Raw genomic sequence first — 70883 nt, 5'->3', positions numbered from 1 at the left:
TGGGTCTCTGTCCCCACGCCTCCTGCCTGCAGGTCACAGCCCCCATCCCACCCACCAGGTGCTCAGCTCTGCCCTGCAGACACCTCCTGGCAGCAGGGCTCTGCCCAGGGGCAGCTCGCTGGGGGCACGTCCTAGAGAACAGGTCACACAGACCCTACTGACACTACATGTGTGGTGGTGGAGCTTTCTATGGGCTGAGGGGCAGGCAAGGGAATTGTTGGGGGTCCTTGTAACCCTCAATGGGAAGGCTTAGGCGTATCAGACCCTTCTGGGAAATAGCAGCCTCTATTTCTATTCCCACAGGGACAAAGAAGAGAAAACTGAAAGCAAATAGTCTGGAAAGCTGAGCCTAAAGTATCTAACCCCTGATTGTCTTCTCGCCTTAGATACATCCCAGTTGTGCTGTGGATCTGTGAGCAGGCTGCCCCAGGCAGCAGCCTCCCGACAGCAGCAGGACCCTGCCCTGCCGGGGGGGCTCCTGCCACCCACAGCTTCTCCCCGCAGCGCCCTGGGCAGCTCCCCGCGCAGGCTGAGTGCTGAGCCTGGCAGGCGGCAGAGGCCCTGCCCCGGCACACAGCCCCTGGGGCACAGCAGGGACCCTGCTCTGCACCACAGCCCTGGGCACCCCTGCCTGCACCCGCGGCTTCTCCTTCCTCCAGGAGCTGCGGCTGCATTGCCCTCCAGCCAGAGACTTACCGGGGTCAGGGCTGGCAAGTGTTCTCCCCCAGCGAGCTCTGTGCATCCTGCCACTTCTGCCTGCCTTTACCCACTCTGTCTCTGCAGGCAGTGCCCCCAGCCCTGCTGCGCTGGGCACAGGAGCTGCTCCTGGGCAGAGCTGGCTCTCTGCAGCGCTGCCCGCTTGCCAGGAGCTCCCCTTGGGCCCAGGAGCCCGGCCCAGCTCAGCAGCACAGGCCCAGCCCAAGGCCTCCCTTGCTCTGCCCCCCACCAGGCTCCCTGCCCATGGCCCTGGGGCTGCAGGGGAACCTGCTGGGAAACAGCCCGAAGGGATCCCTGGGGTTCCTCCCTCACCTGGCACACACACTTCTTGACACCAGGGTCATTTCTCCTTACAGAAAACCAATTAAGTGTAACAATCTCGTTGTCCCAGTATCAGTTAGGACATGAAGTCATGGTCAGGGACTGATCTCCTTCATCCCCACTTGAGGAAGGAAGTCAGCAGAGTCAGTGAAGGCATCTCATGCTGCTTGTTATTCCTGGGGCTGGGAGAGGTCTCAGCTCCCTCCCATGTCTGCCACAGACCCACAGGACCCGGGAGTTCAGGTGTTCACAACATAGGCAGCTTAATGCGAATTACTGAGCCACAATAGCTCCTTAGTGGAGATGGAGGACAGGCAGGAGCTGTTCAGATGCAAACATCTGGTGAAATTTGTAGCTGATCCTCTGCGAGTCAGGTGGAGGCATATGTCCTTTGGGTAACTGAAATGGCAGCAGATGCCACATGTAGGACAACTGAACCTGTCCCTACCCCTTATGTGCAGGGCAGCCTGCAGAGGCTGTCAGCAGAGCAAAAGGAGTCATGTGTCACAGGGAGAGCTAAACCTATTCTCTTCTCTTCTACATGACCCTTGGCTGTAAAGGCTGTTGTGTCACGGACATCTGCACAGGGCCTCAGCTCTCACCAGCAAGGTCTCCCTGCCCTTTGTGCCTTGAGGCAGGACTCTGCAGGGCTACAACAGGCGGTGGGTGGGGACAAAATCAGTGGTTACTTTGCAAACTACACCCTTAACAGTTCATGGGACCTTAGGGCGTGCATCCATGGGTACAGGGAGAGTGTTCTGGCCTGGAGGTACTGGTTCCTTATGATCCCAGGAAGGGATCGGACAGCAGCATTCAGATACTGTAAGGGATCATTTAACTGCTCTTAGAGCTAAGACTGTAAGGAGAGAAGACTATAGATGACCTATTGAATTTGGTGTGACTTCATTCTAGACACAGTACTCCACTGTTAGTTGCAGCTCTCCACTAGATGTTTGCACTGACCCTATGGGATTATTAAAGGGTGAACAAATTTTGCTGATCAGTCCTTGGCTCTCCAGTAATGAAGCAGCATATATATGGTAATCAGGGAGTCTCGGATAGTGCCATATTGCCACTGGTGCACCATTTGGATTTCTAATGGCAATTTGACCCTGAGCAACCCCACAACTGAAGGATCCTGTGAGGGACCGGGCAAGGTAGAAAACTGTTTAATGTGCATAAATCACCATAAATCACCTCCAGCGTGGCCAATTCCATCAGATACAGGCTGCCTCTCTCCCTGGTGGTCCATTTGCCTGGGTGGCATACAACATCTTCCTTGAAGGGATACCTTTCCTTTACACGTGACAGGAGTTGCCTCAAGAGAGTGAGGGTTTGTGCCCCCTTTCCAACTGCTTTGTCAATGCCCCCTTCCCTGGGGAGGTATCCAGCTGCTTGACTTCCCTGCCCTCTAATTCCAGGCTACTGGCCCTGTTATCCCTGTATCAGATCAGCCAGGTGACAATGTGCTGGCCTACATGATGGCTGAAATCTTTTCGCACATCAGCTCCCCAAGGAACAGTGATCAGGTGCTTACTGATGATTTTATGATATCTCACTCTTCATCCACCTGTTCCTCTGAGGGCCCTACTTGGGAGTAGCCTGCCTCATCTTCTTCTTCCTCCTTCCCTCTATGAGTAGGAGCTTCTTTCCTTGCTAAACAAGCTGATTTTGTTTTTTTCTCACGTATATGTATGACTGATACAGGCACAGTTTGGTTCTGTGGCTCAGTCACAGGGATTGGAGTTGTGTAGATTGCAACTCAGTAAGCGAAGGCCAAGCCCCAGCACTTTGCAGTTATTTCTGTCTCTTTGGAATTGCCAGGGTGATGACACTCCTTTTTCAAGCATTCAGTGATTATTTTTTTTAGGATTCTGCACTTGTTCATGGGTGAAGTAAGAAAGCATTGCAGGTGCCTACAATTCTAGGTGCCTGCCCATATCCTCCAACATTCCCTGCCACTCACAATTATCCTGCCTCAAGGCACATCCCTGTGTGGCATTCTAGAAATAGGTTACCCTAACCTTAAACAAAACCTGAAACACATTCAGGAGAGATAAGAATAAGAAGAAGTTGGTTTGAACATCCCAAGGATATTGAAAGTTTTGAAGAGCTATTGTAACTAGCCTGGAGGAGAAAGGGGGAGGTGAAGGAGAAAGGGAAAGGGAAGAAGGGGGAGAAGAAGTGTCCCCCCTCATCCATCCCATAGATTGGCTCCCCGAGGAGAAAAGGTAACAACTGTTAATTATGAATAGTTTCTGGGAGATGGTTCCTCAAGTATGGAGGTGACAGCAATGCTGAGTACAACTACCAGATTAGTCTCATGACCAGCAATTTTATCACAACATAAGGCAGTGTTAGGCTGTAGAGTAAACTAATAACCATAAACCAGCCCCCAAAAAGGATAAACAGCACAACAGGGAACACGCACAGTATGTAATGTGCTATCCAACACAATTCTGAGGGCAAACAGAGCTACTACATCGAGATAAAAACAAAATAAACATTGTGGCCAGCAACCATGAAGGTGTTAGAATGCTTATAACAGGTTTATTTTAACATGATCCAGTCATAGTTGTCATTATCTCAATCCTTTGGTCCCCACGCAGGATCCATTTGGGAAGGACAGCATTCCATGGGAGGGACGCAGGGGCAGAGATTGACCGTCAAGGAGTGGTGGAGACAAGTGCCATGGACTGACTGCAATCCCCCTTTCCCTGTTCCACTCAGGGGAAGGAGATAGAAGAGTGTGGATAGGGGGAATGGTGTTTTTAGTTTGCTTGTAATTCCTCACAGTTGTAGTCCACCAGTGATAGGCAATAAATTATATTAGTCTGCCTATGCTAAATCTGTCTTGCCCCGATGATAACTGGTGCCCATGAGGATGTTCGGTGGGTGACCTCCTATTCTACCTGAACCCTTGATCTCTTTTCATCATATTTCTCCCCCTTTTCCTTGTAGGTGTGGAAGTGAAAGAGCAGTTGCTGTGGAGTTCACCTGCATAGCCGGGTAAAACTACCATAGCAGAGATATAGGAAGGGTTCAGCACCAGGATTGTGGACATTCAGGGATGGCATCTCAGCATCCAGGACATGCTCTGCCAGCCTGGCGGAACAGGAGGGAAGGAACAGAGGTTCCCCTGAAGGAGAGCAGTACAAGGGGAAGGCTTGATTTCCAACTCAGGCATGGCTGGAACATTCCTGAGAGGCCTGTGGGAGCTGCAGGCCACACCAGTCTCTGGGACACCAGAGGTCTTTCCTCCCAGAGACAGATTCCAAAGAGGCACCAGCTCCCAGGAAAACCTGGCCCTGGATTGTCCCCCATCACGACGAGGTTGAGCCATGCCTAGTGGATCCCTGGGGCTCAGGGCAGCCCTAGCATCAGGACCAAGGAGTCGTGGTTGCTGCAACGTCCCCTGAGCCCATTGGAATCCTCAGGCAGGGCTCTTGAAGCAGACACTTGTCCTGCCCAGCTCCCCAAAACAGCCCAGGGCTTGCAGCTTGGGACAGCTGACAGCCCTGGGACACCCCTTGGGAAGGGGCTCCTGACACCCTCACCTTTGGAGGAGAGCTGCAGGAGCACTGGAAACAGGGAAGTCAGGTTGGAGGTGATGGTCACCCTCCAGCAGCCATCCATCTCGCTTGCTGCTGGCCCTCAGCTCAGGACAAGGGATGCCCGCCCTGGCTCCTCAACCACAGCTCCTCTGCAAGGTGCCCCTGCTCCTCTGCCCGTCAGCGAGGGTCGCCCAGTGCAACCTTGCTGCCTGCTGAGCCCACTCCTGGCCACAGAAGGACAGCGGTGGGGAGCACCCAAGCAGTGCCCAGCAGGGACCAGGCCTTGCAGGGAAGTGCCGGCACTGCCACTGCTCCAGTGAAGATATCCTGGTGATGCAGTGCATCCCCCTGTGACATCAGCACGTGTCATTTGGAGGCCTGGGAGGTCAGCAGCATGGAGATGGCACAGCTTGGGAGAGTGACGAGAGATTTCCCTTCTTGTCCTGAGAAACAGTCACCTCCCTTCTGCCCAGTTCTTTTCCACAGGATCCTGACAAATCCACCAGGAACATCTTGAAATGGTGACAAAGGCCACGGAATAAAGGATGTGGAGCGCTGGAAAAGTCACCCCTGTGTTCCTGCACCAACACGCCTGTGCTCTTGGGAGCCCTTCCAGGAAGGTGGGTTTTGAGGCTTGTCCTGGGCCTGGGCTTTTTTCAAAAGATGGGAGCGAAGGCAGCTCGGTATGCGAAGACAGCCCCTCGGTATGCCTGAACTCCTCTTCAATGCATGTCGCTCACTTGGAGAAGTAGGATGTGTTATATGGAGGGAATTGCAGCACATGCCAGTGCCTTCCTTCCCGGACATCTCACGGGGCTCTGAGATTTGAGAAGGCCTCAGCAACATCCCCCAGTCTGCCATGCAGGAGGCAGAAGTAGTACACGAGGGAATGGCAAACATACTCTCAGCACCTCATGGCAAGGGAAAGGGGTAGGGCAGTGCAGCAGACGAAGGGGAGAGTAGGGAGAACAGCTTGGGACAGATGCAGTGCACTCCTTAAGGCTGACGCAGCTTCCTTACGGTGGGGATTCAGCTCCTCCTGCCTGTGCCCCACGCTGAGGGCATTGGGGCACATCTGGGCTGCAGCACCTCAGCTGTGGCACAAGGGCCAAACTCAGCCTTGTCCCAGACCTTGTGCCCAAGCATGGGCATGCAGAGGCTTTCCTTCACAGCAGAGACCTGCTGCCGTGGATGGCAGATGGCCATGGGAGGATGAAATGAGGGGCCCGAAGCAGAGCACGCCCTGGTGTTCCTGAGTCCAGAAGGAAACAGGCCTGGGCTGTGCTGCCCTGACAGCAGAGGGCCTTTTGTGGTGTTGGTGCAGCCCTGAGGGCCAGTGCTGGAGCTGGGGCTGATCTCCGGGCAGGAGAAGGGGCTGCTGCCAAAGTCCTTGGCTATGGGCGTCCTGTGATCCAGGGACACAGAAAAAATCACTGGGCTGTGTCTTGACTGAGTAAAGGATGGGGGTAAGAAGCAGCAGCAGTGTTTGCAAACACAAGTGGAAACCCTGGTGTGATGTGCCTCATGTCCATGCACTGCCTGCCTCTACTGGATAGAGGAGGGCCAGACCTTGGCTTGCTGCAGCCCTGGGAAGCGGCCACTTGCTCATAAGCACCAGATCTGTCGGAGATGCCATCGGGGTGCCCGTTAAGTACCAGCTATGAATGGCCAGAGCTGTCCTGTGGGTCCTGTGCTGCCCGTGTCAGCTGCATGCTCCAGCGGTGCTGGGCAGCGTTGGCATCTCAGGTAGCACTGCAGGCCTGGAATTGGCTATTACATGGAGCAGCTGCCCTGAACGAGGTTAGGCAATGTAGGGATGTCCGTGAGACAAGTGCCGTTACAGTCACTGGAGATGGAGGGAAAACCAGATGGAGAAGAGGGAGAGAGAGACTCAGGTCTCCCTGTGGCACAGTTCTCCATTGGGTCAGGTGGATACCTCTACAGGCTGCCCTGAGCCTACTGAGGAGGGACAGGTTTAGTTGTCCTAAATGTGTGCATTTGCTGTCACTTCAGCTGGCCAAAGGCATTCCCCACCAGCCTCCAAGGGGATGCCCCCAGGTGCTGCCCTGTCCCTCAGGGTTCCTCCATGAGAGCTTGCAGATACCTGCACGTCCCTCTGCCCCCTGACATGTCACCAGGTGTTTGCAGCTCCCTGATTGCCTCCATCTCCATTAATGATGTTGGAGCTGAGAAAAGGAGCTCACCTTCAGGTGCCCATGTGGTGTACATTAACGGGAGGGCAGAGGAATCCCAGGTCCTGTGGGTCTGGGGCAGGCACGGGTATGAGCTGAGCCCCGTTCTAGTCCCAGGACTAAAACCCTGAATGAGATGCCTTAACTGACTCTGCTGAATCCCTTCCCTGAACAGGGGATAAAGAAGATGATTCCCTGACTTTGTCTGGATGCCCAAACTGATAGTGGGACAAGAAGATGTGATTGTTACACTTAATTGGTTTTCTGTTAGGAGAAATGAGCATGCTGTCGAGAAGTGTGTGCCCAGGGGAGGGAGGGAAGCCCAGGGATTCCTTCAGGCTGTTTCCCAGCAAGTTCCCCTGCAGACTCAGGGCCATGGGCAGGGAGCCTGGTGGGGGGCAGAGCAAGGGAGGCCTTGGGCTGGGCCTGTGCTGCTGAGCTGGGCCGGGCTCCTGGGCCCAAGGGGAGCTCCTGGCAAGCGGGCAGCGCTGCAGAGAGCCAGCTCTGCCCAGGAGCAGCTCCTGTGCCCAGCGCAGCAGGGCTGGGGGCACTGCCTGCAGAGACAGAGTGGGTAAAGGCAGGCAGAAGTGGCAGGATGCACAGAGCTCGCTGGGGGAGAACACTTGCCAGCCCTGACCCCGGTAAGTCTCTGGCTGGAGGGCAATGCAGCCGCAGCTCCTGGAGGAAGGAGAAGCCGCGGGTGCAGGCAGGGGTGCCCAGGGCTGTGGTGCAGAGCAGGGTCCCTGCTGTGCCCCAGGGGCTGTGTGCCGGGGCAGGGCCTCTGCCGCCTGCCAGGCTCAGCACTCAGCCTGCGCGGGGAGCTGCCCAGGGCGCTGCGGGGAGAAGCTGCGGGTGGAAGGAGCCCCCCTGGCAGGGCAGGGTCCTGGTGCTGGCAGGAGGCTGCTGCCTGGGGCAGCCTGCTCTCAGCTCCAAAGCACAACTGGGATGTATCTAAGGTGAGAAGACAATCAGGGGTTAGATACTTTAGGCTCAGCTTTCCAGACTATTTGCTTTCATTTTTTTCTTTTTTGTCTCTGTGAGAATAGAAATAGAGGCTGCTATTTCCCAGAAGAGTCTGATACGCCTAAGCCTTCCCATTGAGGGTTACAAGGACCCCCAACAATTCCCTTGCCTGCCCCTTCGCCCAGAAAAAGCTCCACCCACTACGTGCAGTGTCAGCAGGGTCTGTGTGACCTGGTCTCTAGGACGTGCCCCCAGCGAGCTGCCCCTGGGCAGAGCCCTGCTGCCAGGAGGTGCCTGCAGGGCAGAGCTGAGCACCCAGCGGGTGGGATGGGGGCTGTGACCTGCAGGCAGGAGGCGTGGGGACAGAGACCCAGCTGCAGGCAGGGACAGCTGCAGGCAGCAGAGCCTTGGTCAGGGAGTGAGAGGGAGCTGCTCCCAGAAACTCCATGGCAGAGGGGATTCAGGCACCTCCCTGCCATCCCTGCACTGGAGACGCCTTCCCCTGAGCAGCTGCATGGTCTGCTCTCCCATCCAGTAAAGCCCCTACCCCCACAACCATGGAGTCTTTCAACGTTATTCACTTGGCTGTCCAATCTTCAGGACAAGAGGTCACCCCAAATGCCCAGCTCTCACTCTCATTCTTGGCTTCTTCAGCAGAAGCAATGGGGCATTTCTTTGTGTTTCCCCTCCCATCCATCCTGCCCTTACTATTCTCCTCAGACTCTGGGCAGTGGGATTAAAGCCAGATCTCAAACAGCAGAGTACTGAGTCCTGCTCTGGAGGTGTATCCCTGGGAACAAAGTGCCCAAGTTGTTCTAGGCAATATGGCTCTGGGCACTGTGGTGCGTAGGGCTGGGAGATGAGCTGGCTCTATTCAGGTCACTCTGGTTTAAGGACATCCAGCGGTGTCCCTGGGGTTATCCTGCTGGAGGATGTTGAACAGCCACTCTGCGTTACAGGTGCACAGCATCTGAACCAAACTATGAGTTTCAGAATGGGTCACCAGCTTTCCCAGGTACCCACTGCTGCAAAACAGGGCTGAGTCCTAGAGAACTCATGGGCAGAGGCTGCTGCTCCAAACAGCACTCAGCCAACACGAAGCAGAGCTCCAGCCAGAGAAGAGAATGAAACTGCTGCTGAGAATGCGTTTGTGTAGGTGAGTGAGAAAGGAAGAGTGTTGCTGAAAGTACAGAGCTCTGCTCAGAGAAGTCTGCCCTAAGTTCTCTGTGTCCTTATGTCTTTGGACAGGCTCCGAGGCCAAGAGTCAGCACATGTCCAACAGCAGCTCCATCACCGAGTTCCTCCTCCTGCCATTCGCAGACACGCGGGAGCTGCAGCTCCTGCACTTCGCGCTCTTCCTGGCCATCTACCTGGCTGCCCTCCTGGGCAACGGCCTCATCCTCACCGCCGTAGCCTGCGACCACCGCCTCCACACCCCCATGTACTTCTTCCTCCTCAACCTCGCCCTCCTCGATGTGGGCTGCATCTCCACCACTCTCCCCAAAGCCATGGCCAATTCCCTCTGGGACACCAGGGCCATTTCCTATGCAGGATGTGCTGCACAGGTCTTTTTGTTCCTCTTCTTCATATCAGCAGAATTTTATGTTCTCACCGTCATGTCCTACGACCGCTACGTTGCCATCTGCAAGCCGCTGCACTATGGGACCCTCCTGGGCAGCAGAGCTTGTGCCCAGATGGCAGCAGCTGCCTGGGGCAGTGGGGTTCTCTATGCTCTGCTGCTCACTGCCAATACATTTTCCCTGCCCCTCTGCCAAGGCAATTCTGTGGACCAGTTCTTTTGTGAAATCCCCCAGATCCTGCAGATATCCTGTGCACACTCCTACCTGAAGAGTTTTTGGGTAGTTGTGACTGGTATCTGTTTAGCATCTGGCTGTTTTGTTTTCATTGTTTTTTCCTATGTGCAGATTTTCAGGGCTGTGCTGAGGATGCCCTCTCAGCAGGGCCGGCACAAAGACTTCTCCACCTGCCTCCCCCACCTCTTTGTAGTCTCCCTGTTTATCAGCACTGGCTTTTTTGCTTACCTGAAGCCCCCCTCCATCTCCTCCCCATCCCTGAACCTGGTGGTGGCACTTCTGTACTCGGTGATACCTCCAACATCGAACCCCCTCATCTACAGCATGAGGAACCAGGAGCTCAAGTGGGCTATTAGGAAAGTGATTTCATGGACGTTTCTGAATAGTGAGAAATTTCCCCTCTTTTTCCAGAAATGACTTAACTTGGTACCTCCCCTCAGGCCTGGTCCTTCTTTCATTATCATTATTGTTATTCTTATCTTTGGTATCATTTGCATTTATTATGCTCTTAGAGTAATATTTCTTTTTCATCTTACTTCTGCTGAGGATCGACACTGCTCTATTTGCTCTTGAGGCTCTGTAAATATGTGTCTAACAGAAAGTCAGAGCTGACTCTTCCATAGCATCTGCAAAACAAAACGGGATCTCCACAGTGCACAGTCTGAAGCCTTGGCTCTTTTTTCAAGGTTGTTGCCAAGCTTTCCCGAAGCTTGTGCCGCTTTCCATCACCTATCAGACTCTTTCCATCATCTGTCAGTGGTCATGGTCATCCAGAGAGGTCCCAGATGACTGGCGACTTGCTAATGTGAAGCCCATCTACAAGAAGGTTTGTAAGGAGGACCCGGGGAATTACAGGTCTGTCGGCCTCACCTCAATGCCAGGAAAGGTGATGGAACAGATCATCTTGAATGCAGTCACACAACGTATGTGGGACAACCTGGGGATGAGGCCCAGTCAGCATGGGTTCATGAAAGGCAAGTCCTGCCTGACCAACCTCATCTCCTTCTATGTCTGGGTGACTTGCATGGTGGATGAGGGAAATCACGTTGATGCAGTCCACCTAGACTTCAGCAAGGCCTTTGACACGGTCTCCCATAGTATTCTCCTGGAGAAGTTGGCAGCCCATGGCTTGGACAGGTACACTCTTTGCTGGGTTAAAACTGGCCGGACTGCCGGGCCCACAGAGTAGTGGTGAACGGAGTGAAATCCAGCTGGTGACCGGTCACTAGTGGTGTTCCCCAGAGGTTGGTGTTGGGGCCCATGCTCTTTAACAGCGTTATTGATGATTTGGATGAGGGAATTGAGTGCACCCTTAGTAAGTCTGCAGATGACAACAAGTTGGGGGGAAGTGTCGAGTTGCTGGAGGATAGGAAGGCCCTGTAGAGGAACATGGACATGTTGGATTGATGGGCAGAGGCCAATGGGATGAGGTTCACCACGGCTAAGTGCCACGCCCTGCCCTGTGGCCACAACAACCCCATGCAGTGCTACAGGCTTGGGGCAGACTGGCTGGAAAGCTGTGCAGAGGAAAAGGTTGGATGTAGTGCTTAGGGACATGGTTTAGTGAGTGATGTTGGTGGTAGGGGGATGGTTGGACCAGATGATCTTGGAGGTCTTTTCCAACCTTAATAATTCTATGATTCTACACTTCTTACGATACAGAGCCACAAGTCCACGGTTTCCTGTTGCTTCACCAGGCCTAGGAAGTGGCTGAGGAAGAACTGGTGCCCTATATTCTCCAGCCCTTATTGCAACCATCTTTCTTGCTGGGTGCTATCGAAAGCAATGCCTGTGCCCTGTGTCAGGGCTTTGACTGATGGAAACAGGGCCCAGCAGCCATAGCAGTTTGCTGCTGTTCCTCTGGCTGTGTCTAGCACATGGCCATGAGACAGTCTCCCCCAGTCTGTGTGCTGAACCTGAGCCCAAAAGTCCTCAGCAAGTCCTCAGCTTGGGTCCTCCCCAAGGACTGGAGTGCAGTTGTGACTACAGGAAGGAGGATCCCTCTCCTTGGGCCTGTTCATGGCTGGATGCCTTTGCATTCTCCACAGGAAAAGGGAGCATATTGATAACATGCTAACACCCCTTTCACCATCTCTGTGTCTGTGGGAGCGTCAGAAAATGTCCCTCAGTCCTAAGATCCAGCAAAGCCCAGCTTCTTCTTTCGTCAGGAACCTTCAGAAATTCTCTCAAAATTTCCAACACTCTTGTGCACACAGAAAAAAACACACACGTGCATGCACAAACATACACTCTCATACACGCAAAGATGTGCACACAGGGCATGTACACAGCCGACCACACACAGAGCAACTCCAACAGGGAACAGCACCTTCACAGCCACCACACCACCAGCAGCACACACAGAGCCATGAGCAACACACCTGGCCCCATCCCATTCCCCACCTCAGCCTGATCTGCTCTGAAGGTCACCAGTGCTCCACGCATCCCCAGCAGCAATTACCCATGGGTGCAGACGCACACATGGCTATGTGGTTCCATAATTGTATGATTCACCCCTAACACACCCAGGAGTGAGCACACTCACACAACAAATAGCCAGCAACAGAGTTGAATAAGAAGGCAGGACAGTGATCAGGAACAGGGCCTGAGCAGACCAGCCCTGACCAGCCCCATATCCACATGCAGCTGGCCCCTTGCACCCCTCTCCCCTCCTCTTCCACAGGATTCTTCCTCCTCGAGACACTTTAATCCCTTCCTTTCTTACATGCAGTGCCCTGCTCAATTACCAGTGCTCACCAATCACATTTTCCCCCACTGATCCCTAGTTTGCTATACCTGTACCCGCATTTGGCAATTCAGATACCATTGCCTACATCATCTGGGCCTCTAACAGGCAGGAGAGGTCGACATGTCAAAGATTTGCTCTGTGGCAGGAGTGAGGGGTGGCATGAACAGTCCTGAGCAGGGAGTGTTTTATGGTAACTGTGCTCAAGGCAGGACAGAAAATCGTCATTTTATGGCTGTAGGCCTGAGTATTGCCTCCATTTTTTTTAACCATTACAAACATTTCACTTCAATCAGCACACTTCAATCAACTGAAATGACTGAACACTTCTAATACAATGTTTGAATTGCCCCATGACATTTTTTTTTCTTGTATGTCTATTACAGCAAAAGAAAAAGATACCAATCTTCCCCTGTACTTGCATTGCCAGAACTCTGTCTCTTATGCACCGCACTTCATCTCCCCAGTCTTTCAGGTATTTCCACCTGGCTTTATGAAACAGACCATGTTGGAAGTCACTTCTCCAGCAGACTCGCTGGACATGTGCAGTTTCCATTCGTCTCCAGATTCCCCTCCCCTCACCCTTTGATCATTCAGATACCTCTCACCTACACAGTTGGTTCTCAGAACTTGAGGGATCTCAAGCTTGCCCATATTTCAGTTTTCGATCTCATCATCCCTACAGCCAACTCTGTAATTGCATTTCTATTCATCATTTCCTACCCATGTCAAACATTTATGTATAGTCATCCCTTGTGGAAGTTGCACCTCATTGGAGGCAACTTGGATTTGGCTCACAGTTGGGGACTGTGGGGTTTGCTTCTTTGTTGTAACATGTTAATAACAACGACATCAAAAACTGTGCCTGTGAGCAGCCAGTTGTCTGAGGAAAAGAGGTGGGACTTGGTGCAAAGAAGCTATAACAACTGTGGACTTAACAGCTATAACAGCTCTGGACTATAACAGCTATAACAGCTATAACAGCTACAACAGCTGTGAACTTAAGTGGAGAAGTTTGGTGTAAGGCAAAGTGATGCAAGTCCCAGGTGCCTGATGAGAGAAGTGCTGGGGATGTAGAGGTGAGCAGCAAGGTTGTCCATACAGTCTAGGACTTCAAGGGACTGCTTTTCCACTTATACAGACCTCCTTAGGAGGCACATTGGATCCATGACAACTAGAGAGTGAGGCTATCAGTTCTTCTGAAAACTCTAAACTAATGGAAACTAATCTCAAATAAGGAAAATGCTTTTAGTGAAGTAGTCATTGAAAACTTCCTCTTTAAACTGCATTCTTGAAACCTCACTAATTAATTGTACAAGTCTGGGAGACTGGATGAAAATGACTGAATTGTAATGAGCCCCATGGTGCATTTGGAGCTGAGACCATAAACTTCAGGTAGTGATAAGAGAATGATGTAACTGCAGGAGAAGTTAAAGTCAGAAGGAAACCTTGAAGTGTCTAGGAGTATTAATGGGCCCCAGTGAGGATCATTACTGACAAAGCCTCCCCATGGACTTGTTAGAGCAGACAATGGGAGGGCATGATTGCAGGTAGGCAAAGGCACTGGGCAGGAGCCTCTGATGCTGAGTAAAGGCCTTGGTTTGTTTGGTGAAGCACAAAGGCCAAGCCCGGGCCCCCAGCGCCTGGGAAGGGAGGTTCTGTCGCTCACCCATGGCTCAGGGCTCTCCGTGGGGCAGTGGGATATGGGGTGTGTGATGCTGTGTGAAGGACAATGTTATAACACCTCCTGGCCTCCCCACTGGGTTGCAAGGAGGCAACAAGGCCCCAGTGTCATGAGCACAGCATGTCTCCTCATGAGCCTGAGTAGCAGAGACAACTGCCATCGGCAGGGGGACAAAGACCTTGGATATGCTGGGGCCTTCCAGCCTTGCCAGTGCTCTTGGTCTTCTCCACCACAGGCTGTCCTGCCCTGTCCTATCCCTTCCCCCTTTTCCCTGAAAGCTATAGGCACCCACCTTGCTTCTCCACCTTGCTCTCATCCAGGCGTTTCCTTACTTTTACTGATGTCTCCCCACCCTCCATGGCAGTTGCTTGAAACACAATGGCATGGGCTGACCACAGACTCCTTCTGGGTGACCTCTGACACCACAGCACTACCCTTTCAGTGACATTTCCTCCTCCTCATGCCCAGTCTTAAACTTCCAAGAAGCACATTGCAGCAGCTTTTACTCTCTCCTGCTGTTTCCCACCAGCAGAGAAAGCTCCATCATCCACAAACCGCTTTTTTAGCAGATGTCCCAAGCCATCAGCCTTCTGGAGCCCTATGGCCTGACGAGACAGGAGAAACCTCACCATGGTCTTCCAAGCCATATACCTGCTGCTGGCCTTCCAGCTTCTCAGGTAGACGTGACCAAGTTGTGTGCCTGTTGTGTGACTTTAAGTTTCTGAGGTACAACAGACCACATAAGAACACATTCACCCAGCACCCACTTGTGGGCCAGGACATGAGGACACAAAAATAAGCTTTTTAAATGAAATTTATCAATCAAATTTTCTAACACTTTTTTAAATATGGAAACATTCTTCACAGGATCTACTGTGTTCATAGTAAGACACGATGTATCTGTACCTCTGCCTCTCTCTCTTTTCTTCTTCTTCTCCCTATTATGTCCTCAGAGAGCTCTCCAATGGAAAGAGTCATTGAATCGCAAAATAACTCAGGTTGGAAGAGACCCCTGAATGGCATCCTCTTCACCTGTCCTGCTCAAGGCAGACTAAACTAGATGCGGTTGGTCAAGGGCTCCTCTGAGCTTGGCACCATCCAGAAAGGATTTGAAAGTGTGCTCCATCCTGTAATTCAGAGAGTTAATAACGACATTCAGCAGTGTTGGCTCAAGTACTGATCACTGAGGGATGGTGCTAGGAACTGCCTGACAGGAGAACTTTCCACCACAGATGACAACTGGGCCTGAGTGTCCAGCCAAATTCCCACCCACAGCCTCATCCATTTGTTAAGTCCACATAGCACCAATCAGGCTGTAAGTAGTCTCCAGGAGACAATGTCAACAGCTTTGCTAAAGTGCAGGTAGACAGCGTCCCTTTCTTTTCCCTCACCTATGGGTTCAGCAATCCCATTTTTGTCCTTGAAGTGCCCGGAGGTAGCTGTGGAAAAACTTGCCCCATCACCTTCCCCGGGATGGAGGTGAGGCTGACCAGCCTTAATTCTTCTCACCCTCTTTTTTCCTCTTCTGGAAGGCAGGTCTGATGTCATCCCAAGTCTCCAGAAAGCTCTCTGGTCCCCCTGGTACATTTGCTGACACAGTCCAGGAAGGCAGGGGCAGGTGATGCAGGAGACAGGCAAGAACACACAAGTCCTACCCTTGTACACCCAAAGGCAGGGCATTGCAGTGGTTGTGGTGTCCCTCTGGCTCCTGCTGCCTCTCCCACAGGCTGGGAGGCACCTGAGCCCTGTGGTGCATTGCCCTGCTCTGCACTTGTCTGAGATACCCCATGGCATGAGGAATGGACACAGGGAGAGGGCATTTGTGCTCACTCATGTTCGCCTCACATGCACATGCACACAATGTGCACACTGAAGCCTCATCTGTACAGGGCACACATATGGACTTCTGACTTATCCATTAAGTGTCCCATTAAGTGTGGGGGCATAAACCACCTCTCTGAGCTGCATTGAGAGCCAGAAAAAGTCACCCAAGAAGTAACCAGGACAATACTCACCCCTTATTCTGTACCGTTTATACCATGACAGGTTCCAGACTTTCCAATATGTCTTCATTAATCAGCCCCCTGCAATTAGAACACGGATATCATTCCCTTAGTCTATGGGCCACCTCCCAGAAATGGCCATATTAATCAAATATTCAGTGAATCCGTTTAGTTCATGAAATGGTTTCTATCTGTTGTTGTGGCCTCACAGGACAGGAGAAGGCAGTTTGGCCCACACTGGCCAAAGGGATATCCCATGCCACATGATGTAATGCCTAGCAAGAATGCTGGGGGAATTGACCAGGAGTGTCTGGGCATTGGTCAGCAGAGGTCAGCAATAGCATTCTGCATCACTTTTTTTTTTTTCCCTTTGTTACAAAACACTTGTTTGTTACACCAACAAGTACCTGCGCTTTTACCATTTTCAGTCCTCTGCCCTATTGCGCTGGTGCAGGGGATTTGAGCCAATAGCTGTGTGGTGCTTATCTGCCTGCTGGGTTAAACCACATCACAGACCAGGCTGCAGAATCTGACCCTGCAATGAACTCCTCCCCTCACCCCTGCTCCAGCCTGGGCTCATCCACTGTCCACACTCCCTTAGGTGTGTACCTGTTCCAACACATCCTTATCCACGAGCCACAGTCCCTTCAAAGCTCTACCTACTGTGTCGTGGACTTACCAACAGCCATAGACGGTTGCAGGTGTGCCTTCAGAGGTGTGGACTTATCCACGTGCCACACTCTCTTCAGAGGTGTACCTGCTCTAGTGTGGCCTTTTCCATTCCAGAAGGATTATGTCGAGTTCAGGGCGGCAATGTAGAGATTCAGTCCAATGACAATTCAAGCAACTGTGGGTCTGGGACACACTGGCTGATAGAGTTCCAATAGGGTGAGGCTTTGGAAGAAGCCTGATGTGTTGTGGGGAAACCACAGGTATTGGGAAATCCTCAGGAAAACACAGGTTTGTGTTTGAAGCCAAAGCTAGTAAGGATGGAGAGAAATTAGGAGAGCTTTGGCAATCATGGGGTCAGAGTGAGGTGGGAATGTGAGTGCGTGGTAAAAGTGTGCAGGGATGCAAACACAGATACAGGAAAATGTAGGACAGGATGTGGAGGGGCATGGGAGAGGGCCATTGGGGGGCAACCTATTCCAGTGCTCTGTCACCCTTACAGTAAAGAAATGTTTTCTCATATTCAGCCGGAACTTCCTGTGTGTCAGTTTGTGCCTCTTGCCTCTTGTCGTGCTGCTGGGCTCCGCTGAAAAGAGTCCAGCCCCAAACTCTTGACACCATTCCCTCAGATGATTGTACACATTGGTTAAGATTCCCTCTCAGTCTTCTCTTTTCCAGGCTAAAGAGTTCCCTCAGCCTTTCCTCGTATGTCAGGTGCTCCAATTCCTCTAATCATCTTCATAGACCTCCTCTGGACTTCCATGTCCCTCTTGTACTGGGGAGCCCAGAAATGGACACACTATTCCAGGCGTGGCCTCACGAGGACTGAGTAATAATTGGTGCCCGTAACAATGCATGGAGGATGATCTCATGTTCTTATCTCAACCCTTGGTCTCTTTTGTCGTATTTCCTCCCCCTTTTCCTTGTATGTAGGGATATGAAAGAGAGGTTGTGGTGGAGTTCAGATGCATAGCAGGATAAAACCACCCCAGTAGGGACATGGAAAGGGTTCAGCACCAGGACTGTGGCCATCCAGGGATGGCATCTGAGCATCCAGGACATGCTCTGCCAGCCTGGTGGCACAGGAGGGAATGAAAAGATGTTCCCCTGAAGGAGAGAAGTAGAAGGGGAAGGCTTGATTTCCCAACTCAGGCATTTCTGGCACATTCCTGAGAGGCCTGTGGGAGCTGCAGGTCACACCAGGCTCTGGGACACTGGACACCTTTCCTCCCAGAAACAGATCCCAAAGAGGCAGCAGCTCCCAGGGAAACCTGGCCCTGGATTGTCCCCATCACGAGGAGGCTGAGCCATGCCCAGAGGAGCACTAGGGTTCAGGACAGCCCTAGCATCAAGACCCAGGAATCCTGACTGCCACATTGTCCCGAGTCCAGAGGGACACTCAGGCACGGCTCTTGCATCAGCCACCAGCCATGTTCAGCTTCGCCCCAAAGCCCAGGAGCTGCAGCTTTGGACAGCTGACAGCTCCTGTTCCAGCCCTTGGGAAGGGGCTCCTGACACCCTCACCTTTGGAGGAGAGCTGCAGGAGCACTGGGAACATGGAAGTCAGTTCGGAGGTGATGGTCACCCTCCAGCAGCCGTCCATCTCGCTTGCTGCTGGCCCTCAGCTCACGACAACGGATGGCTGCCCTGGCTCCTCAACCACAACTCCTCTGCAAGGTGCCCCTGCTCCTCCGCCCGTCAGCGAGGGTCGCCCAGTGCAACCTTGCTGCCTGCTGCCCCCACTCCTGGCCACAGAAGGACAGCGGTGGGGAGCACCCAAGCAGTGCCCAGCAGGGACCAGGCCTTGCAGGGAAGTGCCAGCACTGGCGCTGCTCCAGTGAAGATATCCTGGTGATGCAGTGCATCCACTGTGACATCAGCACGTGTCTTTTGGAGGCCTGGGAGGTCAGCAGCATGGAGATGGCACAGCTCAGGAGAGAGACGAGAGATTTCCCTTTTCTGTCATGAGAAACAGTTGCATCCCTTCTGCCCAGTTCTTTTCCACAGGATCCTGACAAATCCACCAGGAACATCTCCAAATGGTGACAAAGGCCATTGAACATAGGAAGTGGAGTGCTGGAGGAATCACCACTGTGTTCCTGCACCAATATGCCTCTTGTTTGGAGCCCTTCCAGGAAGGTGGGGTTTTCACCTTCTCCTTGGCCTGGGCTTTTTTCAAAAGATGGGAGCGAAGGCACCTGGGATTCAGCAGCCCCTCACTGTGCCTGAACTCCTCTTCTGCATGAATCTGGGCTCTCTCTTACAACCGACCAAGTCTCTCATTTCAGGAGACCTGTGGCATGCTGAAGGCAGGACTACCGTCCCTGACTGTACTGCACAGAGATCCACGTGGTCCTGTGTCAGCTGGACTATGCTGCAAGCGAACCCTGCTGGATCATGTGGAGCTGATCATGGTGTCCCGGCCATTAGCTGCCATGTCTGCAACCAGAGCCCCAGAAGAGGAGATGCACATCTCTGCGGACACGCTCCCCTTTCCTCTTGCATGACAGAGGGGATGCCAGTGACTGCCCAGCAGTGCCCATCCCTGGGGGCTGTGCACAGCTGGGTGAGGCTCTCGGGGGGGGGGTTTCTCTGCCTCTTTGTCTTCCTCAGAGTGAGCACCGTGATATTTCCCCACATTTCTCCACCCATTCATGCTGCTCCTGCTATTGTGTTTAGGCTCTCTAGGGATGGGGGTTTCAGGTGCAGTTCCAAAAATGACCCTGAACATCCTGCCACAGATGTGTTGGCACAGCAATGAGGTGTTCCATCGCCCATCTGACTTGTGGGGCCACAGGCAATGCAGTGCAAGGGGGTGGGTAACATGCCAACTGTCCCTGCACAAGACCTAGAGTGCCTTTCTCCTGGGATCATAATGAACCAGCACCTCCTGGTCACAACCAAGAATTCTTCAATGTAGGCCCTACTGTCCCATGGACTATAAGGATGTAGTTTGCAAAGTACCAGAGATTTTATCACCACCCAGCACCTCTTGTACCCAGGCAGAGTCCTGTGTCAGGGCATAAAAGGCAGGCAGACCTTGCTGGTGTTAGGTGAAGCCATGTGGACATGTCCATGACATAACAAACTAATTCTCAGAGAAGATGTGATTGTTATACATAATTCTTTTTCTACAAGGAGAAATGAGCCTGCTGTCAAGAAGTGTGTGTGCCCAGGGGAGGGAGGGAACCCCAGGGATTCCTTCAGGCTGTTTCCCAGCAGGTTCCCCTGCAGCCCCAGGGCCATGGGCAGGGAGCCTGGTGGGGGGCAGAGCAAGGGAGGCCTTGGGCTGGGCCTGTGCTGCTGAGCTGGGCCGGGCTCCTGGGCCCAAGGGGAGCTCCTGGCAAGCGGGCAGCGCTGCAGAGAGCCAGCTCTGCCCAGGAGCAGCTCCTCTGCCCAGCGCAGCAGGGCTGGGGGCACTGCCTGCAGCTGGCACAGGGAGGGGAAAGAAGGGAGAGATGTTTAAGGCTGTGTGGAGGGTTAGAAAGCTGAGAGTACACTGGAGAAGCAATGCTTGCAACCCTTAACATGGTAAGTCTAAGTGAACTGCAATGCACTCGAGTATCCTGGAGGTGTCCTACACCTGGATTGTCCCAGAGCAGATCAGGCTGGAGACACTGTGCGTTTTTTTCTTGTAGAGAAGCACAAGCTCCAGAGCAGGGGTTTCTAAGCTGCAGGGTCAGTGTCCAGGCCCCGAGGGCTCCCTTGTCATGGGCCAGCTGCAGGCTGTGAAGCCGGGGGTGCAGGCAGGGGTGCCCAGGGCTGTGGTGCAGAGCAGGGTCCCTGCTGTGCCCCAGGGGCTGTGTGCTGGGGCAGGGCCTCTGCCGCCTGCCAGGCTCAGCACTCAGCCTGCCCGGGGAGCTGCCCAGGGCGCTGCGGGGAGAAGCTGCGGGTGGAAGGAGCCCCCCCGGCAGGGCAGGGTCCTGCTGCTGGTGGGAGGCTGCTGCCTGGGGCAGCCTGCTCACAGTTTTACAGCACAACCAGGATGTATCCAAGGGGACTTTGCAACAGCCGGGGTAAGGTAGGGGATTTCAGCTTCTGTCACAGCTTTCCTGAGCCTCCTGAGCTTTCAATCTTCTCTACTTGCTTCAGTGGTAATAGAAACATATGCTTTTAATTCCAAGAAGAGGCTGAGGCTCCATGATGGCTGAGAGGTTACAAGGATCTTTCCCTTCCCCTCAGCCCATAGAAAGCTCCACCACCACATGTGGAGCTTACATGCAGTGTCCCCTGTGTGACCTGGTCTCTAGGACATGCCCCCAGCGAGCTGCCCCTGGGCAGAGCCCTGCTGCCAGGAGGTGTCTGCAGGGCAGAGCTGAGCACCTGGCGGGGGGGATAGGGTCTGTGACCTGCAGGCAGGAGGCATGGGGACAGAGAAACAGCTGCAGGCAGCAGAGCCTGCAAAGTATTCTGGCACCTCCTTGTCCACCGTCAAGCCCACAGGATTCAGGACATGACTCATAACCTCTCATCAGGAGGACCTGCAGTAGAGCGGACTCTCCCGAGTTCCGGTCGTTCCCTCCCTGGCCTTGCTTCGCCTGGCAGAAGCCGTGTGCTATTTCCCTCTGTTCCTGTACCTACTGTTGCTGTTCTTGTTTTGGGGCTCCCTGCAGATCTGGCTCTCAGCTGCAGCTCAGGCTCTGACCGTCTGGGTCCCACCACGCAGACCTGTCCTTAGGGGAAAGGTGCCCAAACCCCCTTCTAAACTCTGAGGCTTGGGGCAATGCAGTCTATGGGGAAGGAAAACACTGAATCATTTTCCCGGATATTCCTGAGACCACAGTCATTGAGCAGCTCGGTGTGGGCAACTGGACTGAGCCCTAGAGGAGTCTGGCTGAGACCAGGGTAGATGGGCAGACTGGCTATCCTCATTACGCTAAGGACATTCACAAAATCTCACCTGGAATGTACGAAAAATGCCAGGGTTTTCTACCCTCAAAAAAACTCTTCCGAGTGTCACACTGGAACAAATTAAACCACAAATGCCATTTGGCAGTCTATAGCGTTGAGAGTGGTAATGCTGGGAAGTCCACATACATCAGAGGTAGATTTAATCAGAGATCACTCCTGATTTCTTTATGCTTAGACCTGTAGGACAGGTGTGACTCCTCCAAAGTGCACAGCAGGGTCCCCTGCTCCCAGTGGCACCTTCCTCCAGCACCATCCAAAACTCAAGCAACAGAGCAGCAGAAAGGTCTCGGAAAGGGGAAAGTCACTGTGGGGGGTTTCAGTGAGAAGTGGAGTAGGTTTTTCTCAGAGACGTCTCTCCTAATTATCACTGTCTTTTCTTTCTTGGGTAGTCCCCTTTGTCCAGGAGGATCAGATGTCCAACAGCAGCTCCATCAGCGAGTTCCTCCTCCTGCCATTCGCAGACACACGGGAGCTGCAGCTCCTGCACTTCGCGCTCTTCCTGGGCATCTACCTGGCTGCCCTCCTGGGCAACGGCCTCATCCTCACCGCCGTAGCCTGCGACCACCGCCTCCACACCCCCATGTACTTCTTCCTCCTCAACCTCACCCTCCTCGACGTGGGCTGCATCTCCACCACTCTCCCCAAAGCCATGGCCAATTCCCTCTGGGATACCAGGGCCATTTCCTACTCGGGATGTGCTGCCCAGGTCTTTCTGATTGTTTTCTTCTGTTCAGCAGAGTATTTTCTTCTCACTGTCATGTCCTATGACCGCTACATTGCCATCTGCAAGCCCCTGCACTATGGGAGCCTCCTGGGCAGCAGAGCTTGTGCCCAGATGGCAGCAGCTGCCTGGGGCAGTGGGGTTCTCTATGCTCTGCTGCTCACTGCCAATACATTTTCCCTGCCCCTCTGCCAAGGCAATGCTGTGGACCAGTTCTTCTGTGAAATCACCCAGATCCTTAAGCTCTCCTGCTCAGACTCCTACCTCAGGGAAGTTGGGCTTCTCACATTCAGTGGTTTTCATTGTTTTGGGGTGTTTTGTATTCATCGTGCTGTCCTATGTACAGATCTTCAGGGCTGTGCTGAGGATGCCCTCTGAGCAGGGCCGGCACAAACCCTTTTCCACGTGCCTCTCTCACCTGGTCGTGGTCTCCCTGCTGGTTAGCACTGGTGTATCTGCCTACCTGAAGCCTCCCACTATCTCCTCTCCATCCCTGGACATGATAATGGCTGTTCTATATGCAGTCATGCCCCCAGCAGTGAACCCCCTCATCTACAGCATCAGAAACCAGGAGCTCAAGAATGCCATTAGAAAAGTGATGTCATGGATGTTTATCAGGATTTGCTCAGGAAATTGATTGGACCTTTCAGCAGCTATAGACTGCTTCTTGTCTTCTTCTACACTTGAATTGTGGTTTATGTCATGACAGGCTAAGCCTGGTTGTACTTCTAGATGAATTTGGTTTTCTTTTTCATTTTCCCCTTGTGATAATGTTTTCCACAGAGAAATGCCATTCTTCATGACCTTGTACTTAAATACCAACATATCTTTTGTGACCCTGAGGCTCTGCATAAACAAGGAACCAGCCTCTCTGTGTATTTAAACAAAATAAATGAACCTACAGCAAATTCTTTGTCTGGACCCCACTCTCAGAAGAGCAGGACATAATGGGACCAGCAAACCCCTTTCTGGCTGCAGCAGCTCAGGTCAGGCTGCCCTGGCCCTGGGGCAGCAGGAACTGCCTGAGGACCCCAGGGATGTCACAGAAGGGCTGCGAGCCTCTGAGGATGTGCTGCAGAGGAGTGCAGGGGACACAGCATGGTACACTGACCTCTGTACGCTTGTTCCATGGATGTTCCCATCTGTGGAGCTGAGCCCTCTGTGTCTCCGGGAGCTGCTGTGCCCTTCAGAGGGGCTGGGGCTGTGGTGGCAGTGCCCAGAGCCCTGCAGCAGCCTGTGGTGGGCACTGCCCTGGGGCTGCTGCCACTGGACTGGGATGAGGGCAGGGAGGTGGGCAGAGGGCAAGGAGTTGGGAGAGCCAGGCTTGGGGCCTGTGTCGACGGAACGGCTAGCCCCGTCAGCCTCTGTCCTGGCCCAGAGCCCTGCAGACCTGGAGCAGGGCTGTCTGCAGAGGCCCCCATGGGATGTAGCTGGGTTAGGGCAGGGGCCATGGGCTGGAGGAGGCTGCAAAGGCAGGAGGGCCATGGCAGGAAGGAACCCTGAGGGTCTCGTTGGGATTGTAACAGGGGGAGCTTGACCCAGCCCTGAATGTGCACTGCCATGTGCGGTGCCTTGGCAGCATGGCTGTGGGAGCATGTGTGGGGCAGTGGCACTGGGGCGCTGCAGGGACAGGGTGCAGACAGGGGCCACAAAGGATCTGCCAGGGTGTGGCAGCAAGGACAGGCTCTGAAACAGAAATTTATGGTGGAGGTGGAGGTATGGTTTTAGCAAGGGCAGAGCTCACCTGGAAGTGGTGTTATCGAGAAAAGTCAAGAGCAAAGAGAAGAGCTTTTGCTGGAGCTAAGGCACAGATTTCTCACCCAGCTCGCCCAGGGCTCGTCCTGAGCAAGGCGGCCACGAGCCCTGCCTGCCCTCCTGCCTGCCCCGCGCCGTCAGGTGGCTGTAGCAGAGGGGACCCACAGCCAGCCCCTCGATGGGGCTCTGCCAGCCCCTCGCCCTCCCCTCTGCAGTGACGTCATTTCTGCCCAGGGGCTCTCTGATGCGCGGGATGATGTCATAGTGCCTGCCGGCCAGCCCTTCTGAGGGCCAGTCAGGCTGCTGCAGTGGCAGTGACCTCACTCCAGCCCCCTCCCCACGGCCTGCCTCTCCCCTTCCCCTCTCCCCTCTCTGGACCCCGGGGTGTCACGCAGTTGGTGTCACGCAGCAGCTTTGCAGTGGTGGCCTCCGTGGTGGTGTTGCCAGGGAGGACATCTGCCCCTGAGCCAAAAGGACCTACTACTGCCAAGATGCATTTGGTGTTTCAAGCTGTCACTGGCAGAGGTCTTGCAAAGTCTTTCTGCAGTTGTGCCCAGGGACCTTCACTCCATGAGTCCTGGGCTGGGGCTCTCACTTCAGACGAACCTGCGTCGGTCGTGGCACAAGAAAGACGCCTCTTACAGCTGTGCTCTGCATCCTCCTTCATGCTAGGGCACCACTCGGTGCCCTTCGCTCTGCTCACAGTGTTTGTCTTAGCTCAGGGATGAACCACATTAGATCTGCTTGAGTCTTCTGAGGCCCTATCCAAGGCCTCCTGCCTGCTGCACCTACAGCACAAGAACCATTACTTCTCCGTATTATGCAGATTGACCTGATGGGTCTGTTCATATTAATCCCTTTTAAATTCACTAGATGGAAGGGGACATATTCCCAGACTGGGGCAAGCTGCTGGGCTCTGCCACAGTCATTCAAATTCACCTGCTCTTGAGTCTTTCAGCCTGAGTTTATCGCACATGGACCAAAATGATTTTCTTGGGGGTCTCAATGGCCATTTCAAGTGTAGTTAACTCCAGGAATCCACTGGAACGTGTGCCAGGATGCATGGTGCCAGCCCACAGGAATCCCTCACACAACCTATGGTCTTGTCCAGGCCACAGTCTCGAGTTCCCAGACTGCAGTGGCTGCCTTCCAATGATTATGACCTATGTTAGACTCCTAGAACCATGAAACCATAGAATCATGTAGATTGGAAAAGACCTCTCAGATCATGAAGTTCAACCGTTAACCTAACACTGCCACGTCTACCACTAAACCATGTCCCTAAGCACCACATCTGTATGTCTTGTGAATACCTCCAGAGATGACCACTCCACCACATCGCTGGGCAGCCTGTTCCAATGTATCACAACCCTTTCAGGGAAGACATTTTTCCCAATATCCAACCTAAACGTCCCCTGGTGCAACATGAGGCCATTTCTTGTCCTCTCGTTGAGCCGTGGGGGACACCGCTTGTGACTGGCCGCCAATTGGATTTAACTCTGGGAAACAGAGTCAAAACCTTTACTAAACCTTAGGCAGACAACATCCACAGCCTCTCCCTCATCCACTAAGTGCATCACCTTTTCATAGGAGAACAGTTTCGTCAAGCAGGACCTGCCTTCCATAAACCCATGCTGACTGGGCCTGATCACCTGTATGTTGTCCTGTATATGCAGTAGGATGGCACACAAGATTATCTGCACCATAACCTTCCCCGGCACCAAAGTCAGACTGACAGGCTTGTAGTTCACTGGGTCGTCCTTTGGGCCTTTCCTGTAGACGGGCGTCACATTTGCTAACCGACAATTGACTGGGACCTCCCCTGCTTATCTTCCACACACTCCAGAGACCTCCTAGACTATTTCCTCTCTGCTGTGTTGTCTTTCAGGCAGACATCTGGGAAGCTGAAGACCCCAACCAGACTGTATTTTCAGTAACCAAGTCAGTATCGGCCAGTGTGTGAGTGGCTCTAGGACACTGGATGTGCTCCGCGCACTCCAGTCTTTGATTCAATAACCTGCAGTGCTCTAGGACAGAAGTCACTGAGCACAAGCCAACATGTCAAAGCTCTTTTGTGTTTCTATAAAGCATTCCCATACTTCAAACTCACCTCTAGAAGAGTCCGAAACGCTCCAGGCACCCACAATTGACATAAGCAATGGCAGCATTACTGCAGGCTGTTGCAAGGAGTCCCAGAAGTGCCTTTCCGTGATGACCAACTCTGGAGAAGGCCTTGGGTTGCTTAGCTTGGATGGAATGCCAGTGGATATTGGAAAGCAAGAGAACCAAGGCTTTGCACATCTCTGGGCCCCAAGGGCAGATGCCACTCACAGACGTTGCCTGGGTGACATGTGGCAGCGATAGCTCCTGCCGAGAGGCAAAACCCCTCTCTCAACAGAAGGGATGAGGAACAAAGCCTTCATCCCATTTGGCTGATCTCACTAATACCCAGGTGCAAAGCTGCCAGGCTGTCACCATGACTGTGGCAGCGTTCCGCTCTGTCAAGGAACTAGTAACATTTCATGAGAATTCAGCCCTAGTGCTTATTCTGCAACTAAACGCTGCTTTCCTAACCCTGTCAGGCTTCTCATGCATACCACCTTTTCTTTGTGGTGTCTCCTTCCTAGGGAGGAATAACACCAAGCACCTGTACAGGATGAGTAGAGGGGGAGGATCACCTCCCTTGGCCTGCTGGCGACACTCTTCCGAATGCACCCCAGGATCCCGTCGGCCTTCTTGGCCACAAGGGCACACTGCTGACTCATGCTCAGCCTGCTGTCCACCAGGACTCCCAGGTCCTTCTTTGCAGAGCTGCTTTCCAGCAGGTCATTCCCAGCCCGTACTGGTGCTGGGGGTTATTCCGCCCTAGGAAGGAGACAGGACCCTGCACTTGCCCTTGTTGAACTTTGTGGGGTTCCTCTCAGCCTATCTCTCCAGCATGTCCAGGCCCCTCTGAATGGCAGCACAGCCCTCTGGGGTATCAGCAACTCCTCCCAGCTTTGTGTCATCAGCAATGTTGCGGAGGGTGCACTGTATTACGTCATTGACTGCACTGATGAGTAAGTTGAACAACAGAGAGGAACTTTGGCATGTCCCGCAGCCCTGCACACCCTGGCAGGGAAATTCCTGCTGCAGGAATCAGTCAGCGCAGTGCTTAGAGAGGGCCAGTCAGTGTTTGCTTTGTCTGCTTCCAAGTGTGTTCCCCAGGAGGGACCCTGCTGCCATCCAGGAGCTGTGAGCCCAGGAGCCCCAGGGCCATGTGCAGGGAGCCTGGTGGGGGGCAGAGCAAGGGAGGCCTTGGGCTGGGCCTGTGCTGCTGAGCTGCGCCGGGCTCCTGGGCCCAAGGGGAGCTCCTGGCAAGCGGGCAGCGCTGCAGAGAGCCAGCTCTGCCCAGGAGCAGCTCCTGTGCCCAGCGCAGCAGGGCTGGGGGCACTGCCTGCAGAGACAGAGTGGGTAAAGGCAGGCAGAAGTGGCAGGATGCACAGAGCTCGCTGGGGGAGAACACTTGCCAGCCCTGACCCCGGTAAGTCTCTGGCTGGAGGGCAATGCAGCCGCAGCTCCTGGAGGAAGGAGAAGCCGCGGGTGCAGGCAGGGGTGCCCAGGGCTGTGGTGCAGAGCAGGGTCCCTGCTGTGCCCCAGGGTCTGTGTGGCGGGGCAGGGCCTCTGCCGCCTGCCAGGCTCAGCACTCAGCCTGCCCGGGGAGCTGCCCAGGGTGCTGCGGGGAGAAGCTGCGGGTGGAAGGAGCCCCCCCGTCAGGGCAGGGTCCTGCTGCTGGCGGGAGGCTGCTGCCTGCTCACAGCTCCACATGACCCATGGGATGTATTAAGGTGAGAAGGCAGTCAGCGGTTAGATGCTGCAGGCTCAGCTTTCCAGACTATTTGCTTCTTTGGCTCTGTGGGAATGGAAATAGAGACTGTTATTTCCAAGAAAAGCTGACACTCCTAAGCCATGCTACTGAGGGTTACAAGGACTCCCATCAAGTCCCTTTCCTTCTCCTCAACCCCTAGAAAGCTCCACCACCACACGTGCAATGCCAGCAGGGTCTGTGTGACCTGGTCTCTAGGACGTGCCCCCAGCGAGCTGCCCCTGGGCAGAGCCCTGCTGCCAGGAGGTGTCTGCAGGGCAGAGCTGAGCACCCAGCGGGTGGGATGGGGGCTGTGACCTGCAGGCAGGAGGCGTGGGGACAGAGACCCAGCTGCAGGCAGGGACAGCTGCAGGCAGCAGAGCCTTGGTCAGGGAGTGAGAGGGAGCTGCTCCCAGAAGCAACATGGGACGGGGGATTTGGGCACCTGCCCTGCTGATGCCTTCTTCATACAAACTCCTGAGCTTCTTTTCTCATCTAATAATAATGTCATGAGTTTCTTTTGACTAACTAGAGCTTTGGGGAGGAGAATTCGTGTGCAGCTCAAAAACTGGTGATGACGTTCCTATCTCATGGATATGCTATGAATAAAAGGCATCCATGTTTCCTCCTAACTGTTGGGTCTCTGGAAAATGCTGTGTGTGGGGAAGGAGCTGACTCTCCCTTCAGGACACCACATCTAAGGAAATTTGACTCTTTATATGGGGCTTCTGCTGGGCTGCGCGTGTCCATGCAGAAGGGCACAGCTCTGCCCTAGCAGCTCTGTGTTATCTATCCATGGAGAAGACACATCAGTCCTAAGGTCATAGAAATGTTGCTGAATGGTTGTATGTGGGCAGCTGCTATGATCACTGTGTGTCCGTGGTGAAGAGCAGAGAGCTGAGATCCTCCTCAGATATGATGACATGGGTGAGGGGTTAAGAGATCTGCTCTTTGAACCTGGATTCCTCTGCTCTCAGCAGCATTAAGGTTCTATTCAGAGGTACACCTGAGTGTGACCTTAGCCTTGCGGGACCTCCAAGATTTCCATGGGCGAGTAGGACAAACGCCAAGGATATATACCTAAAAGGACCCCTTAGATGAGGCGTGGAAACTTTAAAAAACACACTGGAGTCTGGATGGTGGGTTTTCACAAGAACAGAGAGTTATTGTGAATTGGCAGCAAGCATGCTGAAAATAGTTTGGTATCTCATCTGTAATTAATCCAAGAACAGCCCATGTTCTCATTTCCGTAACTGCGGAGGGCAGGACTGCCTCCTCCAGAGCCCTTCTCATCCCAGTGGTGCCATCAACCAGCACCAACCACAGCTCATGAACGGAACCTGCAAAGGTGTTCCTGAAAGGGCAGACGCAGTCGGGGAGGTTTCTACAAGAAATGGGGTAGGTTTGATCACGGAGTTCTGTCCTAATGTTTTCCTGTTTTTTCCTCCTCAGACAGCTCTCCATACCCAAATTACTTCCCTCACTCCGATCTCAAGGACAGAGTCATTACCTCACAGGACCCACAAGATTTCAGCTGGAGTGCAGCAGAAATGCCAAGGACGTCCAGAATCCCCTGCTCCCAGCAGCACCCTCTGGCAGCACCAGCCAGAGCTCTAGCAAGGCACCTGCAGCAGGGGTTTTCCTGAAAGGGTAGCAGCAGTTTTGAGGTGTAACAAGAAATAGAGTAGGTTTTGCTCACATGGTCTAGCTTAACATTTTGCTTTATTTTCCTCCTCAGACAGGTCTCCAGGCCCAGAGGAATTAAATGTCCAACAGCAGCTCCATCAGCGAGTTCCTCCTCCTGCCATTCGCAGACACGCGGGAGCTGCAGCTCCTGCACTTCGCGCTCTTCCTGGCCATCTACCTGGCTGCCCTCCTGGGCAACGGCCTCATCCTCACCGCCGTAGCCTGCGACCACCGCCTCCACACCCCCATGTACTTCTTCCTCCTCAACCTCGCTGTCCTCGACCTGGGCTGCATCTCCACCACTCTCCCCAAAGCCATGGCCAATTCCCTCTGGGACACCAGGGCCATTTCCTACACAGGATGTGCTGCCCAGGTCTTTTTCTTTTTCTTTTTGTTTTCAGCAGAGTATTATCTTCTCACTGTCATGTCCTACGACCGCTACGTTGCCATCTGCAAGCCCCTGCACTACGGGAGCCTCCTGGGCAGCAGAGCTTGTGCCAAGATGGCAGCAGCTGCCTGGGGCAGTGGCTTTCTCCATGCTGTGCTGCACACTGCTAATGCATTTTCTCTGACACTTTGCCAAGGCAATGCTGTGGACCAGTTCTTCTGTGAAGTTCCAAAGATCCTCAAGCTCTCCTGCTCAAACTCCTACCTCAGTGAAGTTTGGATAATTATGGTTGGATTCTGTTTAGCGTCTGGGTGTTTTGTTTTCATCGTGCTGTCCTATGTGCAGATTTTCAGGGCTGTACTGAGGATGTCCTCTGAGCAGGGACAGCTCAAAGCCTTTTCCACGTGCCTCCCTCACCTGGCCGTGGTCTCCCTGTTTCTCAGCATGACCATATTTGCCTACCTGAAGTCCCCCTCCATCTCACCATCTCTGGACCTGGTGGTGGCAGTTCTGTACTCAGTTGTGCCACCGGCATTGAACCCCCTCATCTACAGCATGAGAAACAAGGAGCTTAAGAGTGCTGTTAGGAAAGTGATTGCATGGATATTTCTGATTAGTGATAAATTTAATGATAAGTGATCATTATGATGATTAGTGATAAATTTAAATGATCTACACAAATGACTTCCCTTGCAGGCCTGCTCCTTGTTTATCATTATTGAAGTTTTTATCCTCAGTATCATTTGCATTTACTAATTTCTTAGAAATATGTTTCTTTATTCATCGGCCACCTACTGCGGAATGAAACTGTTCTGTTTACTCTCGAGGCTTTATAATATGTGTATAACAGCAGGCCAGAGTAAACTCCGTGATAGCGTCTGCCTAATAAAATTGCATCTCCCCAGTGCTCTTCTTGAAGACTTGGTTCTTCTTTCAAAGCTGGTGCCAAGACCAGGGCTGAGCAGCTGCTCCCCGAAAAGCCTGTTGGTCCACGGATAAGGCAAAGAAAAAGCTCATTTTGTGAGCTGTGAGAGACCAAGGGTAGGATTTATGAGTAAGCTGTTGGTGTCTGATGACAACAGAAATGGTGAACAGTCACTGAGGTACACAGCTGTGACTGTCCCACAACTGTCAGGGCAGAGGACATCCTCCAGGAAATTAATGGGAAGCTGCCTGAAGAGCCCAGGTGTTCTCCTGAGTAGCATGTGCCCAGAGTGGTCAGTGACTGGAACCCCACAAAGCGAGAGATCCCTTCCCCCAAGATGAAGTCTCCATAGGGAGAGTGCCAAACTTAGATGTCCACAGGCACACAAGGACTCTGCAAGGCCTGGGGGATTCAGTGGGGGACCATCACGCACAAGGTGGGGAGTATGGAGAGGAATTGCTGTCATCTCCGAGGAATTACCATCAGGTGGATCTAAAAAGACAGCTGGAAACCTCTGGTGTCCTTGAAATGTTCCCTAGTTTTTCCGAGCACCTGCCACAACCATGGAACCCAGTGAGAGGGTTTGGCAGCAGTGATCCCAACCCAGCTGGGTCTACTTCTCACCCTGTGCAGCTGTGTCTGTTTGCTTCTGTCCTGCAGTTCCTAGGGCCAGCACGCATCCTTGAGACAGTTTCCCCCAAGCTATCTGTTGGCCCTTACCTCAAAAGTCACCACTGGACGAGGCTTCTCAGCTCACGCACACCTGAAGGACTGGAGTGAAGCTGTGATCACAGAAAGAGCAAGCCCTTGGATCCTTGCAACATCCTTGGATCTCTGCATGGCTGGAAGCCTCTGCAAGCCCCATGGGAAAAGAGAGCCTACTGAGAACATCCTGATGCTCCATATACCATCCCCTCAGGCCATCAAGAAAGGTCCCTCAGCCCTAAGATCCAGACCAGCTTCTAGCAAGCAAATACGCCCATGTGTGTACATAAACACACCGTCTTGTACACACACACACAAACGTGCACACACGGATACAGCTGAGCACACACAAACCGGTTCAACTGGGAACAGCATTTGCCCAGGGTAGGCAGTGACTGGAGCCTCACAAAGGGAGAGATCAGTCAAGCTGGAGTCACCCACAGGGACAGTACCGAATTAAGATGTCCACAGGCAAAAGATGACTCTGCAGCTCCTGTGGGATTCAGTGGGAGACAGCATGCACAAGGAAGGGAAGACACACAGGGACTGATGCTGTATAACCTGCCAGGCACCTAAGCACCGCACAGCCATTTTTTCCCCTCTCCCCTCACAGCAGGATGAATGAGAGAATTGAAAAAGCTAAAAGTGTGAGAACTCGGGGGTTCAGATAGTTAACAACTTCATAAGAAAGAAGACAAAGAAATAAACCAACAAATATAAGGGGAAAAACAAATATGAAAAAAACCACCTTCTTCTCGTATTTATAGGCATTGGTGAGATCCCTTCAGACCCTCCTCTGCTCTAGGCTAAAAACGTCCCTTATCACCCTGAGCCCGAGTAGAAACAAGCAAAAGAAGGTCCCTATGTTATAAATTAGTTTTGTTAGAAATCATTCCCGACACATCATGGGTAAGGTAGATTGAATTTCTATTTATTTGAGCAATTCAGCAAGCAGCGATAAGTAAAACAGCACTGGGCGGCCGAGGAGTCTCCTGCTCCGCCAACGGCACACAACTAAGCCCGCCAGAGTTTCGATTTATAGCCTAGTAGTTCCGGGTTTAGTGGCACATCCTGGTGTCTTCTTACGACTGCGAGGCCTGTTGCTAGGGGGTCTTCGTCTGTCCTCTGGTGGTCATGGGGATGAAGATCGTTGTCTTCCTCTGCGTTGGGGTCGTGACTTTGCTGCTGATATGTGTGTTCTCATGCGAGGGGGAATGCCATTTTGCCCTTTTTTGGAGCTGGTTTCTACTGCAATTGTTAACTTAACAGGAAATTCCTATACTTGTTTTTTTCCTTCAACAGGATATTGGGGGTATAAGCAGTTAACCGTTGTAAACCTTCCCATCAGCAATATTTAATGAACAAACAAGGCTTTACCCATTACAATCCCCCCTTTTTCTCTGTATCATTTTGTTCATTAAATCTATTTAGTTCTAATTGACTCAGGATTAATGTTTCCTCTAGTACGGGTCTATCATTTATCGATTCGTACTTTGTCCTCATAAGCATCAGATGAGCAGCCTCCAATCTACCTTTAACAATAGCTATGACTTTGTTAAGGATACAAGGACCAAACGTCAGTCCTAGGGTTAATAAAATCAGCGGGCCAACTATTGTTGACAACAGAGTGGTGAGCCACAACGAGTGATTATACCAGGACTTGTACCAGCTTTGCTGGGCCTCCCGCTCTCTTTTTCTCCTTTCCAATTCTTCTCTAAGTTTGGTCATGGTATCCCTCACAATTCCAGTATGATCAGCATATACACAGCATTCCTCCCTCAGAACGGCGCACAATCCCCCTTGTTGTAAATACAATAAATCTAGTCCTCTGCGATTCTGTAATACCCCTTCAGATAATGATCTTATAGATTTTTCTAAAGCACTAATAGATTTCTCAATTCTGGCTAAATCTTCATCCACAGCTGTTCGTAGAGAGGTGAACTCTCTGCCTTGTTTGATTAGCGAAGCAACTCCTGTGCCTACCCCTGCAACCCCCCCCAAAACCATTAGGGTAGCCACTGTCAGTGTGGAAATTGGTTCCCGTTTTGTCAAATGGTGTTCTTGATTGATCTGATTGTCATACATAAAATTCTCTGGGTGGTAGAGTATCTTTGGGATGATTATTACTTGAACACAGACCCACTGAACAAGTCCAGGGATAAACAAGGGGTAACTCCTATCTTTGAGCATACCCACCTAGCATCCTTCACTGGTAATAACCATTCCGCTGGTTTCTTTATATTTCCGATGTTAGTTTGATTTGCACACAAGTGCATTTTATCGGGTGGGACTTGTCCCACGCATCTCCCCTTCCCAGTCACTTGGGTCATTGTTATGCCCTGACCCTCTTTCCCCCACATACATTGTGAGGGATTGGATCCATTTACCCGTTGGGCCTTCTCATTGACCCCCACAGCTTCGCAAAAGGGCAGCCTTACCCCCTAACAGAGCCAGCACCGCTCAGTCAGGTGAGGGTTGGTAGCGTTTAACAGCTGGTAGCTTACTTGCATCAATTTCCACAGGGCCCCTTCCTGGGTTCGAGCTGGGGCAGAGGTAGAAATCTATTTGGTTCAGACACAGGCTTGTGGGTGCCAGTTGACAAAGGGATGTGAGAAAACTTGGTGCACCCGCCGTAGTTACTTGGTTAATGATAACTTGGTCCTCCCACCTAATTAAACTCCACTTAAAGGGCTGGTGCGAATATCCCTGGTCGGCCCCAGCCGGACAGGGGATATTCAATAGGAGAGGTAGCGCCAACATACACCAGAAGGGCAGTGTCCTTTTATAATTTTGGGGAGGCGGCTTCGAGTTATGGTGGGTACTAGGGCGGTTTATTCGGCCGGACTCCATCATCTCAAATAGGGGTGGGTACCAAATAACTCTCCCCACTGTTGTACCCCTCTGCCTCGCCCGCCTACTTGGTTGCCTCAAGCAGCGGGGTTCACTTTCTTCATGGCAGCAAGGGTAATCTTCAGGGGCCTAGGTACCGATTTCCCTGTTCCAGCCACTCCCAGTCCCAGTTACTCACTCCTCCTTAGGCGCGTTACCCTTCTGATGTATGGGTCTGGGTACATTAAAGAATTTCCCTTCCCCTACTTCCCAGTTTCGTTTACAGTGAACCTGTTATTCCTTAGAGAGGGTTACCGATCATATGATTACGAATGCACTCTTCAGTCCTCTTTCGCATGGTCAGCCTCAAGTCTCTGGGTCGGCTGACCACTCTCCACCGTTCCTCCGGTATTGTTCCTTTAACTCGGCTAGCGTGAGTCCATCCTTTCTCGGCTGTCCAGACAGCTGTGTCTGTGGTAAGTAGAACAAGGTAGGGTCCTTCCCAACGAGGAGTTAAAGAGGTCTCTTTCCAGGATTTTATCAGAACCTGGTCTCCTCGTTTGATCCTGTGTATGGCCATCTCTAGAGGGGGGGTGCGTTGTACTACTCGCTTTGCTGCAGGATCCCCCCTTATATTGTGAGGTGACAATACCCTCAGTTCGCCCCCAAAGGTGATTTTATGCGTTTCTTCCACCAAGAGTGCAGCTGCGACCACTGCCTGGAGACATGTGGGCCATACCCTACTCACGGGGTCCAAAAGTTTAAAGATATCCCACGGGTTTCTTTTTCCCTGCCCAGTCTTGAGTTAAGACCCTGAACGCTGTCCCCTCCTTTATGTTGATAAATAGATAAAAGGGTCTCTTCACATTGGGTAAATTTAACACAGGAGCGTTCACTAAATCCATTTTTAAGTCTATCAGGCTTTGCTCATCGCTTTGGCTTCATTTCATTAATCCTTCCCCAACCATTTTCTGATACAAAAACGTCACTTTGCTAGTATAATTTTCAATCCATTGCCGACAATATCCTAACAATCCCAGCAGCTGCCTAACTTGTCTTTTGCTTTTTGGCGCTTGCAGTGACAAAATCCCATTTACTCGTTCGGGGTCTAGTTTCTTTGTGCCCTTACTTAGCCAATGTCCTAAATATTTCACCTCTTCCTCTGTAAACTGTAATTTTGACTTTGATACTTCTAGTCCCTTTAAGCTCAAGAAGTTTAGTAGCTCGATACTTTCTGTTCTGACTGCCTCCTGACTCTCTCCTGCTAACAGCAAATCATCCACATATTGGACTAAGGTTACTTCAGGATTTGGTTCATAGTTCTCTAATACTCGTTCTAATGCCTGACCGAATAGATTTGGTGATTCCGTGAATCCTTGGGGAAGCACAATCCATCTTAATTGTTGTTTCCGATGGGTTGCAGGATCTTCCCACTTGAAGGCGAAATAATCCCTGCATTCCCTTTTTAAAGGACATGCCCAAAACACACCTTTTAGTTCTATGATACTATACCATTTCTGCGCTGGGGACAGCTGGCTTAGCAAAGTATGTGGGTTAGCTACTACAGGAAATCTGGTTATTGTTCTTTTGTTGACCTCCCTCAAGTCTTGGACTAGCTGATAAGAGCCATCAGGTTTCTCAATAGGTAATATAGGAGTGTTATGAGGTGACATACAAGTCTCCAGTAATCCCTGTTGTAGTAGCCTCTCGATTACTGGTTGCAGCCCCTCCCTGCCTTCTTGAGACCTTGGGTATTGTTTTACCCCGATAGGAGTCTCGGGATTCCTGATAGTGACTTCAAAGGGACTAATATCTAAACGGCCTACTGATTCGGGAGAATACCACACCTCAGGGTTTATTTTTGCCTTGTCCTCTACAGTGAGGGCGTATAATTTAACCTCAATTCCTTTATTTTTCACCTCCAAATTAATTTTTAGCTTAACCATTAAGTCTCTTCCCAACAGGTTATATTCAGTTTCTGGTACTAATAAGAAGGATCCTGTGCAACTTTGGGCTGGGGTCTCTATTTCCACCCCTTTTATTACTGAGACCCTAAAGGGCTCTCCTTTTGCTCCTATCACCTGTAATTTCTCCGAGGAAAGTTGACATCCCCGGGGTACCATTTGGACAGTCGATCTTTCTGCCCCAGAGTCCACAAGGAACTCCACTTCTTGATGCTGGGGACCGAACTTCAATTTTATCAAGGACTCCGTTATACCAGAAGTCCCCAGCAGATGGAGCCCCTGACTCCCCTAATCTTCTTTAAACATTCGCTCATCTTGTAAGCGTTTTCTGCAGTCCTTTTTCATGTGTCCCTTCTTTTGGCAATAAAAACATTCTATCTGTCTTAGATCCCTCTGATCACTCTGGCTCCTCGGAGGTCTTTTTCGTGGTAGCGGAACACCCTTCGGGCGAGGGGGGGGGACCCTTTTTGTCCTTCCTGGACCACTGCCACTAGAATCCTGGCCTGCCTTTTATGAATCTCTTCTTCTCTTCGCACATATACCTTCTGAGCTTCTCTCAGCAGCTCATCCATCCCTCTATCCTGCCAATCCTCTAATTTTTCTAATTTCCACCTGATATCCCCCCATGATTTTGCCACAAATTGCATTTTTAACAAGGCCTGTCCCGCTGGTGTACCAGGATGGTACCACGTACCGCTGGTGTTCCAGTCCTGGATAAAGCTGGAGGTTCTTCCTTAATCTCTCCAGCCATTCTGTGGGAGTTTCATCCTTCTTTTGATGTTCACTAAAGGCCTTATTTATATTTTGTCCTCTAGGGACTGACTCCCTTATGCCTTGTACAATAATAGTCCTTAAATCCTGCATATGATCCCTATCTTGTTCATTTTGGTTATTCCAGTTAGGCCTCTGTAGGGGCCATTTAAGATCTCCTACAGGACCCTGCTGGTGTTGCTGGTCCCAGATTTGCATTCCAGCCCTCCGGATCATATTCCTTTCTTCCGCAGTGAATAATATACCTAAAATGGCCTGGAGTTCTTTCCAGGTGTAAACATTAGACCCCCAAAATTGGTCTACTCGCTCAGAGGCCCCAAGAGGATCTTCTAAGAGATTTCCCATTTCCTTCTTGAATTCTCTGACGTCTCCCGTATTTAGGGGGATGGAGACGTATCCCATACCGGATTGGGGCCCTCCCATTGCAACCTCTCTTAGGAGATAGAGTCTACCCTCACGCTCTCGATTTCTAGTTTGGCTCCTAGTTACCCGTCTAGTTCCCCGAGGGGTGTCCATGGCCGAATCAGAGTCACTATGGTAGCCCGGAGCTGTGGGGGGGGGCTGGAGGTGAGAGAGCAGGATGTATATAAGGGGGGGGGGGTGAAAGTGGGACTTCTTCCTCATTCTGTTCATTCTTCTCCCCCCCCCCCCCCCCCCCCCCCCCCCCCCTTTTTCTCTTAATGGGTATAAGTTGGCTCGGGTCTCAGATCCTATCCATAAGTGTGCATACTCACTCTCCTCTTAGGCTGAAAGGCTCATTTGAATTCACATAAAGGTTTAGAGCCTGACAGATCCGTTTCTCAAAGGACCCAAACACGGGCCAATATAATGGGTGAGCCCCTAATTTGCTTCCCACCCCAGACTTCCATACAATAATGTATCATCTTAACTTTATCCTTACCCCGCCTAGAGGGGTAATCTTTCCAATGTTTAATCGTTAACCCTAACGGGCTCTCCGGTGGTATCGGGGGCAACCTAGCCTTGGGTTTCGACCCACCCATGGGACCAGAAGACTTGCTCCTCTTCTGTCCCATCTTCCAAAGTGCCTTCACACACACACACACAGTCTTCACCTCCCGTTCGTGGCCCAGTCCCTCGCGGGAGGTGGGAACCGCACTACCAGGGAGTCCACACTTGCTTCGTCCTCGGTTGGACGTCTCACACAGGCATACTCTGGGATTCCCAACCCCAACCGAACGGATAACCGGCCTATACTTACTCACTCCTGAGTCTTCGTTAGGAGCTTCATGCACAAAGATTAAGGGGTTACCGGTTGTTTATTTACTTATCGCTGGAACTTTAGGTTCGTCGGTAGGGGTGCATTGGCTTGGGGACCTCCAGACAGGGACCGCAGAATCAGCAGGGCGCGCCTCCCCTGGGAGGGATCCAGCCAAGCTACCACTATCCGAGTCATGGTACCAATTTGTTATAAATTAGTTTTGTTAGAAATCATTCCCGACACATCATGGGTAAGGTAGATTGAATTTCTATTTATTTGAGCAATTCAGCAAGCAGCAATAAGTAAAACAGCACTGGGCGGCCGAGGAGTCTCCTGCTCCGCCAACGGCACGCACCTAAACCCGCCAGAGTCTCGATTTATAGCCTAGTAGTTCCGGGTTTAGTGGCACATCCTGGTGTCTTCCTACGACTGCGAGGCCTGTTGCTAGGGGGTCTTCGTCAGTCCTCTGGTGGTCGTGGGGATGAAGATCGTCGTCATCCTCTGCATTGGGGTCGTGACTTTGCTGCTGATATGTGTGTTCTCATGCGAGGGGGAATGCCATTTTGCCCTTTTTTGGAGCTGGTTTCTACTGCAATTGTTAACTTAACAGGAAATTCCTATACTTGTTTTTTTCTTTCAACAGGATATTGGGGGTATAAGCAGTTAACCGTTGAAAACCTTCCCATCAGCAATATTTAATGAACAAACAAGGCTTTACCCATTACACTATTTAGAGTCTGTTTTCTGGTGACTGTTTTGACAGCAACTGTGAAAGAAGACCCAAGCCCTCAGGTCTTCGAATCAAGAGCAGCTCTTCTTTGCCATGGAACTGCTCTCGGACAACACCAAAGGTCCCGAGTCCCACAACCTGAACGCCCTGCACACAGAAAAGACAGAAAGGCCGATGAGGGAGTTCTTGAGAGATGGGAAAAGGGATGACTGTCAGAGCAGGGGGACACTGCTCTGTGCCCTGCCCGCTCCTCAGGGACAATGGGGCAAGGTGGGGCACTTTGGAAAGCTTTGCAAAAGAGCCGCATCCTCTGTTTCTTTCGTCACCCCCCTCACAGGATTTGCCAACATCCCTTGGCTAGAGAAGCGCCCGGAGGTTTCCAGCACAAGGATTAGGCCTGGGACTGACTGCCAGCAATTGTCCTAGGCACGGACCCAGGATATTCCCCCATCTCTCTGCTCGCCCTCCCCACTCAGGCCGCAGGGAAGAGTGAAGCCCTAGGGTGTGCCAAACACCTGAGAGGCAGAGCACATCTGGCCTTGGTTTCTCTCCCAGCTGGCCAAGAAGCTGCTCCGGGCACCCTGGGCGGTCTCAGAGCACTACCATGGTGCTCGGGCAGGGATTGCTCTGCAGGGCCCAGGACACCAGCCCACCTTACTCCGCTTCAGCTCTTCCAGAATGTACTCGGATACGGAGTACCGAGGCCCCCTCGGGACCCTGGGGTCCCCTCTAGTCCTTGACTAGGGGTGTGGTGCTGAGACCTTGTTCAGGTCCCTTGAGAAAGGCTGGGCATTGACAGATTGGCAGTGGATTCATCTGGTCTCAGCAGCATCTGGCTTCTTTTCAGGGTAACATAAATGTGATTGCCCTCCATCTACAAAAGCTCAGGTAGCTGGGGACAAGTCCAGCCAGCTCCCTCACTCTGCTCTGAGCCACAGGGAATCCCTTTGCCTCTCAGGTCTCACAACCATTCCCTGTGAGTGCAGCAGAAATGCTCAGGATTTCTGACTTCAGAGAACACTGTGTGGGCATGAAGAGGGGGAAGAGAATGTGTATAAAAAATTGCCCCTAAAACTCCTTTCTGCCAACTACATTATGTAGCAGCGGAATGCAGATGTTAACATGCTGACATGAAGATCATCAGCATGCTGGAGCACCTCTCCTTCGAACAAAGGCTGAGAGAGCTGGGGCTGAGCAGGGTGACCTCACTGCAGCTTTTCCGCATTTAAAGGGGTCTTCTAAAAATATGGAGAGCTATTTTTTTGATCAATCAAATCATGACAGGATCAGGGGAATGTTTTTAAACTAAAAGAGGGGAGATTTAGATTAGAGATTAGGAGGAAATTCTTCACTCAGAGGGAGGCGAGGTACTGAAACATATTGCCCAGATAGGCTGTGAATGTCCTATTCCTAGAGGTGTTCAGGACCAGGTTGGATGAGGTCCTGGGCAACCTGATCTAGTGGGTAGCATCCCTGCCCATGGCAAGGTGTTTGGAAATGGATTATCTGTAAGGTCTCTTCCAACCCGAGCCATTCTGTGATTCTATGCTCTTTTGTGTAAGAAGGGATTTCATCTGACAAAATCTGAAAATAAAACCTTGCCCTCCTGCTATGTTCCTGTGTACTCCCTGCACTGGGTCAGGACTGATTCCCTTGCGAGACCAGCAGCAGAGGCCCCTGCTCCTCATTGCACACTGAACCTTAAAAACGAAGCTCATGTCATGGAGCTAAATGAAAGATTCCAGCAGAGAAACAAAAAGCATTGGAGTATGGCAGGGGGAGGTCTACAAGGAATGGCACAGGGTTCACTCAGAGAAACCTGTCCTAACTTTTCATTGCCTTTTACTACATGTACAGATCTCCATACCCAACAGGCATCAGATGTCCAACAGCAGCTCCATCAGCGAGTTCCTCCTCCTGCCATTCGCAGACACGCGGGAGCTGCAGCTCCTGCACTTCGCGCTCTTCCTGGGCATCTACCTGGCTGCCCTCCTGGGCAACGGCCTCATCCTCACCACCGCAGCCTGCGACCACTGCCTCCACACCCCCATGTACTTCTTCCTCCTCAACCTCGCCCTCCTCGACCCGGGCTGCATCTCCACCACTCTCCCCAAAGCCATGGTCAATTCCCTCTGGGACACCAGGGCCATTTCCTTATACAGGATGTGCTGCCCAGGTCTTTTTCTTTTTCTTTTTGTTTTCAGCAGAGTGTTATCTTCTCACTGTCATGTCCTACGACCGCTACGTTGCCATCTGCAAGCCCCTGCACTACGGGAGCCTCCTGGGCAGCAGAGCTTGTGCCCAGATGGCAGCAGCTGCCTGGGGCAGTGGCTTTCTCCATGCTGTGCTGCACACGACCAGTACATTTTCCCTGAAACTTTGCCAAGGCAATGCTGTGGACCAGTTCTTCTGTGAAGTTCCAAAGATCCTCAAGCTCTCCTGCTCAAACTCCTACCTCAGGGAAGTTTGGATAATTATGGTTGGATTCTGTTTAGCGTCTGGGTGCTTTGTTTTCATCGTGCTGTCCTATGTGCAGATTTTCAGAGCTGTACTGAGGATGCCCTCTGAGCAGGGACAGCTCACATTCTTAGAAATTTCTTAGAAATTAATTTCTTAGAAATATGTTTCTTTATTCATCGGCCACCTACTGCGGAATGAAACTGTTCTGTTTACTCTCGAGGCTTTATAATATGTGTATAACAGCAGGCCAGAGTAAACTCTGTGATAGCGTCTGCCTAATAAAATTGCATCTCCCCAGTGCTCTTCTTGAAGACTTGGTTTTTCTTTCAAAGCTGGTGCCAAGACCAGGGCTGAGCAGCTGCTCCCCGAAAAGCCTGTTGGTCCACGGATAAGGCAAAGAAAAAGCTCATTTTGTGAGTGTCCTGGTTCCAGTTAGGACAGAGTTAATTTTCCCTCATAGTAGCTGGTAGGGTGCTATGTTTTGGATTAGGATGAGAAGAGCGCTGATAACATGCTGATGTTTTAATTGTTGCAGAGCAGTGTTTACACCAGGCCAAGGACTTTTCGGCTTCTCGCTCTGTCCTGCCAGCGAGCAGGCTGGGGGTGCAGCAGGAGCTGGGAGGGGACAGACCCAGGACAGCTGACCCCAACTGGCCAAAGGGGTATTCCATACCATCTGACGTCATGCTAAACAATATATAGGGGTGGCTGGCCGGGGTGCGGGGGGCCGGCTGCTCGGGAATAGGCTGGGCATCGGTCAGCGGGTGGTGAGCAATTGCATTGTGCATCACTTGTTTTCTTACACATTATTATTGTTAATACTATTATCATTATCACTATTATTATTATTATTGTTATTATTATATTCCTTATATTCCTTATATTATTATATTCCTGTCTTAATAAACTGTCTTTATCCCAGCTCACCGGCTTCACTTTCCCGTTTCTCTCCCCCATCCCAGAGAGGGAGGGGGGAGGGTGAGCGAACGGCTGTGTGGTGTTTAGCTGCCAGCCGGGTTAAACCACAACAGTCCTTTTGGCGCCCAACGTGGGGCACGAAGGGTTGAGATATCGACAAATCTGACCAGAGTGTGTTAAACTAAAATTGGTATAAGTATTGGACCTGCTTAATAGTTGCTAGTCACGATGTTGATTGCCTTAATCTCCAGTCTGCTGTACCTGTATTCCAAATTGAGTTTTATGGTGCGTTACTTTCTGTATGTGCTCCCTGTTGCACTGTTTATCCTTTCCGGGCCCTGGTTTAAGATTGTTATGGTACTGTGCGGTGTAGCAATGGCTTATGAAATGATGAAATATCTGGTCACGACTTTAACCTGGTATTTGTACTCAGCACTGACGTCGACTCTATACTTTGGAAACCATATCTCGGAAACTATTAGCAATTACACCTATTGCCTGTTTTCGTTAGGGAGCCAATCTGTGAAGGGGACAGGGGAAGACATGTTTCCCTACCTGTTCACTCTCCCTTTCGCCTTCACCACCACCCTCTTATCCCCCGAGCTAGTTACGGTGGTTCTCCGAGATGTTGAATATCCTTGGGATACTCAGACCAGCCTGCTCTTGTTGTTATGTCTCCTGAATGCGCTTCAGATTTTGTGGAGGGTTAAACAACTACTTAGGAATCTCATCCGGAGATCTGTCTTGAGGCGGGATAGTTGCGAGTGGCAGGGAGTGTGGGAGGATATGGGCAGGTTTCTAGAGCAGTGGTCACCTCCAGTGTTTTGGACATTCACCCCTGAACAACTGCAAAATCCTAAAAAGCTGGCGGAATGCTTGAAAAAAAGGTGTCATGACTCTGGCAGTTCCAAAGTGACACAAATCACTGTAGCGTGCTGGGGTCTGGCTTGTGCCTATCGAGCTGCAATTGATGCTACTAGCAACCTAGCTCCAGCTCCTGCAGCCGCTCCAGTTCCAGCTCCTGCAGCCGCTCCAGCTCCTGCAGCCGCTCCAGTTCCAGCTCCTGCAGCCGCTCCAGCTCCTGCAGCTACTCCAGCTCCAGCTCCTGCAGCCGCTCCAGCTCCCGCCCCTGCAGCCGCTCCAGCTCTAGCTCCCGTAGCCACTCCAGCCCCTGCAGCAGCTCCAGCTCCTGCAGCTGCTCCCACTCCTGTGTCTGGGTCAGAGAAACGAGCCGTAGCAGTGCAAGTTGACCCCGCAGAGGGTATTCCAACCCCTGTGGCAGACCCTGCGTCTGGGTCAGAGAAACGAGCTGTAGCAGTGCAAGTTGCCCCTGTAGACAAGGTGAAAAAATGGTATAGAGGCTCAGGTCGTTTAAAACGCAGACAGTCTTCTGCTAAGTCTGGGCATAGTGAAGACGAGGCTGGGCCATCAAAGGTGCAGGAGACTGAAGATGAGGATGAGGATGTCGGAAAATCAACAGTAACTACCCGGACTCTACACTGGCCATCAAAGGTGCAGGAGACTGAAGATGAGGATGAGGATGTCGAAAAATCAACAGTAATTACCCGGACTCTATACCAGCGTGAGCTACGAGATGTGCGAAAAGATTTTGGTCGCTGTATAGGCGAGCAGCTTGTTACCTGGCTGCTCCGGTGCCTGGACACAGGAGCCAATTATGTGGAATTGGAGGGCAAGGAAGCCAGGCGGCTGGGATCCCTTGCTAGGGACGCATGCATTGACAAAGCAATTGGAGATGGAGCACAATCTCGCAGCCTCTGGAGGCGTCTCCTGTCAGCTGTGAAGGAAAGGTATCCCTTCAAGGAAGAACTTGTATGTTTACCAAGCAAATGGACCACCATGGAGAAAGGAATTCAGTACCTGAGGGAATTGGCCGTACGGGAAGTAATTTATAAGGACCTAGACGACGCACAAACATCCGCAGATCCAGATGCAGTCCGGTGTACACAACCCATGTGGCGGAAGTTTGTACAGAGTGCACCATCATCATATGCCAGCTCATTGGCAATACTAGCCTGGAAAACGGAGGAGAATCCCACAGTGAATGAAGTGACTAAAATACTCCGGCAGTACGAAGGAAATCTCTCCTCTTCCCTAAAGGCCTGTGTCTCAGCTGTGGAGAAACTCTCTGAAGAGGTCCACCAACTTAAAGAGAATTTATCTTCCCCTCCACCTGAACGAACCAGTGTCCACCAGCTAAAAGAGAATGCTTTGGAGAAACTTTCTGAAAAGATCCACCAACTTGAAGAAAGATTATCTTCCCCTCCACCTGAACGAAACAGTGTCCACCAGCTAAAAGAGAATACTTTGGAGAAACTTTCTGAAAAGATCCACCAACTTGAAGAGAGATTATTTTCCTCCCCACCTGTACAAACCAGTGTCTCAGCTATTAGGGGTAAACGTTCATCTATGCAAGGAAGACAATATGGTGGGCACACACACCGCGCCACCCTGTGGTTTTACCTACGTGACCATGGAGAGGACATGAGAAAATGGGATGGAAAATCTACTGCGACCCTAGAGGCACGGGTACGTGAATTGCAAAGGAAAACAATTGGGAAAAAGGAGTTCTCTGAAAGGTTTGCTGCTCCAACTTCCAGCAGGCAGTCCTTTAAACACAGAAATGAAGATTCTGACCAGGACTAGAGGGGCCCTGCCTCCAGCCAGGGGGAGGAAAGGGACAATCGAGTTTATTGGACTGTGTGGATTCGATGGCCTGGCACGTCAGACGCACAGAAGTATAAGGCTTTGGTAGACACCGGTGCACAATGTACTCTAATGCCATCAAGCTATAAAGGGCCAGAGCCCATCTGTATTTATGGTGTGACGGGGGAATCCCAGCAGTTAACTGTATTGGAGGCTGAAGTGAGTCTAACCGGTAATGAGTGGCAAAAGCACCGTATTGTGACTGGCCCAGATGCTCCGTGCATCCTTGGCATAGACTATCTTAGAAGAGGATATTTCAAGGACCCAAAAGGGTTCCGCTGGGCTTTTGGCATAGCTGCCTTGGAGACAGAGGACATTAAACAGTTGTCTACCTTGCCTGGTCTCTCAGAGGACCCTTCTGTTGTGGGGTTGCTGAGGGTTGAAGAACAGCAAGTGCCGATCGCTACCACAACTGTGCACCGGCGGCAATATCGCACCAACCGAGACTCCCTGAGTCCCATCCATAAGCTAATTCGTCAACTGGAGAGCCAAGGAGTGATCAGCAAGACTCATTCACCTTTTAATAGTCCCATATGGCCAGTGCGAAAGTCTAATGGTGAGTGGAGACTAACAGTGGACTATCGTGGCCTGAACGAAGTCACGCCACCACTGAGTACTGCAGTGCCGGACATGCTAGAACTCCAATATGAACTGGAATCAAAGGCAGCCAAGTGGTATGCCACAACTGATATCACTAATGCATTTTTCTCCATCCCTCTAGCAGCACAGTGCAGGCCACAGTTTGCTTTCACTTGGAGGGGAGTCCAATATACTTGGAATCGGCTGCCCCAGGGGTGGAAACACAGCCCTACCATTTGCCATGGACTGATCCAGTCTGCGCTGGAGCAGGGGGAAGCTCCTGAACACCTGCAGTACATCGATGACATCATTGTGTGGGGTGACACTGCAGAAGAAGTTTTCGAGAAAGGGAAGAAAATAGTCCAAATCCTTCTGAAGGCCGGTTTTGCCATAAAACAGAATAAAGTTAAAGGACCTGCACGAGAGATCCAGTTTTTAGGAATTAAATGGCAAGATGGACGTTGTCAAATCCCAATGGATGTGATCAACAAGATAACAGCTATGTCTCCACCAACTAGCAAAAAAGAAACACAAACTTTCCTAGGTGTCGTGGGGTTTTGGAGAATGCATATTCCAAATTACAGTCTGATTGTAAACCCGCTCTACCAAGTAACCCGTAAGAAGAATGCTTTTGAATGGGGCCCTGAGCAACGACAAGCCTTTGAACAAATTAAGCAGGAAATAGTTCATGCAGTAGCCCTCGGGCCAGTCCGAACAGGACCAGATGTAAAGAATGTGCTCTACACCGCGGCCGGGGAGAATGGTCCCACCTGGAGCCTCTGGCAGAAAGAACCTGGGGAAACTCGAGGTCGACCCCTGGGATTTTGGAGTCGGGGATACAGAGGATCTGAAGCCCGCTATACTCCAACTGAAAAGGAGATATTGGCAGCATATGAAGGAGTTCGATCTGCTTCGGAAGTGGTCGGTACTGAAGCGCAGCTCCTCCTGGCACCCCGACTGCCGGTACTAGGCTGGATGTTCAAAGGAAGGGTCCCCTCTACGCATCATGCAACTGATGCTACATGGAGCAAGTGGGTTGCACTGATTACTCAGCGGGCTCGAATAGGAAACCCCAGTCGCCCAGGAATCTTGGAGGTGATTATGGACTGGCCAGAAGGCAAATACTTTGGGATATCATCAGAGGAGGAGGTGGTTCGTGCTGAAGAAGCCCCCCTGTACAACAAGCTACCGGAAAATGAGAAGAAATATGCCTTGTTCACTGACGCGTCCTGTCGTATTGTGGGAAAGCATCGGAGATGGAAAGCTGCTGTATGGAGTCCTACACGACGAGTTGCAGAAGCTGCTGAGGGAGAAGGTGAATCGAGTCAGTTTGCAGAGGTAAAAGCCATTCAGCTGGCTTTAGATATTGCTGAACGAGAAAAGTGGCCAGTTCTCTATCTCTATACTGATTCATGGATGGTAGCAAATGCCCTGTGGGGGTGGTTACAGCAATGGAAGCAGAACAACTGGCAGCGCAGGGGCAAGCCCATCTGGGCTGCGGCATTGTGGCAAGATATTGCTGCCCGGGTAGAGAACCTGGTTGTAAAGGTACGCCATGTAGATGCTCATGTGCCCAAGAATCGGGCTGCTGAAGAACATCAAAACAACCAGCAGGTGGATCAGGCTGCTAAGATTGAAGTGGCTCAGGTGGACCTGGACTGGCAACATAAAGGTGAATTATTTATAGCCCGATGGGCCCATGACACCTCAGGCCATCAAGGTAGAGATGCAACCTACAGATGGGCTCGTGATCGAGGGGTGGACCTGACCATGAACACTATAGCACAGGTTATTCATGACTGTGAAACATGTGCTGCAATCAAGCAAGCCAAACGGTCAAAACCTCTTTGGTATGGAGGACGATGGCTGAAATATAAATATGGAGAGGCCTGGCAGATTGATTACATCACACTCCCTCAAACCCGCAACGGCAAGCGCCACGTACTTACAATGGTGGAAGCAACCACCGGATGGCTGGAAACATATCCTGTGCCCCATGCCACCGCCCGGAACACTATCCTGGGCCTTGAAAAGCAAGTCTTATGGCGACATGGCACCCCAGAGAGAATTGAGTCAGACAACGGGACTCATTTCCGAAACAACCTTATAGACTCTTGGGCCAAAGAACATGGTATTGAGTGGGTGTATCACATCCCCTATCATGCACCAGCCTCTGGAAAAGTTGAACGATACAATGGACTGTTGAAGACTACACTGAAAGCAATGGGTGCTGGGACATTCAAAAATTGGGATACACATTTGGCAAAGGCCACCTGGTTAGTCAATACCAGGGGATCTGCCAACCGAGCTGGACCTGCCCAATCAAACCTGTTATGCACTGTAGAAGGGGATAAAGTTCCTGTAGTGCACGTAAGAAACATGCTGGGTAAAACAGTCTGGGCTACTCCTGCCTCAGGAAAAGGCAAACCCATTCGTGGAATTGCTTTTGCTCAGGGACCTGGATGCACTTGGTGGGTAATGCAAAAGAATGGGGAGGTCCGGTGTGTACCTCAAGGGGATTTGATACTGGGTGAGAATAGCCCATGAGTTGAATTGTAGTATGTTAATTATTATATAATAATGTATGTCATCACTACCATGATTGCTATATATCGTAGATGAAAATGGTGATTAATTAGAATGTATTGGACAGAGTGTAACCTGAGCATGACATAAATGGTATGGAATAAGGGGTGGATATCTGTCCTGGTTCCAGTTAGGACAGAGTTAATTTTTCCTCATAGTAGCTGGTAGGGTGCTATGTTTTGGATTAGGATGAGAAGAGCGCTGATAACATGCTGATGTTTTAATTGTTGTAGAGCAGTGCTTACACCAAGCCAAGGACTTTTCGGCTTCTCGCTCTGTCCTGCCAGCGAGCAGGCTAGGGGTGCAGCAGGAGCTGGGAGGGGACAGACCCAGGACAGCTGACCCAAACTGGCCAAAGGGGTATTCCATACCATCTGACGTCATGCTAAACAATATATAGGGGTGGCTGGCCGGGGTGGGGGGGCCGGCTGCTCGGGGATAGGCTGGGCGTCGGTCAGCGGGTGGTGAGCAATTGCGTTGTGCATCACTTGTTTTCTTACATTATTATTATTAATACTATTATCATTATCACTATTATTATTATTATTGTTATTATTATATTCCTGTCTTAATAAACTGTCTTTATCTCAACTCACAGGCTTCACTTTCCCGTTTCTCTCCCCCATCCCAGAGAGGGAGGGGGGAGGGTGAGCGAACGGCTGTGTGGTGTTTAGCTGCCAGCCGGGTTAAACCACAACAGTCTTCTGAGGCCCTATTCAAGGCCTCCTGCCTGCTGCACCTACAGCACAAGAACCATTACTTCTCCGTATTATGCAGATTGACCTGATGGGTCTGTTCATATTAATCCCTTTTAAATTCACTAGATGGAAGGGGACATATTCCCAGACTGGGGCAAGCTGCTGGGCTCTGCCACAGCCACTCAAAATCACCTGCTCTTGAGTCTTTCAGCCTCAGTTTATCGCACATGGACCAAAATGATTTTCTTGGGGGTCTCAATGGCCATTTCAAGTGTAGTTAACTCCAGGAATCCACTGGAACGTGTGCCAGGATGCATGGTGCCAGCCCACAGGAATCCTTCACACAACCTACAGACTTGTCCAGGCCATAGTCTCAAGTTCCCAGACTGCAGTGGCTGCCTTCCAATGATTATGACCTATGTTAGACTCCTAGAACCATGGAACCATAGAATCATGTAGATTGGAAAAGACCTCTCAGATCATCAAGTTCAACCGTTAACCTAACAATGCCACGTCTACCACTAAACCATGTCCCTAAGCACCACATCTGTATGTCTTGTGAATACCTCCAGAGATGACCACTCCACCACATCGCTGGGCAGCCCGTTCCAATGTATCACAACCCTTTCAGGGAAGACGTTTTTCCCAATATACAACCTAAACGTCCCCTGGTGCAACATGAGGCCATTTCTTCTTGTCCTCTCGTTGAGCCGTGGGGGACACCACTTGTGACTGGCTGCCAATTGGATTTAACTCTGGGAAACAGAGTCAAAACCTTTACTAAACCTTAGGCAGACAACATCCACAGCCTCTCCCTCATCCACTAAGTGCATCACCTTTTCGTAGGAGAACAGGTTCGTCAAACAGGACCTGCCTTCCATAAATCCATGCTGACTGGGCCTGATCACCTGTATGTTGTCCTGTATATGCAGTAGGATGGCACACAAGATTATCTGCACCGTAACCTTCCCCGGCACCAAAGTCAGACGGACAGGCTTGTAGTTCACTGGGTCCTCCTTTGGGCCTTTCCTGTAGATGGGCGTCACATTTGCTAACCGACAGTTGACTGGGACCTCCCCTGCTCATCTTCCACACACTCCAGAGACCTCCTAGACTATTTCCTCTCTGCTGTGTTGTCTTTCCAGAAGACATCTTGGAAACTGAAGACCCCAACCAGACTGTATTTTCAGTGACCAAGTCAGTATCGGCCAGTGTGTGAGTGGCTCTAAGACACTGGATGCACTCCATGCACTCCAGTCTTTGATTCAATAACCTGCAGTGCTCTAGGACAGAAGTCACTGAGCACAAGCCAACATGTCAAAGCTCTTTTGTGTTTGTATAAAGCATTCCCATACTTCAAACTCACCTCTAGAAGAGCCCGAAACACTCCAGGCACCCACAATTGACATAAGCAATGGCAGCATTACTGCAGGCTGCTGCAAGGAGTCCCAGAAGTGCCTTTCCGTGATGACCAGCTCTGGAGAAGGCCTTGGGTTGCTTAGCTTGGATGGAATGCCCGTGGATATTGGAAAGCAAGAGAACCAAGGCTTTGCACATCTCTGGGCCCCAAGGGCAGATGCCACTCACAGACATTGCCTGGGTGACATGTGGCAGCGATAGCTCCTGCCGAGAGGCAAAACCCCTCTCTCAACAGAAGGGATGAGGAACAAAGCCTTCATCCCATTTGGCTGATCTCACAGTGATACCCAGGCACAAAGCTGCCAGGCTGTCACCATGACTGTGGCAGTGTGCCGCTCTGTCAAGCAACTAGTAGCATTTCATGAGAATTCAGCCCTAGTGCTTATTCTGCAACTAAATGTTGCTTTTCTAACCCTGTCAGGCTTGCCATGCTTACGACCTTTTCTTTGTGGTGTCTCTTTCCTAGGGAGGAATAACACCAAGCACCTGTACAGGATGAGTAGAGGGGGAGGATCACCTCCCTTGGCCTGCTGGCAACACCCTTCCGAATGCACCCCAGGATCCCGTTGGCCTTCTTGGCCACAAGGGCACACTGCTGACTCATGCTCAGCCTGCTGTCCACCAGGACTCCCAGATCCTTCTTTGCAGAGCTGCTTTCCAGGAGGTCATTCCCAGCCCGTACTGGTGCTGGGGGTTATTCCACCCTAGGAAGGAGACAGGACCCTGCACTTGCCCTTGTTGAACTTCACGGGGTTCCTCTCAGCCTATCTCTCCAGCCTGTTGAGGTCCCTCTGTGGTATCAGCCACTCCTTCCAGCTTTGTGTCATAAGCAAAGTTTGTGAGGGTGCACTCTGTTACATCATTCACTTCACTGACGAGTAAGTTGAACAACAGAGAGGAACTTTGGCATGTCCTGCAGCCCTGCACACCCTGGCAGGGCAATTCCTGCTGTGGGAATTAGTCAGCGCAGTGTTTAGAGAGGGCCAGCCAGTGTTTGCTTTGTCTGCTTCCAAGTGTGTTCCCCAGGAGGAACCCTGCTGCCTTCCAGGAGCTGTGAGCCCAGGAGCCCCAGGGGCAAATGAAGGGAGCCTGGTGGGGGGCAGAGCAAGGGAGGCCTTGGGCTGGGCCTGTGCTGCTGAGCTGGGCCGGGCTCCTGGGCCCAAGGGGAGCTCCTGGCAAGCGGGCAGCGCTGCAGAGAGCCAGCTCTGCCCAGGAGCAGCTCCTGTGCCCAGCGCAGCAGGGCTGGGGGCACTGCCTGCAGAGACAGAGTGGGTAAAGGCAGGCAGAAGTGGCAGGATGCACAGAGCTCGCTGGGGGAGAACACTTGCCAGCCCTGACCCCGGTAAGTCTCTGGCTGGAGGGCAATGCAGCCGCAGCTCCTGGAGGAAGGAGAAGCCGCGGGTGCAGGCAGGGGTGCCCAGGGCTGTGGTGCAGAGCAGGGTCCCTGCTGTGCCCCAGGGGCTGTGTGCCGGGGCAGGGCCTCTGCCGCCTGCCAGGCTCAGCACTCAGCCTGCGCGGGGAGCTGCCCAGGGCGCTGCGGGGAGAAGCTGCGGGTGGAAGGAGCCCCCCCGGCAGGGCAGGGCAGGGTCCTGCTGCTGGCGGGAGGCTGCTGCCTGGGGCAGGCTGCTTTCAGTTCCACAGCACAACTGGTATATATCTAAGGTGAGAAGACAATCAGGGGTTAGATACTTTAGGCTCAGCTTTCCAGACTATTTGCTTTCAGTTTTTTCTTTTTTGTCTCTGTGGGAGTAGATATAGAGGCTGCTTTTTCCAAGAAGAGTCTTATACGCCTAAGCCTTCCCACTGAGGGTTACAAGGACCCCCAACAATTCCCTTGCCTGCCCTTCAGCCCAGAAAAAGCTCCACCACCACACATGCAGTGTCAGCAGGGTCTGTGTGACCTGGTCTCTGGGACGTGCCCCCAGTGAGCTGCCCCTGGGCAGAGCCCTGCTGCCAGGAGGTGTCTGCAGGGCAGAGCTGAGCACCCAGCGGGTGGGATGGGGGCTGTGACCTGCAGGCAGGAGGCGTGGGGACAGAGACCCAGCTGCAGGCAGGGACAGCTGCAGGCAGTAGAGCCATGGGCAGGGAGTGAGCGGGAGCTGCTCCCAGAAGCAACATGGGACAGGGGATTTGGGCACCTGCCCTGCCGACGCCTTCTTCATATAAACTCCTTAGCTTCTTTTCTCATCTAATAATAATGTGTTGTGGTTTAACCCAGCTGGCAGCTAAGCACCACACAGCCGTTCGCTCACCCTCCCCCCTCCCTCTCTGGGATGGGGGAGAGAAACGGGAAAGTGAAGCCTGTGAGTTGAGATGAAGACAGTTTATTAAGACAGGAAAATAATAATAACAATAATAATAATAATAGTGATAATGGTAATAGTATTAACAATAATAATGTGTAAGAAAACAAGTGATGCACAATGCAATTGCTCACCACCCGCTGACCGATGCCCAGCCTATTCCCGAGCAGCCGGCCCCCCCACCCCGGCCAGCCACCCCTATATATTGTTTAGCATGACGTCAGATGGTATGGAATACCCCTTTGGCCAGTTTGGGTCAGCTGTCCTGGGTCTGTCCCCTCCCAGCTCCTGCTGCACCCCCAGCCTGCTCGCTGGCAGGACAGAGCAAGAAGCCAAAAAGTCCTTGGCCTGGTGTAAACACTGCTCTGCAACAATTAAAACATCAGCATGTTATCAGCGCTCTTCTCATCCTAATCCAAAACATAGCACCCTACCAGCTACTATGAGCTACTTAACTCTGTCCTAACTGGAACCAGGACAGATATCCACCCCTTATTCCATACCATTTATGTCATGCTCAGGTTACACTCTGTCCAATACATTCTAATTAATCACCATTTTCATCTATGATATATAGCAATCATGGTAGTGATGACATACATTATTATATAATAATTAACATACTACAATTCAACTCATGGGCTATTCTCACCCAGTATCAAATCCCCTTGAGGTACACACCGGACCTCCCCATTCTTTTGCATTACCCACCAAGTGCATCCAGGTCCCTGAGCAAAAGCAATTCCACGAATGGGTTTGCCTTTTCCTGAGGCAGGAGTAGCCCAGACTGTTTTACCCAGCATGTTTCTTACGTGCACTACAGGAACTTTATCCCCTTCTACAGTGCGTAACAGGTTTGATTGGGCAGGTCCAGCTCGGTTGGCAGATCCCCTGGTATTGACTAACCAGGTGGCCTTTGCCAAATGTGTATCCCAATTTTTGAATGTCCCAGCACCCATTGCTTTCAGTGTAGTCTTCAACAGTCCATTGTATCGTTCAACTTTTCCAGAGGCTGGTGCATGATAGGGGATGTGATACACCCACTCAATACCATGTTCTTTGGCCCAAGTGTCTATAAGGTTGTTTCGGAAATGAGTCCCGTTGTCTGACTCAATTCTCTCTGGGGTGCCATGTCGCCATAAGACTTGCTTTTCAAGGCCCAGGATAGTGTTCCGGGCGGTGGCATGGGGCACAGGATATGTTTCCAGCCATCCGGTGGTTGCTTCCACCATTGTAAGTACGTGGCGCTTGCCGTTGCGGGTTTGAGGGAGTGTGATGTAATCAATCTGCCAGGCCTCTCCATATTTATATTTCAGCCATCGTCCTCCATACCAAAGAGGTTTTGACCGTTTGGCTTGCTTGATTGCAGCACATGTTTCACAGTCATGAATAACCTGTGCTATAGTGTCCATGGTCAGGTCCACCCCTCGATCACGAGCCCATCTGTAGGTTGCATCTCTACCTTGATGGCCTGAGGTGTCATGGGCCCATCGGGCTATAAATAATTCACCTTTATGTTGCCAGTCCAGGTCCACCTGAGCCACTTCAATCTTAGCAGCCTGATCCACCTGCTGGTTGTTTTGGTGTTCTTCAGTAGCCCGATTCTTGGGCACATGAGCATCTACATGGCGTACCTTTACAACCAGGTTCTCTACCCGGGCAGCAATATCTTGCCACAATGCCGCAGCCCAGATGGGCTTGCCCCTGCGCTGCCAGTTGTTCTGCTTCCATTGCTGTAACCACCCCCACAGGGCATTTGCTACCATCCATGAATCAGTATAGAGATAGAGAACTGGCCACTTTTCTCGTTCAGCAATATCTAAAGCCAGCTGAATGGCTTTTACCTCTGCAAACTGACTCGATTCACCTTCTCCCTCAGCAGCTTCTGCAACTCGTCGTGTAGGACTCCATACAGCAGCTTTCCATCTCCGATGCTTTCCCACAATACGACAGAACGCGTCAGTGAACAAGGCATATTTCTTCTCATTTTCCGGTAGCTTGTTGTACAGGGGGGCTTCTTCAGCACGAACCACCTCCTCCTCTGATGATATCCCAAAGTATTTGCCTTCTGGCCAGTCCATAATCACCTCCAAGATTCCTGGGCGACTGGGGTTTCCTATTCGAGCCCGCTGAGTAATCAGTGCAACCCACTTGCTCCATGTAGCATCAGTTGCATGATGCGTAGAGGGGACCCTTCCTTTGAACATCCAGCCTAGTACCGGCAGTCGGGGTGCCAGGAGGAGCTGCGCTTCAGTACCGACCACTTCCGAAGCAGATCGAACTCCTTCATATGCTGCCAATATCTCCTTTTCAGTTGGAGTATAGCGGGCTTCAGATCCTCTGTATCCCCGACTCCAAAATCCCAGGGGTCGACCTCGAGTTTCCCCAGGTTCTTTCTGCCAGAGGCTCCAGGTGGGACCATTCTCCCCGGCCGCGGTGTAGAGCACATTCTTTACATCTGGTCCTGTTCGGACTGGCCCGAGGGCTACTGCATGAACTATTTCCTGCTTAATTTGTTCAAAGGCTTGTCGTTGCTCAGGGCCCCATTCAAAAGCATTCTTCTTACGGGTTACTTGGTAGAGCGGGTTTACAATCAGACTGTAATTTGGAATATGCATTCTCCAAAACCCCACGACACCTAGGAAAGTTTGTGTTTCTTTTTTGCTAGTTGGTGGAGACATAGCTGTTATCTTGTTGATCACATCCATTGGGATTTGACAACGTCCATCTTGCCATTTAATTCCTAAAAACTGGATCTCTCGTGCAGGTCCTTTAACTTTATTCTGTTTTATGGCAAAACCGGCCTTCAGAAGGATTTGGACTATTTTCTTCCCTTTCTCGAAAACTTCTTCTGCAGTGTCACCCCACACAATGATGTCATCGATGTACTGCAGGTGTTCAGGAGCTTCCCCCTGCTCCAGCGCAGACTGGATCAGTCCATGGCAAATGGTAGGGCTGTGTTTCCACCCCTGGGGCAGCCGATTCCAAGTATATTGGACTCCCCTCCAAGTGAAAGCAAACTGTGGCCTGCACTGTGCTGCTAGAGGGATGGAGAAAAATGCATTAGTGATATCAGTTGTGGCATACCACTTGGCTGCCTTTGATTCCAGTTCATATTGGAGTTCTAGCATGTCCGGCACTGCAGTACTCAGTGGTGGCGTGACTTCGTTCAGGCCACGATAGTCCACTGTTAGTCTCCACTCACCATTAGACTTTCGCACTGGCCATATGGGACTATTAAAAGGTGAATGAGTCTTGCTGATCACTCCTTGGCTCTCCAGTTGACGAATTAGCTTATGGATGGGACTCAGGGAGTCTCGGTTGGTGCGATATTGCCGCCGGTGCACAGTTGTGGTAGCGATCGGCACTTGCTGTTCTTCAACCCTCAGCAACCCCACAACAGAAGGGTCCTCTGAGAGACCAGGCAAGGTAGACAACTGTTTAATGTCCTCTGTCTCCAAGGCAGCTATGCCAAAAGCCCAGCGGAACCCTTTTGGGTCCTTGAAATATCCTCTTCTAAGATAGTCTATGCCAAGGATGCACGGAGCATCTGGGCCAGTCACAATACGGTGCTTTTGCCACTCATTACCGGTTAGACTCACTTCAGCCTCCAATACAGTTAACTGCTGGGATCCCCCCGTCACACCATAAATACAGATGGGCTCTGGCCCTTTATAGCTTGATGGCATTAGAGTACATTGTGCACCGGTGTCTACCAAAGCCTTATACTTCTGTGCGTCTGACGTGCCAGGCCATCGAATCCACACAGTCCAATAAACTCGATTGTCCCTTTCCTCCCCCTGGCTGGAGGCAGGGCCCCTCTAGTCCTGGTCAGAATCTTCATTTCTGTGTTTAAAGGACTGCCTGCTGGAAGTTGGAGCAGCAAACCTTTCAGAGAACTCCTTTTTCCCAATTGTTTTCCTTTGCAATTCACGTACCCGTGCCTCTAGGGTCGCAGTAGATTTTCCATCCCATTTTCTCATGTCCTCTCCATGGTCACGTAGGTAAAACCACAGGGTGGCGCGGTGTGTGTGCCCACCATATTGTCTTCCTTGCATAGATGAACGTTTACCCCTAATAGCTGAGACACTGGTTTGTACAGGTGGGGAGGAAAATAATCTCTCTTCAAGTTGGTGGATCTTTTCAGAAAGTTTCTCCAAAGTATTCTCTTTTAGCTGGTGGACACTGTTTCGTTCAGGTGGAGGGGAGGATAATCTTTCTTCAAGTTGGTGGATCTTTTCAGAAAGTTTCTCCAAAGCATTCTCTTTTAGCTGGTGGACACTGGTTCGTTCAGGTGGAGGGGAAGATAAATTCTCTTTAAGTTGGTGGACCTCTTCAGAGAGTTTCTCCACAGCTGAGACACAGGCCTGTAGGGAAGAGGAGAGATTTCCTTCGTACTGCCGGAGTAATTTAGCCACTTCATTCACTGTGGGATTCTCCTCCGCTTTCCAGGCTATTATTGCCAATGAGCTGGCATATGATGATGGTGCACTCCGTACAAACTTCCGCCACATAGGTGGTGTACACTGGACTGCATCTGGATCTGCGGATGTTTGTGCGTCGTCTAGGTCCTTATAAATTACTTCCCGTACGGCCAATTCCCTCAGGTACTGAATTCCCTTCTCCATGGTGGTCCATTTGCCTGGTAGACATACAAGTTCTTCCTTGAAGGGATACCTTTCCTGCACAGCTGACAGGAGACGCCTCCAGAGGCTGCGAGATCGTGCTCCATCACCAATTGCTTTGTCAATGCATGCGTCCCTAGCAAGGGATCCCAGCCGCCTGGCTTCCTTGCCCTCTAATTCCACATAATTGGCTCCAGTGTCCCAGCACCGGAGCAGCCAGGTGACAAGCTGCTCACCTATACAGCGACCAAAATCTTTTCGCACATCTCGTAGCTCACGCTGGTATAGAGTCCGGGTAGTTACTGTTGATTTTTCGACATCCCCATCCTCATCTTCAGTCTCCTGCACCTTTGATGGCCCAGCCTCGTCTTCACTATGCCCAGACTTAGCAGAAGACTGTTTGCGTTCTAAACGACCTGAGCCTCTACACCATTTCTTCACCTTGTCTACAGGGGCAACTTGCACTGCTACAGCTCGTTTCTCTAACCCAGACACAGGGTCTGCCACAGGGGTTGGAATACCCTCTGCGGGGTCAACTTGCACTGCTACACCTCGTTTCTCTGACCCAGACACAGGAGTGGGAGCAGCTGCAGGAGCTGGAGCAGCTGCAGAAGCTGGAACTGGAGCGGCTGCAGGAGCTGGAACTGGAGCGGCTGCAGGAGCTGGAGCGGCTGCAGGAGCTGGAACTAGAACGGATGCAGGAGCTGGAGCTGGAGCGGCTGCAGGAGCTGCAGCTGGAGCGGCTGCAGGAGCTGGAACTGGAACGGCTGCAGGAGCTGCAGCTGGAGCGGCTGCAGGAGCTGGAACTGGAACGGCTGCAGGAGCTGCAGCTGGAGTGGCTGCAGGAGCTGGAGCGGCTGCAGGAGCTGGAGCTGCTGCAGGAGCTGCAGCTGGAGCAGCTGCAGGAGCTGGAACTGGAACGGCTGCAGGAGCTGCAGCTGGAGTGGCTGCAGGAGCTGGAACTGGAACGGCTGCAGGAGCTGCAGCTGGCGCGGCTGCAGGAGCTGGAACTGGAAAGGCTGCAGGAGCTGCAGCTGGCGCGGCTGCAGGAGCTGGAACTGGAACGGCTGCAGGAGCTGGAGCGGCTGCAGGAGCTGGAACTGGAACGGCTGCAGGAGCTGCAGCTGGAGTGGCTGCAGGAGCTGGAGCAGCTGCAGGAGCTGGAGCTGCTGCAGGAGCTGCAGCTGGAGCAGCTGCAGGAGCTGGAACTGGAACGGCTGCAGGAGCTGCAGCTGGAGTGGCTGCAGGAGCTGGAGCTGGAGCGGCTGCAGGAGCTGGAGCGGCTGCAGGAGCTGGAGCGGCTGCAGGAGCTGGAACTGGAATGGCTGCAGGAGCTGGAGCGGCTGCAGGAGCTGGAGCGGCTGCAGGAGCTGGAGCTAGGTTGCTAGTAGCATCAATTGCAGCTCGATAGGCACAAGCCAGACCCCAGCACGCTACAGTGATTTGTGTCACTTTGGAACTGCCAGAGTCATGACACCTTTTTTTCAAGCATTCCGCCAGCTTTTTAGGATTTTGCAGTTGTTCAGGGGTGAATGTCCAAAACACTGGAGGTGACCACTGCTCTAGAAACCTGCCCATATCCTCCCACACTCCCTGCCACTCGCAACTATCCCGCCTCAAGACAGATCTCCGGATGAGATTCCTAAGTAGTTGTTTAACCCTCCACAAAATCTGAAGCGCATTCAGGAGACATAACAACAAGAGCAGGCTGGTCTGAGTATCCCAAGGATATTCAACATCTCGGAGAACCACCGTAACTAGCTCGGGGGATAAGAGGGTGGTGGTGAAGGCGAAAGGGAGAGTGAACAGGTAGGGAAACATGTCTTCCCCTGTCCCCTTCACAGATTGGCTCCCTAACGAAAACAGGCAATAGGTGTAATTGCTAATAGTTTCCGAGATATGGTTTCCAAAGTATAGAGTCGACGTCAGTGCTGAGTACAAATACCAGGTTAAAGTCGTGGCCAGATATTTCATCATTTCATAAGCCATTGTTACACCGCACAGTACCATAACAATCTTAAACCAGGGCCCGGAAAGGATAAACAGTGCAACAGGGAGCACATACAGAAAGTAACGCACCATAAAACTCAATTTGGAATACAGGTACAGCAGACTGGAGATTAAGGCAATCAACATCGTGACTAGCAACTATTAAGCAGGTCCAATACTTATACCAATTTTAGTTTAACACACTCTGGTCAGATTTGTCGATATCTCAACCCTTCGAGCCCCACGTTGGGCGCCAAAAGGACTGTTGTGGTTTAACCCGGCTGGCAGCTAAACACCACACAGCCGTTCGCTCACCCTCCCCCCTCCCTCTCTGGGATGGGGGAGAGAAACGGGAAAGTGAAGCCTGTGAGTTGAGATAAAGACAGTTTATTAAGACAGGAATATAATAATAACAATAATAATAATAATAGTGATAATGATAATAGTATTAACAATAATAATGTGTAAGAAAACAAGTGATGCACAATGCAATTGCTCACCACCCGCTGACCGATGCCCAGCCTATTCCCGAGCAGCCGGCCCCCCCACCCCGGCCAGCCACCCCTATATATTGTTTAGCATGACGTCAGATGGTATGGAATACCCCTTTGGCCAGTTTGGGTCAGCTGTCCTGGGTCTGTCCCCTCCCAGCTCCTGCTGCACCCCCAGCCTGCTCGCTGGCAGGACAGAGCAAGAAGCCGAAAAGTCCTTGGCCTGGTGTAAACACTGCTCTGCAACAATTAAAACATCAGCATGTTATCAGCGCTCTTCTCATCCTAATCCAAAACATAGCACCCTACCAGCTACTATGAGCTACTTAACTCTGTCCTAACTGGAACCAGGACAGAGCTTCAGTCCATGGTGCTTTGTCTCCGCTGCTCCTTCCAGGTTACTCTCTTCCCTTCTCCAGTGTGGGGTCACTCCCATGGGATGCCATTCCCAAACTGATCCTACATGACCTCCCCACAGACAGCGGCTCATCAAGAAGAGCTTCAGTATGGATCTGTACCAAGCTGGGGAAAGTCTTTCAGGAATGGACTGCTCCTCTCCATGGGCTGCAGCTCCCACCAGAATTCTTGCTCCTGTGGTTGCTCCTTTCCATGGGCTGCAGCCTCCTTCAGGCCACATCCACCTGCTCCACCAGGGGCTCCTCCACGCATCTGCAGGGCTGCTTCTCTCACATTTTCTCACTCTTCTGCCAGCTGTTGTTGCACAAAGATTTTTTTTTTATATTTTCTAAAAAATATTATCAAAGATGCACAACTAGTGTCACTCGTTGGCTCAGCTTTGACCTGCAGCCAGCGGATCCCTTTTTGAGAGGGAGCTACTAGCTCTGATCTGAACTGGGGCAGCTCCTTTAGTCTCAATAAGCCACCTCCAGCAATTATTCCACATCTGGGGCAGCTCCTGGTCCCTTCTCACAGAGGCCACCCATGCAGCCCAATACATATGTTAGGGAAGAAAAGTATGTTGCAGAACTCCTAAAGAGGGTCCTTCAAAAAGGAAAATGCCCTTGCAGGATACGCTGATTTGAAGTAGTGGAAATAGTTAGTAGTAGAAATAGTAGTAGGAGAATAGTTCTTGTGCTGTAGGTGCAGCAGGCAATATGTCTTGGATTGTGCCTCAGAAGACTCAAGCAGATCAAATCTGGTTGATCCATGAACTAAACTAAGACAAACACTGTGAGCAGAGCGAAGGACACCGAGTGGTGCCCTAGCATAAAGGAGGATGCAAAGCACAGCTGTAAGAGGCGTCTTTCTTCTGCCACGACCGACGCAGGTTCGTCTGAAGTGAGAGCCAGAGCCCGGGACCCATGGAGTGAAGGTCCCTGGGCACAACTGCAGAAAGACTTTGCAAGACCTTTGCCAGTGACAGCTTGAAACACCAAATGCATCTTGGCAGTAGTAGGTCCTTTTGGCACAGGGGCAGATGTCCTCCCTGGCAACACCACCACGGAGGCCACCACTGCAAAGCTGCTGCGTGACACCGACTGCGTGACACCCCGGGGTCCAGAGAGGGGAGAGGGGAAGGGGAGAGGCAGGCCGTGGGGAGGGGGCTGGAGTGAGGTCACTGCCACTGCAGCAGCCTGACTGGCCCTCAGAAGGGCTGGCCGGCAGGCACTATGACATCATCCCGCGCATCAGAGAGCCCCTGGGCAGAAATGACGTCACTGCAGAGGGGAGGGCGAGGGGCTGGCAGAGCCCCATCGAGGGGCTGGCTGTGGGTCCCCTCTGCTACAGCCACCTGACGGCACGGGGCAGGCAGGAGGGCAGGCAGGGCTCGTGGCCGCCTTGCTCAGGACGAGCCCTGGGCGAGCTGGGTGAGAAATCTGTGCCTTAGCTCCAGCAAAAGCTCTTCTCTTTGCTCTTGACTTTTCTCGATAACACCACTTCCAGGTGAGCTCTGCCCTTGCTAAAACCATACCTCCACCTCCACCATAAATTTCTGTTTCAGAGCCTGTCCTTGCTGCCACACCCTGGCAGATCCTTTGTGGCCCCTCTCAGCACCCTGTCCCTGCAGCGTCCCAGCCCCACTGCCCCACACATGCTCCCACAGCCATGCTGCCAAGGCACCGCACATGGCAGTGCACATTCAGGGCTGGGTCAAGATCCCCCTGTTACAATCCCAATGGCACCCTCAGGGTCCCTTCCTGCCATGGCCCTCCTGCCTTTGCAGCCTCCTCCAGCCCATGGCCCCTGCCCTGACCCAGCCACGTCCCATGGAGGGCTCTCCAGACAATCCTGCTCCAGGTCTGCAGGGCTCTGGGCCAGGACAGAGGCCAACAGGGCTAGCCGTTCCCTCGACACAGGCCCCGAGCCTGGCTCTCCCAAATCCTTGCCCTCCGCCCACCTCGCGGCCCTCATCCCAGTCCAGTGGCAGCAGCCCCAGGGCAGTGCCCACCACAGGCTGCTTCAGGGCCCTGGGCACTGCCACCACAGCCCCAGCCCCTCTGAAGGGCACAGCAGCTCCCGGAGACACAGAGGGCTCAGCTCCACAGATGGGAACATCCATGGAACAAGCGTACAGAGGTCAGTGTACCATGCTGTGTCCCCTGCACTCCTCTGCAGCACATCCTCAGAGGCCCGCAGCCCCTCTGTGACATCCCTGGGGGTCCTCAGGCAGTTCCTGCTGCCCCAGGGCCAGGGCAGCCTGACCTGAGCTGCTGCAGCCAGAAAGGGGTTTGCTGGTCCCATTATGTCCTGCTCTGCTGAGAGTGGGGTCCAGACAAAGAATTTGCTGTAGGTTCGTTTATTTTGTTTAAATACACAGAGAGGCTGGCTCCTTGTTTATGCAGAGCCTCAGGGTCACAAAAGATATGTTGTTATTTAAGTACAAGGTCATGAAGAATGGCATTTCTCTGTGGAAAACATTATCACAAGGGGAAAATGAAAAAGAAAACCAAATTCATCTAGAAGTACAACCAGGCTTAGCCTGTCATGACATAAACCACAATTCAAGTGTAGAAGAAGACAAGAAGCAGTCTATAGCTGCTGAAAGGTCCAATCAATTTCCTGAGCAAATCCTGATAAACATCCATGACATCACTTTTCTAATGGCATTCTTGAGCTCCTGGTTTCTTATGCTATAGATGAGGGGGTTCACTGCTGGGGGCATGACTGCATATAGAACAGCCATTATCATGTCCAGGGATGGAGAGGAGATAGTGGGAGGCTTCAGGTAGGCAGATACACCAGTGCTAACCAGCAGGGAGACCACGACCAGGTGAGGGAGGCACGTGGAGAAGGCTTTGTGCCGGCCCTGCTCAGAGGGCATCCTCAGCACAGCCCTGAAGATCTGTACATAGGACAGCACGATGAATACAAAACACCCCAAAACCAGAAAACCACTGAATGTGAGAAGCCCAACTTCCCTGAGGTAGGAGTCTGAGCAGGAGAGCTTGAGGATCTGGGAGATTTCACAGAAGAACTGGTCCACAGCATTGCCTTGGCAGAGGGGCAGGGAAAATGTATTGGCAGTGTGCAGCAGAGCATAGAGAACCCCACTGCCCCAGGCAGCTGCTGCCATCTGGGCACAAGCTCTGTTGCCCAGGAGGCTCCCATAGTGCAGGGGCTTGCAGATGGCAACGTAGCGGTCGTAGGCCATGACGGTGAGAAGAAACAAATCTGCTGACATCAGAGAGGGAAAGAAAAAGACCTGTGCAACACATCCCGCATAGGAAATGGCCCTGGTGTCCCAGAGGGAATTGACCATGGCTTTGGGGAGAGTGGTGGAGATGCAGCCCAGGTCAAGGAGGGCGAGGTTGCGGAGGAAGAAGTACATGGGGGTGTGGAGGCGGTGGTCGCAGGCTACGGCGGTGAGGATGAGGCCGTTGCCCAGGAGGGCAGCCAGGTAGATGGCCAGGAAGAGCGCGAAGTGCAGGAGCCGCAGCTCCCGCGTGTCTGCAAATGCCAGCAGGAGGAACTCGGTGATGGAGCTGCTGTTGGACATCTGATCCTCCTGGACAAAGGGGACTACCCAAGAAAGAAAAGACAGTGATAATTAGGAGAGACGTCTCTGAGAAAAACCTACTCCACTTCTCACTGGAACCCCCGACAGTGACTTTCCCCTTTCCAAGACCTTTCTGCTGCTCTGTTGCTTGAGCTTTGGATGGTGCTGGAGGAAGGTGCTGCTGGGAGCAGGGGACCCTGCTGTGCACTTTGGAGGAGTCACGCCTGTCCTACAGGTCTAAGCATAAAGAAATCAGGAGTGATCTCTGATTAAATCTACCTCTGACGTATGTGGACTTCCCAGCATTACCACTCTCAACACTATAGACTGCCAAATGGCATTTGTGGTTTAATTTGTTCCAACTGCATGTGTGACACTCGGAAGAGTTTTTTTTTGATGGTAGAAAACCCTGGCATTTTTCATACATTCCAGGTGAGATTTTGTGAATGTCCTTAGCGTAGTGAGGATAGCCAGTCTGTCCATCTACCCTGGTCTCAGCCAGACTCCTCTAGGGCTCAGTCCAGTTGCCACATCGAGCTGCTCAATGACTGTGGTCTCAGGAATATCCGGGAAAATGATTCAGTGTTTTTCTTCCCCTTAGACTGCATTGTCCCAAGCCTCAGAGTTTAGAAGGGGGTTTGGGCACCTTTCCCCTAAGGACGGGTTTGCGTGGTGGGACCCAGAGGGTCAGAGCCTGAGCTGCAGCTGAAAGCCAGATCTGCAGGGAGCCCCAAAACAAGAACAGCAACAGTAGGTACAGGAACAGAGGGAAATATCACAGGGCTTCTGCCAGGTGAGGCAAGGCCAGGGAGGGACCAAACGGAACTCGGGAGAGTGCGCTCTACTGCAGGTCCTCCTGATGAGAGGTTATGAGTCATGTCCTGAAACCTGTGGGCTTGACGGTGGACAAGGAGGTGCCAGAATACTTTGCAGGCTCTGCTGCCTGCAGCTGGGTCTCTGTCCCCACACCTCCTGCCTGCAGGTCACAGCCCCCATCCCACCCGCCGGGTGCTCAGCTCTGCCCTGCAGACACCTCCTGGCAGCAGGGCTCTGCCCAGGGGCAGCTCGCTGGAGGCATGTCCTAGAGACCAGGTCACACAGGGGACACTGCATGTAAGCTCCACATGTGGTGGTGGAGCTTTCTATGGGCTGAGGGGAAGGGAAAGATCCTTGTAACCTCTCAGCCATCATGGAGCCTCAGCCTCTTCTTGGAATTAAAAGCATATGTTTCTATTACCACTGAAGCAAGTAGAGAAGATTGAAAGCTCAGGAGGCTCAGGAAAACTGTGACTGAAGCTGAAATCCCTTACCTTACCCCGGCTGTTGCAAAGTCCCCTTGGATACATCCTGGTTGTGCTGTGGAGCTGAGAGCAGGCTGCCCCAGGCAGCAGCCTCCCGCCAGCAGCAGGACCCTGCCCTGCCGGGGGGGCTCCTTCCACCCGCAGCTTCTCCCCGCAGCGCCCTGGGCAGCTCCCCGGGCAGGCTGAGTGCTGAGCCTGGCAGGCGGCAGAGGCCCTGCCCCGGCACACAGCCCCTGGGGCACAGCAGGGACCCTGCTCTGCACCACAGCCCTGGGCACCCCTGCCTGCACCCCCGGCTTCACAGCCTGCAGCCGGACCATGACAAGGGAGCCCTCGGGGCCTGGACACTGACCCTGCAGCTTAGAAACCCCTGCTCTGGAGCTTGTGCTTCTCTACAAGAAAAAAACACACAGTGTCTCCAGCCTGATCTGCTCTGGGACAATCCAGGTGTAGGACACCTCCAGGATACTCCAGTGCATTGCAGTTCACTTAGACTTACCATGTTAAGGGTTGCAAGCATTGCTTCTCCAGTGTACTCTCAGTTTTCTAACCCTCCACACAGCCTTAAGTATCTCTCCCTTCTTTCCCCTCCCTGTGCCAGCTGCAGGCAGTGCCCCCAGCCCTGCTGCGCTGGGCAGAGGAGCTGCTCCTGGGCAGAGCTGGCTCTCTGCAGCGCTGCCCGCTTGCCAGGAGCTCCCCTTGGGCCCAGGAGCCCGGCCCAGCTCAGCAGCACAGGCCCAGCCCAAGGCCTCCCTTGCTCTGCCCCCCACCAGGCTCCCTGCCCATGGCCCTGGGGCTGCAGGGGAACCTGCTGGGAAGCAGCCTGAAGGAATCCCTGGGCTTCCCTCCCTCCCCTGGGCACACACACTTCTTCACACCAGGCTCATTTCTCCTTGCAGAAAACCAACTAAGTGTAACAATCACATCTTCTCTGAGAATTAGTTTGTTATGTCATGGACATGTCCACATGGCTTCATCTAACACCAGCAAGGTCTGCCTGCCTTTTATGCCCTGACACAGGACTCTGCCTGGGTACAAGAGGTGCTGGGTGGGGAGAAAATCACTGGTACTTTGCAAACTACATTCTTATAGTCCGTGGGACAGTAGGGCCTACATTGAAGAATTCTTGGTTGTGACCAGGAGGTGCTGGTTCATTATGATCCCAGGAGAAAGGCACTCTAGGTCTTGTGCAGGGACAGTTGGCGTGTTACCCACCCCCTTGCACTGCATTGCCTGTGGCCCCACAAGTCAGATGGGCGATGGAACACCTCATTGCTGTGCCAACACATCTGTGGCAGGATGTTCAGGGTCATTTTTGGAACTGCACCTGAAACCCCCATCCCTAGAGAGCCTAAACACAATAGCAGGAGCAGCATGAACGGGTGGAGAAATGTGGGGAAATATCACGGTGCTCACTCTGAGGAAGAAAAAGAGGCAGAGAAACCCCCCCCGAGAGCCTCACCCAGCTGTGCACAGCCCCCAGGGATGGGCACTCCTGGGCAGTCACTGGCATCCCCTCTGTCATGCAAGAGGAAAGGGGAGCGTGTCCGCAGAGATGCGCCTCTCCTCTTCTGGGGCTCTGGTTGCAGACATGGCAGCTAATGGCCGGGACACCATGATCAGCTCCACATGATCCAGCAGGGTTCGCTTGCAGCATAGTCCAGCTGACACAGGACCACGTGGATCTCTGTGCAGTACAGTCAGGGACGGTAGTCCTGCCTTCAGCATGCCACAGGTCTCCTGAAATGAGAGACTTGGTCGGTTGTAAGAGAGAGCCCAGATTCATGCAGAAGAGGAGTTCAGGCACAGTGAGGGGCTGCTGCATCCCAGGTGTCTTCGCTCCCATCTTTTGAAAAAAGCCCAGGCCAAGGAGAAGGTGAAAACCCCACCTTCCTGGAAGGGCTCCAAACAAGAGGCATATTGGTGCAGGAACACAGTGGTGATTCTTCCAGCACTCCACTTCCTATGTTCAATGGCCTTTGTCACCATTTGGAGATGTTCCTGATGGATTTCTCAGGATCCTGTGGAAAAGAACTGGGCAGAAGGGAGGTGACTGTTTCTCAGGACAAGAAAGGAAATCTCTTGTCTCTCTCCTGAGCTGTGCCATCTCCATGCTGCTGACCTCCCAGGCCTCCAAATGACACATGCTGATGTCACAGTGGATGCACTGCATCACCAGGATATCGTCACTGGAGCAGCGGCAGTGCCGGCACTTCCCTGCAAGGCCTGGTCCCTGCTGGGCACTGCTTGGGTGCTCCCCACCACTGTCCTTCTGTGGCCAGGAGTGGGGGCAGCAGGCAGCAAGGTTGCACTGGGCGACCCTCGCTGACGGGCGGAGGAGCAGGGGCACCTCACAGAGGAGTTGTGGCTGAGGAGCCAGGGCGGACATCCCTGAGCTGAGGGCCAGCAGCAAGCGAGATGGAGGGCTGCTGGAGGGTGACCATCACCTCCAACATGACTTCCATGTTTCCAGTGCTTCTGCAGCTCTCCTCCAAAGGTGAGGGTGTCAGGAGCCCCTTCCCAAGGGGTGACCCAGGGGCCGTCAGCTGTCCAAAGCTGCAGGTCCTGGGCTTCGGGGGGAGGCTGGACATGGTTGGTGGCTGCTGCAAGAGCCTTGCCTGAGGGTCCCTCTGGACTCGGGACAATGTGGCAGTCAGGACTCCTGGGTCTTGATGCTAGGGCTGTCCTGAAACCTAGGGCTCCTCTGGGCATGGCTCAGCCTCCTTGTGATGGGGACAATCCAGGGCCAGGTTTCCCTGGGAGCTGGTGCCTCTTTGGGATCTGGATCTGGGAGGAAAGATGCCCAGTGTCCCAGAGACTGGTGTGGCCTGCAGCTCCAACAGCTGTCTCAGGAATGTGCCAGCAATGCCTGAGTTGGGAAACAAACCTTCCCCTTCTACTTCTCTCCTTCAGGGGAACCTCTTTTCATTCCCTCCTGTGCCACCAGGCTGGCAGAGCATGTCCTGGATGCTCAGATGCCATCCCTGGATGGCCACAGTCTTGGTGCTGAACCCTTTCCATGTCCCTGCGGGGGTGGTTTTATCCTGCTATGCATCTGAACTCCACCACAACCGCTCTTTCATATCCCCACATACAAGGAAAAGGGGGAGAAAATACGACGAAAGAGCCTGATTGTTGAGATAAGAACATGAGATTATCCTCCGTGCATTGTTACGGGCACCAATTATTACTCAGTCCTCGTGTGGCCATGCCTGGAATAGTGTGTCCATTTCTGGGCTCCCCAGTACAAGAGGGACATGGAAGTCCAGAGGAGGTCTATGAAGACGATTAGAGGAATTGGAGCACCTGTCGTACTAGGACAGGCTGAGGGAACTCTTTAGCCTGGGAAAGAGAAGACTGAGAGGGAATCTTAACCAATGTGTACAATTATCTGAGGGAAGGGTGTCCAGAGGATGGGGCCGGACTCTTTTCAGCGGTGCCCAGCAACACGACAAGAGGCAAGAGGCACAAACTGACACAGAGGAAGTTCCAGCTGAATATGAGAAAACATTTCTTTACTGTAAGGGTGACAGAGCCCTGGAATAGGTTGCTCCACAATGGCCCTCTCCCATGCCCCTCCACATCCTGTCCTACATTTTCCTGTATCTGTGCTTGCATCCCTGCACACTTTTACCACGCACTCACATTCCCACCTCACTCTGACCCCATGATTGCCAAAGCTCTCCTAATTTCTCTCCATCCTTACTAGCTTTGGCTTCAAACACAAACCTGTGCTTTCCTGAGGATTTACCAATACCTGTGGTTTCCCCGCAACACATCAGGCTTCTTCCAAAGCCTCACCCTATTGGAACTCTATCAGCCAGTATGTCCCAGCCCCACATTTGCTTGAATTATCATTGGACTGAATCTCTACATTGCCGTCCTGAACTCGACATAATCCTTCTGGAATGGAAAAGGCCACACTAGAGCAGGTACACCTCTGAAGAGAGTGTGGCACATGGATAAGTCCACACCTCTGAAGGCACACCTGCAACCGTCTATGGCTGTTGGTAAGTCCACGCACAGTAGGTAGAGCTTTGAAGGGACTGTGGATAAGGATGTGTTGGAAGAGTTACAGCTCTAAGGGTGTGTGGCCAGTGGATGAGCCCAGGCTGGAGCAGGGGTGAGGGGAGGAGTTCATTGTAGGGTCAGATTCTGCGGCCTGGTCTGTGCTGTGGTTTAACCCAGCAGGCAGATAAGCACCACACAGCTATTGGCTCAAATCCCCTGCCCCAGCGCAATAGGGCAGAGGACTGAAAATGGTAAAAGCGCAGGTACTTGTTGGTGTAACAAACAAGTGTTTTGTAACAAAGGGGAAAAAAAAAAAAAAAACAAAAAAGTGATGCAGAATGCTATTGCTGACCTCTGCTGACCAATGCCCAGACACTCCTGGTCAATTCCCCCAGCATTCTTGCTAGGCATTACATCATGTGGTATGGGATATCCCTTTGGCCAGTGTGGGCCAAACTGCCTTCTCCTGTCCTGTGAGGCCACAACAACAGATAGAAACCAATTCATGAACAAAATGGATTCACTGAATATTTGATTAATACGGACATTTCTGGGAGCTGGCCCATAGACTAAGGGAATGATATCCGTGTTCTAATTGCAGGGGGCGGATTAATGAAGACATATTGGAAAGTCTGGAACCTGTCATGGTATAAACGGTACAGAATAAGGGGTGAGTATTATCCTGGTTACTTCTTGGGTGACTTTTTTGGCTCCCAGCGCAGCTCAGAGAGGTGGTTTATGCCCCCACACTTAATGGGACACTTAATGGATAAGTCAGAAGTCCATATGTGTGCCCTGTACAGATGAGGCTTCAGTGTGCACATTGTGTGCATGTGCATGTGAGGTGAACCTGAGTGAGCACAAATGCCCTCTCCCTGTGTCCATTCCTCATGCCATGGGGTATCTCAGACAAGTGCAGAGCAGGGTCATACACTGCAGGGCTGAGGTGCCTCCCAGAATCTGGGAGAGGCAGCAGGAGCCAGAGGGACACCACAAGCATTGCAATGCCCTGCCTTTGGGTGTACAAGGGTAGGACTTGTGTGTTCTTGCCTGTCTCCTGCACCACCCTCCCCTGCCTTCCTGGACTGCGTCAGCAAATGTGCCAGGGGGATCAGAGAGCTTTCTGGAGACTTGGAATGACATCAGATCTGCCTTCCAGAAGAGGAAAAAAGAGGGTGGGAAGAATTAAGGCTGGTCAGCCTCACCTCCATCCCTGGGAAGGTGATGGGGCAAGTTTTTCCACAGCTACCTCCGGGCACTTGAAGGACAAAAATGGGATTGCTGAACCCATAGGTGAGGGAAAAGAAAGGGACGCTGTCTACCTGCACTTTAGCAAGGCCGTTGACATTGTCTCCTGGAGACTGCTTACAGCCTGATTGGTGCTATGTGGACTTAACAAATGGATGAGGCTGTGGGTGGGAATTTGGCTGGACACTCAGGCGCAGTTGTCATCTGTGATGGAAAGTTCTCCTGTCAGGCAGTTCCTAGCACCATCCCTCAGTGAGCAGTACTTGGGCCAACACTGCTGAATGTCATTATTAACTCTCTGAATTACAGGATGGAGCACACTTTCAGATCCTTTCTGGATGGTGCCAAGCTCAGAGGAGCCCTTTAGCTACCTCATCTGGTTTAGTTTGCCTTGAGCAGGACAGGTGAAGAGGATGCCATTCAGGGGTCTCTTCCAACATGAGTTATTTTGCGATTCCATGA

General features: G+C 52.0%; 2 protein-coding genes across 2 annotated transcripts; one reads left to right on the top strand and one right to left on the bottom strand.

The window, feature by feature from the left end:
• The first annotated feature begins 9018 nt into the window (after positions 1 to 9018).
• Positions 9019 to 9992, top strand: LOC136787265 (olfactory receptor 14C36-like). The gene has a single exon (XM_066984418.1). The coding sequence runs from the start codon at positions 9019 to 9021 to the stop codon at positions 9976 to 9978; it is 960 nt and encodes a 319-aa protein (XP_066840519.1). The 3' UTR covers positions 9979 to 9992.
• A 33584-nt stretch (positions 9993 to 43576) lies between these two features.
• On the bottom strand, positions 43577 to 64209 carry LOC136787190 (olfactory receptor 14C36-like). Its single transcript, XM_066984322.1, has 2 exons — positions 62959 to 64209; positions 43577 to 43702 (listed from the first exon to the last, which is right to left on the bottom strand). The coding sequence occupies exons 1-2, from the start codon at positions 63859 to 63861 to the stop codon at positions 43577 to 43579; spliced, it is 1029 nt and encodes a 342-aa protein (XP_066840423.1). The 5' UTR covers positions 63862 to 64209.
• Between the last annotated feature and the right edge of the window lie 6674 nt (positions 64210 to 70883).

Source organism: Anser cygnoides, chromosome 28 (genome assembly GCF_040182565.1).
Source record: "Anser cygnoides isolate HZ-2024a breed goose chromosome 28, Taihu_goose_T2T_genome, whole genome shotgun sequence".
NCBI classification, from domain to species: Eukaryota; Metazoa; Chordata; class Aves; order Anseriformes; family Anatidae; genus Anser; species Anser cygnoides.
Note: the sequence above shows the minus strand (reverse complement) of the source record. Positions and strands in the feature narration are given on the sequence as shown.

Coding starts and splice junctions, on each gene's coding strand:
- LOC136787265 (XM_066984418.1), top strand. CDS start 9,019: ATGTCCAACAGCAGCTCCATCACCGAGTTCCTCCTCCTGCCATTCGCA.
- LOC136787190 (XM_066984322.1), bottom strand. CDS start 63,861: ATGTCCAACAGCAGCTCCATCACCGAGTTCCTCCTGCTGGCATTTGCA. Junction 43,703..62,958: donor TCAAGAATGCCATTAGAAAA/GTGATGTCATGG, acceptor TCTCTGACCCAG/ACACAGGAGTGGGAGCAGCT.